General features: G+C 37.4%; 1 protein-coding gene across 1 annotated transcript; it reads right to left on the reverse strand.

Moving 5' to 3' along the window:
* Positions 1-23,592: 23,592 nt before the first annotated feature.
* Positions 23,593-54,996, reverse strand: ZBTB10 (zinc finger and BTB domain containing 10). Its single transcript, XM_079901668.1, has 6 exons — positions 53,952-54,996; positions 42,762-43,650; positions 31,684-31,782; positions 26,782-26,958; positions 26,415-26,587; positions 23,593-26,140 (listed from the first exon to the last, which is right to left on the reverse strand). The coding sequence occupies exons 1-6, from the start codon at positions 54,930-54,932 to the stop codon at positions 25,835-25,837; spliced, it is 2,625 nt and encodes an 874-aa protein (XP_079757794.1). The 5' UTR covers positions 54,933-54,996; the 3' UTR covers positions 23,593-25,834.
* Positions 54,997-72,089: the final 17,093 nt, after the last annotated feature.

Consider the following 72,089-nt stretch of genomic DNA (forward strand, 5'->3'; position numbering starts at 1 on the left):
AAAAAGGCTAAGACGGTAAATTTTATGTTGTCTTTTTTACCACAGTAAAACAATATCTTACTGTGTGTCTTTTTAAAAGTACTATTTAAGTAGGAAAATTAGATTAAAAATTTCATTACTCTTCAACGGTCCCTAGAATCAACAAGGGATCACAAATCAAACCAAAGGGTTTCGAAGTTCTGTGCCATATGGCCGACATCCTAACAGTAATAATAGTTATGAGAACCCAGGCACCCAGGACCTTTAACGGTATTATCCAAGCTGCTGCCTGGGTGCAAAATACTATTAGTCACCTCACTCAATAAACAGACAGAGCTGGATGTAGCCCAGGGGCTAGGGTGCAATTTTCATGAGTGCTTAGTGCCAAATAACGAAGAGCTGTGAGCCAGAAAAGGAACTTGGTAAAACTTATAATATATAAAGGGATATGGCATAGTTAGTGATAATATGATGACCCCTTTTGCCACTCAAAGTAGAGTTAAAAGAGATTAATGTAAATTAGAAATTTTACCCCATTAAGTTGAAGTGCACCATGACACTTGGAAAGTTAATTTTCACAGCGTGTGATTAAACGAGATGATACGTGTAGAAAACATCCCGCCCAGAGCCAGACACAGAGCACAGATTTTTGTCTCTTCTATTTTACAATGTACCTAGAACAGTGCTTGGCATATAGTAGACACTCAACGCCTATTTGTTGAATAAATGAATAGTAAGGACTTAGTAAATGTTAGCTAACGATGTCTTAGATATCCAACATCTGTGGAAGATGTGACCAAGCTGACAAAACTGGGACAAATTGCAGCTCAAGATATTGTGCAGGAGGAAACTTTCTAAAAATTCAGATGCAGTAAGAAAGACAGTGAAACCTATGAAAGATGATAGAGAAGAAGCAGCTTTTGGAAACCTGAGAACATGACAATAGGTGGTCATACACTCTGTTGATGGATAATACTCTCACACTTAAGCCTGCAGGTTTCAGACTTTCCCTTTTCTCTTAGTGCCTCAATTTATTCAATATTCATTTGACACACATTTAATGAGTGCCAGGTGCTGTGCTTGCCCTAGAGATATGAACACGTGTAAAACCTAGATCCTGTCATTTAAGGAGCTCACAGTGAGGGGGGAATGCAGACACACAACTAAATGTCATAATGTGGTAACATAACACAACGTAAGGGAGCCACATAGAAGGGTGTGATTCACGTTGTCAGCTGGTGTGAGGAATGGAAGGGGTAGAAGCTTAGGCAACGGTCCTGACCTGAGGGCATCAGAATCCCCTGGAGGGCCTGTTACAGCCCACATTACAGGGCCACCCTCCTGCGCCCCGCCCCCCAGACGACCCAGTGGATTCTCAGTGAGCCCCAAGAGTTTGCATTATCTAACAGGTTTCAGGTGATGATGCCTTCTCTGAAAATCACTGGCTTAGGGTAATTAAATTTAGTTGGCATTTAAACCAGGGCAGGGAAAACAAGATGTTTGGCTTTTTTTAGTTACAACAGCTGATTCAGGAATCAAGGAACCCAGACAGCCAACTTAGAGATCACAGTTCTGCCTGTGCTTTCTTGACTGTGAGAAGCACCTCAACCATTATCCTTTCTTGTGACAGTGTTTGGAAAAGGAGCTACAGTAGAGTCTTTTAGAAGTACCACTTCTGCAGTGAGAAAATACTATTTGTTGTCAATAAAAGAGAAAAGAGGGGCAGGGCAGGCTGGTGGAGCCTCTTGGCTCCTGGAGGAGAGGGTGATAATCTGAATCTAAGAGCAGATAGTGTCCTGAGATATGCCATCTGATGACACAGTACTGGGTTATGTTGTTTTCCTGCCAGTCTGCCGGCGCCAGGACTCGGCCACTGAGAGGTCTGAGGAGACGGAGGCCCCCTCTCCATCTCATACTGGTGCAGAGTGGGACTCAGTCCAGTGTGATGGAGAGTGTCAAAGGTCATGTTTTGTTGTTTAGCAGCATCACTCCACTCCGTATCCCCCTGCAGTCACCCCGAGAACTCTTACTTGGACTGGAGAGCGATGAGGCTGGGCCACAGGAGGAGTTGGAAACCACTGTCTAATATTGAGCTCAGAAAAAAACAGAAATGCCAGAATCTGAGAGACACCTCAGGAAAGTTCCAGGAAAGATAGCAGGAAAACCACAAGCTTGAAGGACTTCAGGGAGAAGAGCTGGAGGCAGACAAACCTGGGCTTGAATTCAGCCCTGCTCTTTATTTCCTGGGAGTTTGGAAAATTTGCTTAAATATTCAGCCTGAGTTTTCTTTATTTGTGATTGTTGGACATTGAGGTTGTTTTTATTTTTCACCATTGTGTAAAATACTGCAATCAATATCTGTACATCCTTGGATTAATCTATGATAATTTAGAAGAGATTCCTAGAAGCTGCATCACATCAAAGGTATGAATTTGATGCATGGTCAAAAGTATGAATTTGATGCATGTGTTTAAATTGCTTTCCTGACAGTTTTCAGCGTTTTATGTATATTGACAGTATATGGGAGCGCTGGTTTCCCAGCATCCTAGATATCATGGGGTAGTTAATAAAAAAAAAAAAAATCTTGATTTCGTTGATTTTACATAAAAATATGCATCCTATTGTGTCATGTGGCAATGCTGTAATCACTAATGAAGCTGGGTATTTTTCACACGTTTATTGGCCATTTATATTTTTCTTCTTTTGTGAATTGCCAGTTTATGGCCCATACCCATTTTTCTATTAGTCTGTTTGTATTTTCCTTATCAGTTTTTTTTTTTTTTTTTTTTTTTTTTTTGTGGTACAAGGGCCTCACACTGTTGTGGCCTCTCCCGTTGCGGAGCACAGGCTCCGGACACGCAGGCTCAGCGGCCATGGCTCACGGGCCCAGCCGCTCCGCAGCATGTGGGATCTTCCCGGACCGGGGCACGAACCCGTGTCTCCTGCATCAGCAAGCGGACTCTCAACCACTGCGCCACCAGGGAAGCCCTTCCTTATCGTTTTATAAGAATTCTTTATACACAAAGAAGAGTTTATTTTTATCTGTCATAAGTTTGCAATCTTTGCCTTTTTATTTTTTATGATGGCCTTTTATATTTAGAAGCTTTAAGGTTTACGTGAATGGAATAATTTCTGATGCTCTTTGAAATTATTTATGGCATGTATTCCTAACGATTTGGGGGAAAATGCATTTATATGTACACATAATTACTTTGGACCCTTATCCATGGAGGGTTAGATGTACAGATATTAGGTATACGGAGTATAGAAAAGCCAGAAATGAAGTCACTCATATATTGAGTTATAGGATTTAATGTTTAATGTAGAGACATATATACAAATCAACACAATTCTTAATTTTTTTAGTGATTTCAGATTTTGAATATGCTTTTATATGTATGTATCAGGTATTTTGGTGTTTAAATATTTAAATAAAACATTTCTTCACAGAGATGATGTAATGTACTTTTGCCTGGAACTAGCAAATGCACAATATATCGACAAATATTACATGCTTATATTTATTCAAGCTACCGCAACAAGGGAAATACGAATGAAGACTAAGAAATTTATGAAAATTTTTTCCAATGCCAGATAGGATGCTTATGTGTAGAGGGAATGATATTAAATACAAATGAGATAACTAAAATTAGACACATGTAGCACTGTGTCTACTATTTTCTTTTCCTTATTCTCTTTTTTCTTCCCTCTGGCTCAAGCAATCAGAACTGAGTAAATAATGTGTTGTTTGATATATTTTTTTAATGTGGTATGAATCCTATGAAGAGGATCCAGAAAAGCACAAAAAAACAGCATAGACGAATTAGTCCATTTCCAGGCCTAAATGCAGTGCTGCAGCTCAGCAGTCCTGCCCAGTGGGCTCCTTGCATAAATCATTCCCAGGTTGACCGTCAACACATTGAGAAGAGGATTAAAAGGTTAGAAAGGAAAGCTTCAGAAAAGGTGAAGGCTGGGTTAAAGGGACTAAGGCTTCAGAACTGGCTCAGACCTGTTATTTAATTTCATTCCGCCTAAGGCAACTGATTCTACAAACACAGATGACATATAGCTAATAGTATTTGTTATTTGAGTGCTTGATAATGGAGCAGTAGAAAATAAAATTTTTTTTTAGTCTTGCACTTTTTTCATTGTATAGGTCCAAGACTCATCTGTCACATGGATCCCATAAAGGAAAAGGGGTCATGGAGAATATTTTTCCTTATTCTCAGGTTAAAGAACCTGACGTTTTAACCAAGAAAAAGGAGCATGATAACTTGAGGATATGAAAGGCTATCAGTTTTCCTTCCCACCCCACAGAGGGCTGAGAAAAGGAGGGACTGAGAAAGTGAGGAATAATGTCCTGGGTCTCTGGACTGTTGAATTTGTACATAGACCAATACTAAAATAACTAAATAAATAAAAAGGAAAATCTAGGGAAATATTAAAATATACCAGCCCTATCTCATTTTAAAAACGATCTCCCTAACTTGCAGAGAGTGGCCCAAGGAAGGACACTAACGGCACTGCTTGAAATGTATACCCACCTGTCACTGAGCCCAGGAGATGGGCTGCTGTGATTGGCCAGGTGCAGAGCTGGGGGTACGGAGGAAATGTTCTGGGGAACCAAGCTCAGGGGTTACCGTAATGCACCGCAGAAAGACAGAAGCAGAGCTGTGACGAGGTATTTTTTGTTTTTTTAAAGTCAAAAATTTTTAATTGAAGTGTAACACATACAGAAAAGCACACAAATTTTAACCCCGGTATAGCTTGATGAATGTTTACAAAGTGGAAACACCCATATAACTATCACCAAGATCAAGAAATGAAACATAAGGTTTGAATTTTGTATAAGTTCACTTAGGCCTTGATTGGCTTCATCTGAGTCCCTTTCAGGGCCGATTTCTATATATGCTAACTCAATAAATGTTTCCTCAAAATGGATAAATCATAATCACCAGTGCTTGTAATCAAAGAATTAGTTCAATCCTCTAAATAATAAATACAGAAATCTTTTGATTTTCATTATTTTTCTCTCATTCTAAGAAATATTCCTTAAAAAAAAGAAAGAAAAAAAGAAAAAGGATATGAAATGACCCTCAGAAACTTTATGTCTTCCCACCATTTATCAATCACCTGCCTGCTTTCAGTTCCCGTGTTTTGGCGTTTTCTTCATCTCCTTACTTTCTGCAGTGCTATTGAATAAAGCCAATGGTTTAATAATTATTTTTCTATATTTTGCTGTATTTTTACTTTTATGTTTTTACTCAGAAATAAAGTTTTTAGAATTATATCTAATAATATCTATTGCGGTATGTTTTAGTAAAAGGTAATAATAGTTCTATGGGTTTTTTTTCCCAAATACAGTCATACCTTGGAAATATTGCAGGTTCTGTTCCAGACTGTCACAATAAACAAATATGAATATCATAATAAAGTGGGTGGCGTTAATTTTGTGGTTTCCCAGTTTGTATAAAAGTTATGTTTACACTATTCTGTAGTCTATTAAGTGTGTAATGGCATTATGTCTTAAAAAAGTGTACATACCTTAATTTAAAGCTACTTTATTGCTAAAAAATGATAACCATCATCTGAGCCTTCAGCAAGTAAATAGTAGTAACATCAAAGATCACCATCACAGATCACTGTAACAAACATAGTAATAATGAAAGTATTTGAATTATTTCAAGAATTATCAAAATGTGACGGAGAAACTTGAAGTGAGCAAATTCTGTTGGAAGAATGGCACTGATAGATTTGCTTGATGCCGGGTTGCTACGAACCTTCAATTTGTAAAATATGTAGTATCTGTGAAGTGCAATAAGACGAGGTATGCCTGTAATTATTTTCTGTGTAATATATGTTCATGTTAAAATTTTGAAAATAACAAAGGAAAGTATAAAGAAACTGAAAATCATTAATCCCACCACACAGGGATAACCACTTCAAACTTTATGATTTTCCAGATTTTTTTTCTGTGAATATATACTTCTCTTCTGCTTCACAAAATTCATAACTTCTGTCAGTTATGTATACTGCTTTTTTCTCACTTCAAAATCTTAACGGCTTTGCACTTCTAATTAGAAAACACATAATGAGGAATGTAAGTGAAATTAAACGTACCCGCTACTCAGTAGTATTTCACCTTGAGCAGACGGCAAAGGGTATAGAATCAGAGGAACTCTGCAGAATCAAAAATCATTTAAAAAAAAACAAAAAGGCACTATGAAGTTCTAACGGCCAACTCCTAGATGCAAACCAATAGAGCTCATCTGGTGACTATAAATCTCAATTAGGAGAATAGCTAAAGAACTCCGTGGATCTTTCAGAGATTGAAATTTTAGCCAGTTCCTCCACAAGCAACATATGGATCATCCATTGTGTGTTACAGTTCTACAGAGAAGCTATACAACTTCTGAATTAAGTTTAATCTCTTATGGGAAATTAATGAGACCATTTAAGAAATCATTTAAGATAGGAGCTAATAATTGAGATAGCAATCTGAGATTAATCTCTAGGAAAAGGGGCTCTCTTCCACAGCTCATGGGTTTCTCTGCAATTGATAAACACGAAGTATGGTTTCGAAGGTAACTGAATCTGTTCAAAAGTGAAGTTAATTTTGAACATGATAAATTCAGGCATCAAGACTTGTAACAGGGAAGAGAATGTGGTTGTAAAATTGTTATCTGAATTGTTGGGGCTGAAATGAAGGCAAAAGCATACTAAACTTAAATCCTCTGACATAGATTTCTTGTAAATAAATCTCCAGGCAATCTTACAAACAGCTTGGAGACTGGTTTAGTTTAAGAGAAATATTGAAAGGAAAATAGGAGGTTACTTTAATACATTTGAATTGGAGAAGGTAGAAACCATAAAGAAAATAAAAATGATTTATTTGACTATGTTAAAAAATGGTCTATACGTTTACATTTAAAAATCTACAAAGCAAAAAGGTAAGACAACAGATAAATGAAACAATGTTTAAAAGTTTTTGTATGTTTATTGTATCACAAAGAAACAGACTTTTCACTGAGGGGTGTTTTGAATGTAATTAAGTTTGTTGGGCTTAATTTATTCTGAGCCTTTGACCACATTGGCCAACCAACTTGTTTCTGGGTGGGAGATATGGATCTTGTAGAGGTAAGCCTTTGCAACTACATCAAATAATTCTAACAAGGTTTCTACTGAATACCAAAAATTATACTTCATCAGGGTGGCAAATAAATTACAAGGATGCAGGCTAGCACTGCTCAAGGGCACTCATGGCTTGAAAGACTCACAAATGTAGGTTTAAATTCCGATCCTGCACTTGCTGGCTGGCAGGTTATTTACCTTTCTGACCCATAGTTTTTAATCTGTGAAATGGACATAAATACCTAGCACACAAAGGTTTATATGATGATTAAATAAGATAAGGTATATTAGGCCCTTGAGAGAGTACGTGGCAAACAAAACATTTCTAAATACAAGGTCGCTACTAAAATGCAATATTTCTTTGTGGCAGTCAATTAAGGAACAAACTATAAAAAAGGAGCATATATAATGAAGCTTAGGAGTATGGCTTCCACAGGACAACACTAAGGTAAAGTCTTCAGTACCAAATCAATTTCGTCTCAGTAAAAGTATAAAAGCAATGGGAAATTTTTACAAGAAAAGGAAGAAATAGAATTTATCAAATATACTAGTGCATTCAGTGAACATGTTCAGTTTCTAGAAAAAGTGAAATTGTTGTTATTCTAGAATAGAAATGAAGGCCTCTGAATTTTATGATTTTAGGTTTTGGACAGACACAGCAAGCTAAGTCAGAGGTATGAGTTTTTGCTTTATTCCTTAGGGATTCTCCATCAAGAGAACATTTTCCAAGAAGGTTAGCATCTAACTGAAAGAAATTTAGGTGTGACACTGATAGACTTCATAGCAGGAGATGAAAGCTGTGAAGGGAAGCATTCAGCTAGAGAAGGAGACAGAAGACTGCAGCCCACATCTGACCGGCCACCTGTTTCTGTAGGACTGGCAAGCTAAGAGGAGGGAGAAAGCTTTTACATTTTTAAATGGCTGAAAAAATATTTTTTCATGACATATTAAAATTATATGAAATCAAATTTCAGTGTGCATAAATAAAATTTTAGTGGAACGTAGCTACACTCATTAGTTTAAGTATTGGCTATGGCTGCTTTCCCGCTACAATGGCAGAGTTGAGTAGTTGTGATAGAGACCTTCTGCGTGGCCCACAAAACCAAAAATATCTACTATCTGACCCTTTGCAGAAAAAGTTTGCTGACCACCGAACTTGACATAAGCTGACCCGGAAAGCAATGTAGATGGATATTTTAATGATTTTGAAGTGGAGAAGGTCTTTCTAAGCACACAATCAAATACAATGCAGTTGTTAACATGATGTAGACCCATATGTTTATTAACATAAAAAGATGTTACTATATTTTTAAATGAAAAAGGGGCAGATTATAAACAGAGTACATAATATGACCACATTTTAAAAAATATAGAAATAGATCAACCAATTGATTGATGGATTGGAGACTGGAAAAGGTTGATAGTCTACAGATTTTGCCACCTGTAGGTATGAACACGGAACCACCAGACTGTTGCCATTTGTAAATAACTGATATGGTTATTTATCAGCGTATGTCCCTGAAAACCAGTCCAGGATATAGACATATCTGCATAAACATTATTTGGAAGAATATACAACACATGTTAACATTTATTTGGTAACACTGTGGGTAATTTTCATGTCTTTTTTTATTTACTCACACTTTTCTATATTTTTATATTTCTTAAACTAACAACATTATTACTCTTATAATCAGGAAAAAATACTGTATGTTTATTTGGAAAGAGAAATAAAGCAAAGGAGAAGAAATCAACCAGCTAATCAACTAAATAGCACCATTTCCATAAATTGTAAAAGAGAAATGATGTTTGTTTCCTAAAATAATAAGAAATGCTTTGATTCTTAATTTTTATTATATAATTTTCTGACTAAAATACGTGCTTATCAAAGAAAATTTGGAAAATATAGTAAAACATAAAAAAACTTCCTAAAGATTAAGATATTGGTATATTTATTTTTTACACAAAATTGGACACATTGTCCATTGTTTGTAGTTTGTCTTTATTTCTTAATATTTAGATAAGGTGATATGCTATTATATTACCAATGTTCTTTGAAAGCGTTATTAATGGGTAATAATAGTTAATAATAATTAACTAATAATTAATAGTGAGCATCTACCATAATTTATTTATTCCTACATTCTTGGAAATACAGGGTTTTTTAAAAAAATTCTTCTCTCCTATAAATAACACTTTGAAAAAGAAACTTGTCTAAAAATCATCTCTGCTGTGGCTTAGTTTTCTGGGAGTGCATTTTGGGGGCATGAACGTTTTTAAAACGACTCTTGAAACATATTACTTAGTTGCTTTCCAGAAAGCCTCTTCCAATAGTCCCAATCATCTCAACTTACTTCATACCTGCCAATTTAAGGTATTATAATTTTTAAAAATAAATCATCCATTTTCTAGAATGTTTTAATTTCTATTTGAAAACTAGTTACACTGACTTATTTTTGTATGTTTGTTTGCCACATAAATGACATTTTGATGGCAAGTGCCATTATCATAGAACTATACTGATGACAGTTATCTAATAAATTATGGGCCAGAAATTTTATTGAAAGTTTTAAAAAAAGGTTTTTTTTAACAATAGGTTTTTAAAGAAGAACTTTATCTATGACTCTTTTTCTGCATAATTTTTTTTCCCAAAAAAGTGGCGGCGTTCTATTTGTCTACAAGATGAAAGTATTCTGATCTTACAGTATTTTAATTTCAGTTGGTAAAGTGGTATAGAGTTTTTAGTATTCATATTAAGCCTAGATCATAACCATTCTTCTATTAAATCATTAAGGATAAAAAGAACTATATTCAGTTTATAGCTCATGGTATTTGCCATTGATCCATATGTTTGTAAATTAACATTCAAAAGGATTTTTTTATTTCTGTGGAATATTGTTCATGCAGTTAGTATGTGGTAGCATCAGGTAACTGCAGTGGCATGTTTGTTTACTTTTTTAAAAAAGTTTAACTTATAATGTTTAGGCTTAGATGCTTTCATACACAGTGAGTTAGAAATATCGAGGGGAAAAAGTTTTGCAAAGAAACACACATAACTAACCTTTCTCACCAAACCTTAACTGCTACCAATCACCATTGAATATAACCCTGGTATCATTTCCAGTCTTAATTATAATGTTTTTTTATAATGCTTTCTACATTACAGAAAAGCATTATAATGCTTTCTACATTATAGAAAAGCATGACAATGCTTTCTACATTTCTGTACATCTTATCTTAGTATCACACAGTTCTTAGGTCAGTTTTTCTATCTCTACTTCATGTGGGCTACTGATACTAACTAAAACTCTTTCATGGAATTGAATCATCGGCTTTGGTTGTCTTTTTTTTTTTTTTTTAGCAAGCCCTGATCACCTAGGAATAGGACAACTTACAACTGGCTATTCTCTCATCTGACAAAAGTAAAAACCAGGAGAAAAAAGGCATGTGGAGCTCACCGTACACTGCAACCGTAGAATAACTTCCTAGTTAGTAGCACTACCCAAGTGTCACTGAACCCACTCACTGTGATTCACTCGCCAGCAATTTCTAGTTTTACAAATAATTGGAAAGAGAATGTATCAGAAATAGCTTTTAGGGAGAAATTTTTATTTATGTAGAGAACATTTTAAGACATATTCAAATATTTTTATGAACAAGGATTTAATGGGTTCCACGATAATCGTCACATGAAGACCATTCCAATACACTAATGTGTAATAATTTCACAGAAGGGATGTCTATCCATTTAAGGAAATCTAGATTTCAATAACGGTTAACAACAAAAAATGACAAGTTTTTTGTGCATTGAAAATTATAAATTACTTGCTACTAACTCTCCATATATATATACTGTATTGAAAAAATTGATTGGAACTGACAGGTAATTTCATAGCAAGTTCCTAAATATAGTCTTGGACCACTTCGATGTGTCTTGAGCAGGAAGTACTATGAGTCATTTTAAAAACGTAAAAGGAAAAAGTTTAATTGCACATAGCTTCCCCTGGTAAGATAGGGCACAGCACAGCAACTACTGGTTACCTCCTGGCGAGAACAACTGAAAAATCAGCTGGGGGTTGGGCACGTGTGTTTCTCTTTTAAATGTTTGGGCATCCACCCAGCCCTGTAGCTACGACATTCCTGGGCAGGGTATGCTGGTAGTGGAAATATTGATGGGTATCCAAACGACTGAATTCTCCACTCTACAATACGGAAACTGGCGGACTTTGCCTCAAACATAAGTCCTCCACCCTCTTCCTCACCACCTCCACCCCACATCTAACATATTAGGTTAAGAATATAAATTACTTTAGGTCTTTCTTCCAGCAGGCACTCAAAGAGAAGCTTAAAAAACCTTAACTATCCTGATCTTGAGTGTTGTATATAGTGTTTATAGTTATCAACTTATAAATTTATACAAATTACAAGCATATAAATAGAAAAACAAATAGCCTCTATTAGAAGTTGGCAAGAATGAGGATGGTACAGTTAGGGATTTTTGTTTATCAAAATTAGCTTCACTGTGAAAAATTACATCTAGGATCAAAGATAATTTGGTGTTTTTCTACTACCAATATCCAAACCAGCAATTGGCAACACTTTTAGACTTAGGGGAGAGTTCCTGATCAGAAGTGTGAGGTCACAGATATCTCATCTCATCTTAAAGTAGGGTAAGAAGATGGGTCTCGTCTTGAATGCCAACACCAGTGGATTAGGAGTGACTGCCCATAGCACCTTATGGAGAAGGATTCTAAGGCTGTGTTGGTGATCAGTGAGAAACACTGTTTTCAGCCATTAGCTCTGTCTGCCTTAAGCGTGGGAGCACAGGGTGGTGGCACACTTACCTTGTATTTACCATTCCTGACTTAAGACATTAATTGGCGCACGCAGATTTGAATCAGAGTCTGTCGCTTAGTAGCTGTGATCACTTGGGCAAGTTATTTGATCTCCTTAAGTCTCAGTGTCCTCATTTGTAAATAGGAATAATAAAAATGCTTAATCTTACAGGGTTGTTTTAAGGATTAATAGATTAATGTTAGAAAATACTTAGGGTCTGGCACATGATAAGCACTCTATAAACTAAAGCTACTATTGTTATTATTAATATTCTCATCCATGAATGTTTTGAAATCAAGTCCGTGGTTTAAACATTTTTTTTTAAAGTACTGGGCCCTGAAAGCATAAACAAGTAGATAAAAGTGAAGCTGTTGTAGAGCTCTGGCTGAAGGCCCAAGGGCCCTACCTACTCTGCATCAGCTAACTCCACTCAGAGGCATCTTCAAAGAACTCCTAGGATCCCAGAGCATAGTTTGAAAATCCCTGAAGAAGGTTATTTAGAAGTGAAAACAATGCTCCTCTTTTGAGGTTTGCTCTGCATTTGTTAGCCAGTTAGGCTTAAATAAGAAAGGTCATAGTCAGGGCAAAATGGCCAAATTTAAGGCAGAGAGGAATTCACTAGAAAGAAACTGTTCCTGGTGGTGAGGTATTAAGAATCAGGCAGTAAATTTACATGGTTACCATTAGAATAAGAAATATTTAATTGAGATTATTTTCGGCATATAGAATAGGATTAAAATTCACTTTCAGTGATTTCAAGGATGAACTGGATCCTCGGTTTCATATTTATATCGTAAAACATGGCTAGATTTAGTTAAAAGAATTTAGCTACAAAAGAGTAACTTCCAAGAGTCAGCCAAAGATCAGATGAAGGTAGCAAAGGGGCTAAAGTAGGAACTCAAAAGAGTGAGTGGAGAATGTATGGAATACCTGTCAAGCACCAATGCAAACAGGGGAAAGAAATGTGCAAACAAAATGCTCACTTTAAAAACTCACGTTGTAAATAAGTTAATTAGATTTATAAAAAATGAATACTGTGACTAGCAATTATCCTATAAAGTATACTTTCTCTTCAAGGATGTATTTTAAAATAGAAATGTCTTGGTGTGTTTGAATAGCTTATGCTAATTAGTCACTGTGGAATACAACAGCATATATGGTAATTTAGATCACTGTTTACTAAAGAAAGAACAAAGGGTCTCTAATAGAGCTAAAGAAATAGACATGATCTAAATGATAATAATTATCTAATATACCAAATGGACTGGATACATTAAAGGAAAACATTCTTTAATTATTTACCAAATTTACTTGCTCAAACAAGTGAAGTTCATATGAAATTCTATAGTTTATTCTGAAACCTTTCTATATCACATCTACAGATCATGAAGACTTTTGCTTGAGGAATACTCTTTTCAATATACTTTGCCTCATAAGACTTATGTAAGTCCCTTCTCTAATGACCATAAATGAGAAAGCCACATAAATGTGTTGTAACTTTACTTTTTAGAAACTTTGGAAAGCTTTCAACTCTGAAACTCAAATATAAAAGGCCTCAAATATGTGCCACACTCTAACTATTAATCCCACAATGAAAATACTTTGAACATACTTAAATTATTATGATGGGACTCAATTACATAGTACAGTTTCAATTGCTTACAATTTTTCTTTAATGGCATGATTAAGTTTTGCTTTCTGTGTGTACATATGGCTAAAAAATAAATTGACAGTCTTTCTTAGAATATACAAAATGTCAGATTTTGCCTTTGCAGTTGCCTCATTAATCATCTCCAACGACAAATTATGTTAATAAAGGTGGGAATATAAGAAAAAAGATTCTATTAAAATGCAGGACGTTAATAACAGGATGATATATTGAAAACATTCTCAAATCTGATTTTTCAAGTCACTTCATTTCCATTATATATGCAGAAAATGGACTTTTACAGTGGCAAACCAGCTAATGCAAATTTATTCATTTTTTGCTTGCAAATAATATTACATCTGCATCATTTAAGCTTAGTTTCCCAAAAAATAGCCATTCTGAGGTCTAGCAGGTTAGAGTCACAATGATACTATAAAGAAATTGCTCACATTAAATATAAAAGTTATAACAAACTGGCACGATGTCAGTGAGTTATAAATGCTTAAAGAGTAAAAACATCCCCCTTTTTCCCTCTCATATTCGTAAATGGCTAAAATTGCAATGAAATTCATCACCTACACAGGCAAAATGTCCTCGGATTCTCAGCTCACGTTCTTGGATTTTGTGCTGAAACAAAGATGAAGGATATGGTGGTAACTTTCAAACAGCATGCAGTAAACCTCACAAAAATGCATTTTGGGGTAACTATTTTTATGGAATTTCCTGACTCATAATTTTAGAGTTCAAACATTGAGAAGAAATATTATGCCAATGAATACTCAATAATGTTTAGGACTTAAACTGGCTACCTAATGAAGACAATATTCTCATTCTTCCATCTTGGTGACATAAACGCACCAGGACTGTACTCATAATCTTTTTCAAACTAACTATAAAAATAACAAAGTAGTCATAATTATAAACCTATCCTGCTGCTTAAGGAGAGGGATGGCTTGGGGCTGAAGGACCTGAAGTTTTATAAGAATTTAATAAAAATGAAGTATTTATCACTTCTTTTAGAATATGATCTGAAATGCAAATAAAGGAAAAAATAACTCACATCTTCCTCGTAATACATTTTCTAAAGGGAGTTCAATCATTAAATTTATACATGTTAAAACTGTACTGCATTAAGAAATCAATCAATTATGAAACTCTTGAAAGCCTAGGATTAAGCAACGTTTAAATTTTTATATCAAGCTGCAAACTTAATCTTATCTTGGAGAAGCAAGTTTAATCTTATGTTAAGTGTTATATACCAGTGCCAACAAATTAATATTCTACTTTACAAGAAATATTTCTGGGTGCTTTTCTTTAAAATCTTGTTTTGAGCACTGGTTATTCATATTAAATATTTGATTCTTAGCTTTAAAATGAAGAGAGAAACATTAAACTGGAAAAGAGTGAACACTATGGATTTCTGACATTATATTAATACTTACAGGAATGAAAACAGTTTTCTAGCAATGGAAAAAATTTAAGGCCCTAAGTACTCCTCAAATATAGTGTACACCCCTTTCAAGTTCCCACAGTTGCATAGACCATTATGTGAAAGGATGTGAATCCATGTGGCGTTGGGAGGTGGAATAAGGAGACTTCAACTCAACTCAGTCTAGAGAAGAACTAATAAGATGGATCTCAACCTAATATGGCTGCTACGTGAGCTGGAAATGAACTGATGAACTGATGGGATGAGTTCAAGCAGAGGCTGGATAAACAGGTGTGGTTTTTCTCAGGTTCCTTCAATTCGAAGATTTTATTAGTCTGTATAGTTAACAGAGATACATACATGTTGATATGACATGATAAAGTCTACTAGACATCACCTCATCAAATAGTGTTTACATGGCTGGCATGCATTAAATAGCTTCAGAAAAATCAAGGTTATAATTTTTCTAAAGGTGACTTTGCTATGCTCATGATGAGACTTCATACACCAAAAACGTACATCTAAAGACCCCCGAGGTCATCCACGAGAAATTAAAGAACAGTGACCCAAATTAGGATGTGATCGAAAATCCTCTGTGCATCAAACAACAATGCACGGTGTCATTTCTACAAATCTTTGTGAACACTGAAGAGAGCTCAGCCAAGTCATTGTGATCATTTGAGACTAAGAACACGAAGGGAAAGAACACTGGGAGAGTGCCCTGCGAAGAATTAAAAGAACACCAACATTTACAGGGTCCAGGGGAGGGCTGTGTGAAGGAAATCAGTCATTCAGTCACAGTAGCAAATGCTGCAGAGGTGAGGATCGTGGCCTTTAAGAGGGTAGTTTCAAATATTTAAGTCACAGTCTAGGTTGCAGTGGGTTGAGGAGTGAATGGGATGCCCAGGTAGGAACCTGCTGTATTCTCAGAGTTCCATCGTATGTCCTTTCTGGATATATTTGACACTTCTGATGGGACAGTTACCACGTAAGATAGAAGAGGTACCAATCTTTTTCTAAATCTCTTAAAATCAGACCATCTGTTTTGATTAATTTTAACCTTAATTATAAGGAAAAACTGTTGGAATTATTTTAGGTCAATGTTGAAATTATGTTTTAATAGAAATTTTGACTCAGAAGAATTGCGCTCAGTATTTGGTTCATTTGCCATGTACTCGGGTCTACTATTACAAGAGTCTGAGCCACACAACGAAGATCGTCCTCAACGGGACTTACAATGGGGAATTATGTGCGTCTGAAACAATGACATGGCTTCTGAATCAGTTTGATAGTCTTTAGTTTGGGGAATTTTCTTCAGTGTGATAGAAAGTGTTTTTCAGGGCAGATACTTTGGCTCAGTTACTCACAAGCTTAGCATTATCAAACTGTGTCCAAGAAGACTGACAAGTCCAATTTACCGACACCTTTTGTAAGTGCAGATATTAATGAAAATCTCCCAAAATAGTTTACATTCTAAAGGCTATGGAAAGTCAAAGTCATAGTACTCAACTAAGGTTGAGGTCTGATATAAAAGAATCTTTTAACAGAGGATAAAGATAGGATTAAGTGGCAACAGAAGGGTCTAATTTAGAAAGGTACACATTTTTATCAGCAAGTTAAGTCTCCTCTTTCAAGCTCTGAATGTATTTCTGAATTGGACATATCCTTTCTCATTTAGCAACTGGGGTTTCGGGGGAGGGAACACTCTGTGGACTGGGGTATGGTATTTAACTGAATTCCTGTTAAGGTCTTATTGCATAATCACAGACTAGGTAGTATCTAAAATGGTGCCATCGAAGTGTTAAATCTTGTTGCTGGATTTGTAATTCTGGAAAGGAAATAATTCACTGATGTTAAGAAGGCACATCATTCTTCAATGAATATATTGAAGTATTTACTGTTTGGCCCTATACAGAAAAGGTTTGCTGACTCCTATTACAGATTATTAGACTCCTGACCGAAAAGCAAACTGTAAAATACACCACACACACACGGAACGTGAATGACTGGAATTTTGAACATTGACTAGGTTTTTGATATTAAGAGATTAATTTTAGTGAGGCATAAATATGCTATGCTAAAAAAAAGCACATCAAAATTGAGCAAACAAGAGGGGAAGTGGGGTGGGGGGGTGGTAGGATGAATTGGGAGATTTGGATTGACATATATACACTTATATACACTGATATGTATAAAATAGATAATAAGAACCTGCTGTATAAAAAATAAAATTCAAAAAATATTGAGTAAAGATCTTATAACTTTCATTAAGAATAACTTGAGGTGGGGCTGGGGACTACGGAAGCCTGTGATTTCAGCCTTTGAGAAGAGGTGATATTCTTTCCCTATTCAGAAAATATGTGGAATGAACATTAGCCCCAAGTTCCTACAATTTTACTGAACTGCTTTGCTGGATATGAAACCTCTAGGTCAAAGTCTTCATCATCTAGGTCCCCCAAACAGTAGGTAGACTCTACTAAGGTGTCCGTTTCCCTGAGTACACAGATGGGTCTTCCGAGAAAACAAGAGCTTGTCTAATCCTACAGACTTGTCCAGTATAGCTGAGAGAATTGGGAGGCACCTAGAAAGTAATAAATTTTCAAGGTGAAAGTATTCTTTCTCCTCTTTACTACACTGAAGAGGGACAAAGCAAAGTGCTGTGTATGCATTACTAACTTAATCTGCACTGTTTTGTATCTTCACTCCACACCTCTCAATCACTACCTTTCTTAAATTGCTGAAATGAAAGGCCTCTTTGATAAAGTTCCCTGATTGTCTAACTTTGCATCTTTTCCCACCCCAAATGTCTTGTAGAATAGAGAACAGAATATACACTGTGATCCCATTATCCATCACAGGTAACTTTTCTCACAAATTGGTGTTCAGTACATCTGCCAAATACATGTATGACCAAAGAGGAAAAGAGTCCATTGACTGAAATGGGAACTTACATTTTGAGTGTCGCGTAAGTCACCAAGTAGTAACAAAGAAGGGCCAGCAAATAGACTAGGGTGCTAAAGAGTCAGCGACCTTCAGAAGGCACAAATAGAGCAAAAGTTTAGGATGATTAATGGCTCAAAAATAACTGCCTGAAGTCCAAGGTAGGATTCTAATAAACACCCTTAAGCCTATGAAATAATAAAATCTCAGCGGCCATGGCTCACGGACCTAGCTGCTCCGCGGCACGTGGGATCCTCCCGGACCGGGGCACGAACCTGTGTCCCCTGCGTTGGCAGGCGGACTCTCAACCACTGCGCCACCAGGGAAGCCCAATAATAAGATCTTTTAAGGAAGCAAATCAAAGAAAAACTATACCTACATATATAAAACTCTAGTTGTTTACCTAGAACTAAAGTAATTCTTAAAATAATTTCTTCTCATTTCCTTTGCCATAGATGAGAAGTATAAGACCCTGGGTTAGTAACTCCTGGACACTGATCCAGTTCCTATAATTGCCATTCTTTGGAATGAGCTAATTGTTTTAAGTGGCAATTACGTGAAAATTTAGTGTGGCAAAACTTGCTTTGGAGAACCACTCACGTCTCTTATGTAAATACCACCATCTCAGTTTAGGAATCTAGGTGCTACCAAAATCCAAGTGGATGACATAAGAACATGGTACAGATAAACACACATTTGTCTTTCATATGGTAAAATATAAATGCAACACCCAACGTTCCTCTTCACAAATACCAAAAATTCGTTATCAGTAAACTAAAACATCAGATCCAAATATCTTTATTGATGCATTGTTGCAGTCTACACTACATGAAGGAATAAACTCCAGTAGGGTTTTCTTCCTAGTTTTTCCACATCTTCCTTATATACACTGAATATCAGACATTTAGATGTTAGTGGTGGCTATGCCAGTCATTAAAATTTTGCAGCAAGTGGCTCATACTTAATCTTGCCACTTGTTATGGAGATGGTGTAGGTTAAAAAAGAATCACAGAAGACTACTTGCGTTGAGATGTCTATGGTAGTATTAGCCAAAGGTTGGGTTTGGTCATTGTGCCTTTGGGTATGGACACCTATGGTGGTGTTGGGATAAAGGGCCCCGAGGGCTCAGTGTGATCCCTGTGCATGGCACAACACAAACTACTTCTAAACAAAATTAGCTTGAGAGCTACAAGCCACCAGATACTAGCAGGCAAAAGCCTTAAAAATGTTGAGGTCTTTAAATAATCATTCACTTAGAAATAATTCCGAGCTCAGACTATGTGCCAGGAATTTTATCTGAATATCATTTGTAGTCTCTAATGTGGAAGTTTTCCCAAATGTTAAATACTTATTGAATGAGTTTGTTACGGGGAAGATAACTGAAATGAAAGCTGAGGAGCCCTGGTCTAAACTTGACTGCAAAGTCCTTATAGTTCCCTCTCTGGGAATCAATTCTGTATTAATTATCTCCTAAATCTTTATATATTGTCCTCTCAACAGCTGTTGGGACATGTGTCAAGAAGGCTGTCTTTTGCATGTCTTTCACTAAGACTCTAAAACAGACCTAATGATGCGTGGAAAATTAGTATTTTCTTATTGCCAAACTGATTCTACTGGAAAAAAGAAAAAACATTCAGAAGGTAGTATTAATAGCACGTAAGGCACCATGCAACTACGGAGCCTATCTTTTATTCACTTCAATTAACTGAATAGATTTCCTGTAGTCCATTTTTAAATTTCCCTTAGTTCAAAATTCACTTAGGACATAGACTAAGATCTGAAGGACCTCTAATTTTCTTATCTAACTATATAGATAGATCCAATAACTGAATTTCCTACACCAGCTTCCAAACATTGGTCTGTGATGACTTGTAGTGAAAAAGAAAAAAGCTCAAGTAACAATTTTTTCCATAAAGATAAACATGATTTTCTAAGTTTCAACTGTGCTCATTTTGGTGTCAAAATATCCTTCATGAGATATTTACACAAAATTTTATCAACATTCTAAGCAAAACAAAAAGTTGATAACTACAGTGGTCAAAACAAATTACAACAAAAAAATCCACCTTGAAATAGAATTTTTTGGTCAATACTGCCTTAGCCAAAATGCTTCTCAGGTAATCTTTCATTTTATTTAGGACATCTCCAGTGGTGAGGGGTGGGGGTTGGTTTTTTCCGGGAGCAATCCCACTGCTTTTTTTTTTTTTTTTTTTTTGCGGTACGCGGGCCTCTCACTGTTGTGACCTCTCCCTTTGCGGAGCACAGGCTCCGGAAGCGCAGGCTCAGCGGCCATGGCTCACGGGCCCAGCCGCTCCGCTGCACGTGGGATCTTCCCGGACCGGGGCACGAACCCGTGTCCCCTGCATCAGCAGGCGGACTCTCAACCACTGCGCCACCAGGGAAGCCCCCACTGCATCTTTATTTATTAAAAACTGCTTTTTAACCTTGAGCACTCTGAGCAGTTCCAATTCTAATCCCTTGGAACCGTAGAGTGTCTATCTATATAAACCAATAGAATATATCTAATTCTGCCACATGACAGTTCTTTTAAAAGTTTAGATACTAAGAATTATATGCAATACAGGCATCCCATCCAGTAATTCACTGTTTTCCAAACTAAATCAAAACTCATTTCTTTAATAATTAAAAGTCTGGATATCTAGTTATTCTATGATTTCCTTTGGGCTATTACTAATACCACCACCACAAAAACCTTTTAAAAGTATGTTTTTTCTGTATTATTAAAAAGTTTCAAAGACTTGAAATTTATATATTTACTTATAATCCATTAATCCACTAGTATGCAGCAAATATGAGATGAAGTAGTTCACCTTTGCTTTTCAACCCATTTCCAAAAGTATGTACATTTCAGGAGGAGTATTTCAATGTTTTCTACAACCTGTAGAGAATTCCAAAAAAGTAATAAAGATGAAAGACAATATGCGGATTACAAATCACTGCTATTAATTAAAGCAGCTCTCCAAGCATTACTAGGAGGTAGTTTGGGTCTTTTATGCACTTCACATAAAAAGAGACAAACCAAAAAACCCTTAATAGTCTGCAAGTCAAACTTGTAAACCTTAAGTCCAGAGGTATCTGAATTATACATAAATCAAAATTTACAAAGGTGTTCCCGACCCCAATTAGTCTAAGTTAGTATACGTTAAAAGCAAGGAAATCTGAATTAAATGTCAGAGTCAACAAAATTCACAAAGCCAGAAGCAGTTCAGTGCTCACAAGTTTATATTTTTAGGTTTGATAAAGATTCTTGTGTATTTTCTAAATACACAGACAAAACAGTTGTGGAAGTTTACATACATGTCTTAGGACACTTATACTAGGTAGGTAAATTACATTAAAAAATTGGTCTTCGTAAAAGATCTTCCCAAAGAGCTTTTACAAACAGCAGGCAGAAGAAAGTGTTCTTTTATGTTTACAGTGTTTAAAATGCTGATTCTCCCATTTCATAATGGCCTCAACCATCCCTCTCCTAAACCCAAAATTTTGTTCTCAATAGCCAGCATATTCCAAATTTTAAGTACCCAATGTCATAAAATTCAGAGCTAGAAAACATCTTTTAAAGTGTGCTTATCCCTAATACGTTTTAAACTACCTTGAACAGTTCAACTTCACTTGAAAAGTAGGGATACAGCAAGAAAAAAAAAAACCTTTCCATTTAAAATCCTAAAGTGACTAAGAAAAAACACCTGTTAGTTCTAAGCATGTATATTATGTACCATAGTTAAGTTTAAGGATCCGGGTGACTGAACGGCACAAAAACTGGGGTTCACATCTAGTTCTTCAGTTAAAAATCCTTTTAAAAATGAAAATGCTATAGCCAATTAACAGCATGTGCTACACTGAGGTTGGGTATCTTGTTTATAATCATGTGATACAACAATTGCTGTACTAGGAGGAAAAAGTATTAAGGATATTTGGGGGAGGAAGGATTAGACATTCAAATTGCTAACGTAGCTGTTTCACAGGGAAAAGATGTCTCCACAGACAGACCCCTTTACAAGAGCTAAAATCCTACAAAAGTTGGGGCAATAGAGCCCCCTAAAAAGAGCATGGGCTTCAGAATCAGACCTGGTCCAAATCCAGCTCTACCACTTAGTAACTGTGTTACATGAGTCAAATTAAATTAAGCAAATTTCAATGGAGCCTTTCCTCTTCTATAAAATGGAGACAATAGCACCTACTTATAGGGAATTTGATAAGATAATGTAAAGCGCATGGCATGTGCAGGCACTAAAAAAAATGCTAGCTTTTGGAATTATTCAGAAAAGTAACTTTTTCATCCTACGTCAACATCCTAAAAACATAAATAAAACTTATCGGTTTTAAATTTTATGATTTTTAAGACCCATCTTCCATCACACTTTCCCCTATTATACTACTCCAGTCATCTTCAGGCCTTTTACAGCACATTGTATTACTACAAATTTCTAAGCCCCGATCTTTTCATTCCCTATTTTCTCCCTATTCTCCACCCCTTTCCCCACTTCTTTTCGTCTTGGTTTTCCATGTATTATTAAACAACTAAGATGTGTCATGCCCCTATTATGCACCAGGCAGTGTTCTAAGCGCTTTACATGAATTAACTCCTTCATCTCACTCTTCCTTCATCAGGATGGCTCTACCAAAACCAGCTCATGTTTTCCCCCCAAATTTCAAAGCTACTCATTACTGTTCAGTTTCCCCTTCCTATAATGTTTTTTTTTAGCTCTTAATTGCTATGGTGTTAAAATTTAGCAAAATATCTAGTGAATATGAAAAATGAGGGCCAATAACAATGAAAAATCAGGGACCGTATGAAGTAACTGTCTCTGAGACTCGTAAGAAAGAACACATGATCTTGATTTATGAGGGTCTGTTACTACAAAATGAACAGGAAATGAACAGTTTATACTCTTCCTCTTCATTAAATAAAAGCTCTAAAATATTTTTCATTTAAAATATAAGTTACAAGAGAAAAATTCAGCAAATGCGTAACACATAATTCCGCCAGGGCTCCACAGACAAAATTTTGAGTGTTCCATTGTTACCTCTCTGAGACCAATCATAAGTTCTTAGTATCTATCAACTTCCTGAAATTGTACTGTAAGTCAGAAAAAGAATATACTTAAAAAAATAGAAACATCCAGTAGTATACCTTAGTACTAAACTATTTTTTTTAAAAAGATCTGGAAGGGAAAAGGCAGTCCCCTCGAGATCATGAAACAAAATAAGTTAGGCAGTCAGCAAGTAGAAAAATCTGTCAATTCTGTTTCTGGTAAAATGTTTACTTTAAAGACGAAATTTTTATATAGGCTGAGGCTAATATATTCAAGAGTATAAACATTTTTCCTTTGGATTACCTTTCTAAAAACAAACTCTTAAAGTATATTTCAGTTGACTAAAAATATAGCCAAATCTGTCACAACACAACATAAAAGGTAATGGACAATAATTATAGAATATTTTAAATTAACAGTAACAAGCCATCTACATCAAACCTTGTTTCCAACTAAAACCAAAACAAAAGCACAACAATCCTGTAGTGTACCAAGAGTGTATTTCAATTTACTGTATGCAATCTAACAAAAATTTGGTCATAATTTACCAGATATACATAAATGATTTAAGTAGTAAAAGAAAATTCAGTTTAAAGAGAGTAAGTTCATATCTTAAGGAAAAGTAAAAGTACATTAAGAATGTAAAGCCAAGTCCAGTTTCTATGCAATAAGTGAACTGTAGTTCACTTAAGTGAATCTAATAAAGCAGACTTAGGTGATTTTTAGATATATATCTTTTCTCTTTAATATATATTTATATATAGACAGATCTACCAATTGTAAACTATGGTTTATTTTAAAGGAGAGGGATAAATGGGATGAAAGAAATCTTTATACTATACTTACATATTCACAAAGCAGAACATTTTACGTTTAAAATACTTCTCCATTCATAGTATCTTTGCCCAACTAACGTCTACTTTGGACCCAACCAGAATTACATTTTACTCATTTGTCTAGAACATTGAGAAAAAGATGTACTCTTCAGTCTTAAACAAAAGTCAAACCAAAACTATCCATGTCGGTTTTTCAGTTTTGTAGAAACTATGATAAAGTTTAGGTGACAAATGATGCATCTAACCATGTAACTGTACTGTATCTTTCTTTGATTTATCCAAGCAGAAGCATCAGTGTCTAACATTAAACCATTTTTCTACTGAAATCAGAGACAGTAAGAAAGCCTGTCTCTTAAAAAACCTATCATCTTTTCAACTTTGATGGGATGGAGCACCAAAAGGATTATGTCTGCCAAAGTGTACTTTGCAATTTTCTCCACACGACTAGCATAATTTAGTTACCTGATATAAAATAGGAAAATATACTCAATTTCTATTTAAAAGAAAGCTGAAAATATGATATCCCTCAATCTTATATAATATACAATATGTTCCTGATAAATGTTGTGCATGTTAATATCAATTACGTGAAATGCTGCTGTGAGTCAATCAGCTAATTCATCTGTCATCAGGCTAAACAAGTTCAACTTAACACATCACCCCCTTGTACCCTGAAGAATTTAGTTAACAGAATAAAAATTGTAAAGCCTCTCAATGCTTTATTTGTAAGATTTTTGCAGATTGTTGAATCATGGTGACTACTAGAAAGACTATATATATATATATCAAGATGTAGTGACTTCGAGGAAATGAAAAATAAATTAACTAAATTATCTATCATAATTTCAAACACTAAATACCCCAGTAAGTATGAAACAAAAGAGAATGCACTTTTTGTGTTAATTTTAATGATAAAAAGGGCACAGGAGTAAAAACCTGATATTTCACTTATATTGCATAACAAGCTAACCAAAACTGGACATGAAGGATAAATTATAAAACAAATCATTTTATCTATGACTTTTCTTTCGATTAGATTTGTCTTTTCAAATAGGACTGAGGTATAGTACACTGGCAAAAATAAAAAGAAGCAAACAAGAGTAGTGCCAAAGTAACAGATACCCAAAACCGAATGCCTTGTCAGAAAACGTCATATAGTAACCATTTATCAGATTAGAGCAGCAGGAGAAAGTTACTTCTAAATCATAATCATTTTAGTGGTATTTGTCAACCTCACCATGGTACTTTGCAACATCATTCTTCATTTGTAAAGTAGTATAATTCATGTCAAAAAGGAAAAGGGGAATGGAGGAAGTCAGTTAGTTCATTCCAATAAATTACCTCTCCAGTTCGTATAAACATGCCCATCAGCACAAAATTGAGAAATAATAGCTAAGACTAGAAGAGACTTGGTTTAAGTTATGAAGCAAATTAAAATGGAAAATACAGAAAAGTAGAACCAATGGGGTTGAAAAGGCCCCTCACTGAACATCTGTATTAAAAAAAATAAAATTAATAAAAATAAAAATAGAAACAAAACTCTACTAGTACAAACTAGCCTGAGTGGTTTGATGGACAGAGTAATTAGGTCAGCTGTCACTGTACTCTTAATAATGGATTTTCTTAATTCATGTTAAAGTGGCACATGAATGTAAGCTTTTTTAAGAACAGGTACTATATTTCCATAGGACCCAAATAGTTACTGTATATCCTATAAATAAAAAATATTTTTACTTTGATAACTGACTGAAGATGTGTGGACTCCATGTAATCCAACCACAAGGTTGTCTGCTGTACAGTCCTGTGCAAATATAAAAAAAAATTTTTTTTGCTATAAGGCTTTGACCCTACAGTTTTCACAGCAACATAACTACCATCCAGCATGTACCATATTTTGCAAGCCTTCAAGTTCAACAGTTCAAATTGTTGATTCATATTATGTCCAAATGCAGCATCCTTGAGGAGTATAGTAGGTCAGTTAGTCATCTAGAGACATACAAACATCTCCGGACTCATCCCATCGAGATGCATCATTCTGATCTTCTCCATCATCAGCCAGCTCTTCATCAGCTTCTCCACCTCCGTTCCCCTCATATTCTTCATCCCGAGGGAAATCTGTATCCTGTCCCTGATCTACACCTTCTTGCCCTCCTGGTTGTGATTTATCTGCACAGTCTACACAAACACCATAGCGTCGAGATCCATGTCTTATTCCAACACTGGCTGCTAACATGAAGATCTTCTTACACACCATACATTTGTATTTTTTATCCTTTTTATGCACCTAATTGAAGGGGGAAAAATCCAATGTAAGGATAGTACAGACAATATAATACATTTGAACCATGCAAATTAAACCTCCCATTTAACAATGAGTAAATACATCATCTTTCTGTATGAAGTTCAGTACTGGTTCATAAATCACATTCACTGTTTAAAGCAATTTACTTAATAATCTACCTTCCTTAAATTTGCAGGTAATAGTGTTAAAGTATCTTAAGCTTCACTGACACAAATATAGTTTATCTCAAAGATCATTTACATTTAAAGTTACTTACCAGGGAATGTCTTTTTACATGTTCTCTGCGAGTAAACAGTTTCCCACAAATATCACAGCTAAATGATCTGACTCCCGTATGAATGAGCAAATGCCTTTTTAGTGTTCGTCTGTATTTGGCTACATAGCTACAATGAGGGCATTTTAACTTGTTCATGATTAGAGATGATTCACCTTGAGAATTAAAAAACAAACAAAAAAAGCACTTATTATATATTAAACAGAAAACTGCTATCAAAAGCTTGTCTATTCTTGAGAACAGGGATCATTATAGGGCTACTACTATCTGAGTTTTTTAGAACCCAGAATGTGGAAGCTTTTAATTGATAAAAAGTATTAAATTCTATAGATGTTTGACTAATACTTGCCATTTTCCCAAGTTTCTTGTTTTGGCCAAGATTCAGGCAATAATCCATACTTGAAATCGTTAGAAGCACCTGGTATCAATCCATACTTGAAATCATTTGAAGTACCTGGTAGCAATCCATACTTGAAATCGCTTGAAGGGCCAGGCATCAGGCCATACTTGAAATCATGTGAAGGACCTAAAACAATTGAAAAGTGATCCTGATGTAATGATGGTAATTAAGATCTGTCTCTTATGAGGATTAAAAAAATCTATATTTTATGATAGAACAGCTTAATATAAAATAGCTGAATTAAAACTATATTTTAGTCTAAAACTGAGATGGCCTCATACCTTATTATCCCAATTTATAATATCCTGGTTGGCAGGCTATTAGAATAGAAAACAAACTAAAGTTTAAAATATAATTCAACCACAGAAAAAAAAATCAGTAAAATAAAAATACTATTTAATGGTATGTGGAGCCCACATGAAACTACCCTTTTAAATAGCTGCTGTTTCTAACTATACTATCACTTAAGACCAGTAGCAGCTGTGGAATGGGAAACCCAGCTGTGGAATGGGATCGTCTCCTATCAGTAGAGAAGAAATGGGCTAAGGATGAAGAATATAAATATAGGGTAATTACAAATGTAAAGTTCTTGTATTATTAGACCCTTGTTTGTTGTTTCAGATGCACTGGTGCAAGGTAACGGGGAATCTGGGGGTTCATCAACACCTCTCTAATGTCACCCTTAAATAAATAAAAGTCTGGAAAGTAGACTCAATGAGCCTTAGGGAATTTGTGCCTGGGGATCTTCAGACAAGCTAAAGTAGGAATCATCTCCTCTGCATTTAATTCCATCTTGAATATGTATGTAATTCCTCGGATCCAGGAATCCTCTGGCAATGTGAAGATATCCAGAATCCCCCATAACTACTGCCATCCTATTCCAATCAACCATCAACTGCTGCCTCTGGATTATCTTCAATAGCCATCTGCTTGTCTCCCAGCTCACACTGTGCTGCCTTCCTAGAGTTTATTCTAAACAGCAATCAGAGATTCTTTCAAAACTTTAAATCAGAGCAAGTACTAACCATCTTACTCATAGTACAAGCCAAAGACTTCCAATATACTACAAAGCCTTACCTGATCTAGCCCTTGTTTCCAAACCACCCCCTTGGTTACTCTATTCCAATCATACTGGCCTCTGTGCTGTTCCACCATGATAAATTGGCTCCCACTTTAAGGCCTTTGCACTTACTCCTTCCCCTGCCTAGAACACTGCTTTCTAGGATATATGCACAGCACACTCGTGCAGCAATTTAATAATTTTCCTCCCATATACACGATTTTATAAAACAATGCTTGCCAAATGAGTTTTCTAAGAATTCAATTTCCTGTATCTACTTGCCAGATACACTGCCTCTTTTAAAAATTAAAAGAACTTAAGATTTCCCTCTTAAGGAAAAATTGAAAGTATCAATACCCAACAATACAAAAAGGTCTTAAGGTATTTAAAAATTGCAATTCATTACTACTATTGTAATTGTTTTGTACTTGGAATGCCTTCACCCACTTTTTTCTTAATGTTAGGAAAGCCCTCTGAATCCATAATTATATAATTTAACTGTAATACTGCTTGGGGTAAAGTTTCAGAATCCTAAAGTGAGACACCATATCTATGTGTGTGTGACAGAGATAAGGTTGGGAGTAGTAGCCTGTGAAAGTCCATCAATTTTCAGTTTCACATTTCTACATCAAGTTTGAGTTTTATGATTCATAGCTCTTGTCCAAATCAGTACAAAACAAAGTAAGCTCTAAGAGCAAGGACTGTGCCTGTTAATCACCTCAGTATTTCTAATGTCCAAAACATACACCATTCAATTATTTGTTGAATAAATGTATCTAGCAAAGTGCTAACATGTACTATTTTTTACTTGCTCAAAAAACTTGGAAAACTAACCTCATAAATCATGTTAAATATGCTAATATCCAACAAAATATTATTCACTGCATAAGAATAAAGAGAGCAGCCCTAAAACAAGTGATGAATTGATAACTCAAGATTCAGAATTGAAGATTTTTAACACTTGCAATGTTTCTCTAGACCTACAGTAAGATACAATAAAAAGCATCCATGGTCCAGGTAAGAAAACCATATCTGGAATACAAAATGGTAATTCAAATTAAGAAAGCCTCATCTCAAACTTCTTTCATCTCTCCAGATTCTTATAACCAGTACAAATTACTTTTAGGAAGTATAAGAGCAACTTGAACCAAGGTATTGCGCCTTTGAGTGGGAGGGAGAAAAAGGATACTTTGGAGTTAGGGGATGCAGAAAATTAAAATACAATTGTTACAAATAAAGAACAGGAGACTTCAAAAACAAAAGAAAGCCACAACCCAAACAAACCAAAATTTAAATACCCAGAATTGGCAGTACCAACTGACTAGTATCACGGCAGTACCCGCCCACCCAAGAAAATTGTGCCAAAGAATTTAGAAAACAAATATACAGTAAAAGTAAACACACAAACAGCAAACTTCAGGTAACTGTTTTGGATTGCAAAGGATACATTTAATGTTCAAACAATCTGTTAAAACACCCATTTGAAAACTGAAAAAGGTATTTCCTTTGCAATTCATAAAACTGAAGGATCATTAAGGTTATTCAGTTCTATAATTGTGCTTACTGTTTAATAATCTTCTGGGTACATTATTCCATAATGGCAAAGTAAGAAGAAAGCACTTTTTTTTTGACGTCAAAACCGTAACACAGGGGCTTCCCTGGTGGCGCAGTGGTTGGGAGTCCGCCTGGCGATGCAGGGGACTGGGTTCATGCCCTGGTCCGGGAGGATCCCGCATGCCGCGGAGCGGCTGGACCCGTGGGCCATGGCCGCTGGGCCTGCACATCCAGAGCCTGTGCTCCGCAGCGGGAGAGGCCACAGCGGTGAGAGGCCCACGTACCGCAAAAACAAAACAAAACAAAACAAAAACAAAAACAAAAACGTAACACAAGGGATCTCAGTTGCAAAAATACTATTTTTTTTTTTTTTTTGGCTGCACCATGCAAGTTGCAGGATATCTTAGTTCCCTGACCAGGGATTAAACCCATGCTCCCTGCAGTGGAAGCACAGAATCCTAACCACTGGACCGCCAGGGAATTCCCCCAAATACTCATTAATGGATTAGAATGTCCCCTAAAGAGAAAGGACTCTAAATCAAGGATTTGCTTTTTGAGAATGAAATAAATTATATGGACCATCCTCCACTGAATATGTTTATGTGCACAAATTTAAATTTTACATCTGAATCACATGCCAAACTAAATAAACCCATTCTTGAACCAGATTTCTAAAACAAGAAAGCAAGTGCAATAAAGTACTCTTGGCACTATTAGTGATTTTCTGTACGAGAGACAAGTGTTCAAAATTCAATGCATCTAATCTGTAAACTGCTAACTTCAAAATCTTTGTAAATTCTTTTCAACAGTTAGGAGAAAACCACCTTAAGGCAGTTTCTTCAGAATTATGGCTTAATTTTGGTCCGTGCACACTGTATATTCGAAAGCCCCGGAGAGTTTTCTGTAAAAGCACAGTTGTCCCGGTCCCCATCAATTGTTTATAAAGATTTCCAAAGCTACAGAAACTGAATCACTGAATATCCCATATCCTTTTATGTATCTTCAACAAATGTTAGTTTTGTCACATGTGCTTTCGCTCTATGTATACATATACATACCTTTGTGTACTATTTGAAAACAACTTCTATGCTTCATCACTTCACCCCTAAACACAGCATGCATCTTTTAGAACTTCCTCCTATATAAACCATAGTGCCTTTATCACATCCAAGAATTTTAAAAATTGTTAAGACTATCATTTAACCCAGACTACATATTCACCTTTCCAACTATCCCCCAAATGCATCTTCATCATTGTTTTCTTTTTTGGATCAATGATATAATAAAAGATTGACATAATGCTGGATTTGGAGAGATTTGTCTTTTTTTCTCCTCATGATTAAAGTCGAGTGAAACCTTCTGGCAAGTATACTATAAGACATAGGTGATGGTGCCAGCTAGTGCATCATACCAGGAGGCATACTAAATTTAATCACTTGGCTATGATCATGTTCATCAGATCTCTTTATTGTAGAGGTATCTTTTCTCCTTTGGGAATAAAAGTAACCTGTGGTATGATACTGAGACCACGCGAAAATGCTATTACAACAAAACTGTAAAATGCTATTACAACAAACTTACAACAAAATGCTATTACAACAAACTTATCCCAGTCATCATGGGATAAGCCCATCAATGGTGGCTTACTATCCAATGATGACCTTGAATTATTTCCCATGGACATTGAAAAATAGGTGTTTTTCCAATTCTATCATTCTTCTATGTTTATTAGCTTGGAATTCTTCTGTTAAGAAAGCTTTCTCCCTTTTTAATTTACCCATATTATTCTTTGGAATATTCATGGATTCTTTGTATTCATGTGCACTTCCCCCAAAGTAGTTGTTATAAATATCACTATTCAGAATTAACGTTTTCTATAGTCATCAACAACCACACTATTATTTTACATCAAAGCTAATTAAAATACATTAGTCAACCATTCTGATAGTTACCATTCTTATTCCATCTATACACTAGCAGAAAGCCACAAGCCACAAGTTTTAACAACTCTAAATAAATGACTCCCTCAAACAAACAAGAAATACCTATCCATTTGTATTTACCAGGCTGCTAAATTCTACAATCAACATAGCTGCCCAAGACTGAAAGTGTTTATACCTAATACTTTCCTTTAAGGAAAAGAAACTGCAGTAGGTCCTTAATAAACACATACACAAATACCTCCCAATCTTCAAATCCTCTTAAAGGTACTCCTGCTAAAATTCTATTGTACCTACCAGCATCACCTCCATCTTGACTGGAGCCGGCTTCAGCCAATAAATTTGTATTCACATTCCTATCACAATCTGGCCCTGAGAGTAGAGCACCATCCAGATCTGAAAAGGAGACACAGAATAATCTGTTATTTACAACCACACAATAGCCATCACCCAGAACACTCTTTTCTTGGAATTGTTTCTTATGCAGACTAAACAGAGGATATCTGCAAGTACTGAATAGCTACTATGTGCTTAACGCTACAAGGCACAAAAGCATACATAAGACATGCTTTTCAACCACAGGAACAAGTGCACACTCCACAGGAACACCAGCACACTGGATTAAGAATGAGCTTTAGAGCCTGGCTCCATTTGTACAAGCATGTGCCTCAGTTTCCTCATATGCATCTACCTATATCAGAGATTTGATAAAGAAATTTAATTAGTTAATGCAAGCCAAGTGTTACAGTTATGGTGTCTGATACCCAAAAGATAGCTGCTACTGCTAGTATTAAGCACTAAATGTATAAAACATTGTTTCTGTACTGGTTCAGAAGTGGAAAAGACCAATGAATACTAGATTAGTAAAGGAAGACTTCACAGAAGAGGTAATTCCTAAGAGTTAATCCTGAAATATGGAAAAGCAGCATTAAGAGCATACTAATGAGATAGTACTCTTGGTTCCAATCTGTTATTTCCCTTGAATCTGTTCCATCTCTTCTTTTTCTCTACTGCTGCCTTAATCCAGGCACTCATCATTATTCTCCTGGATTAATCAGAGAATTACTTCAACAGTTTCTTGGTCTCCTTGCTGCAAAATACAGTCAGTGTTCACTCTTCATTTCCCACAACATTGCCAGAAAGATCTTTCGACAACATAAAACATGTTGCTCCTTTACTTAAAATCAATTCACCAGTTTTTAGGATAATCTTCAAACTCCTTAATTTAGAATACAAGGTCCTAATATTCAGGTTTCTATTTACGAATCTAGCATCATCCCACTGGTACTATCTACTCCTCAAATTAAAGTCTCAGAAGACATTTTTCAAATGCCACTTACAATAGGCAATCTCTCCTCTACCTCCCATTCAAGACTCATCTTTGGTGTCACCATCCTATACTACCAAGAATTCAAGATGGAGACTAAAGTATGCGTTTCTTTCATTTCATTCAATAAATACTGAGTACCTTGGAGGTCACCTGGTGATCTTAGAGTGGTACTGGTGGATCAGCTGGCAAGTAGAAAGAGTGAGAGTGGCCTGTGCTGTGAATGGAAGACGAATTAGAGATACAGTACAGACAATCTGAGAAATGTGGCTGTAAAGGGCAAGAGTGAGATATAGGGTAAGAGTCTGGGTTTTTTTTTAAGATGGAATAAACAAACATGTTTAAATACTAAAAGGAATAAGTCCCCAAGAAAGGGAGAAGACACTGAAGAAATACTGCAAAAAGAAGGAATTATCAATTTTGTAAGATTCCTAAGGAGTCTGGGATCCAGAAGCATTAAGACAATCAGTATATACAGAGAGAAGTTTGAAGACAGGCACTTAAAGACTAAATGTCTACTGGCTTTTATTTTCTCTGTAACTTAGAATAGTAGAACGTGAGGTTACTGCCTACAGTAAATGGGTTGGAAGTCAGAAGGAACAGTAAATAGACACAGCCTCCTTTCCTGTTCCTTGAGAGCAGGGATACTACCTAGATTTTATTTTCCCAGTATTTATCATAATGCATGACAAATAAAAGGCTTTTCAACAAATGTTGTTAAATGTTGGCTTGAGTAGTCTGCCCTTTACAACCTGTGTTACTAATTTAGACTTATGAAGAAAAATTTCTCTGGAGTTCCCTGGCAGTCCAATAGTTAGGATCCAGCAATTTCACTGCCATGGCTTGGGTTTAATCTCTGGTCAGTGAACTAAGATCCTGAAAGCCACATGGTGCAGCAAAAAAAAAAAAAATTCTCAGTTTTCTGGTATATAATAACACTAAAACATTGAATAACTGAAAATTAATTAATTGAAATTTAGTGGCTTTGCTTTCCTATGAAAAGTTAAATGTATTTCAATAATCAAAAAGTAAAATTTAAATCACTATTTAAAAAATGTCCCTTTCCCCAGCATCTTATTCTAAAGTGTACAGTCTGTTCTGAGGGCACTTCTTAAAATTCTGCCAAGCAGGTTTGTAAATACAGAGTGTTTCTATTTACGTAATATTCTATAGTGATTTGTTCAAGGCTTTCAAGTATTAGGATTTAATTTGTGATCTTTAATGCTACATGGACACTAACAGAGAATACGTCAACCTAAAACCTTAATAGATGGCAAATGTATTCTTTCTGTGTACAATAACAAAATCATATCCATACTACAGATGTTAAAACCCATTTGAAAGGTACCAACTACTTGGTTCTTGATACCAAAAATAAATCTTAAAATAGATGAGCTTGTCCAGGTTGACAACAGCTTTCAAAAACCATGCTTAACTTAGGAATCAGTACATCATATCACTGCTGTACCTTATTTGAAATCAGCCAACCCACCTAGCAACTTATTTTTAATCAGCTGAGTTGATGTGAGTAAGATAGAAGCCAGGAAACCAACCAATCATTTGATACAAGAATATATTCTGGGACTTCCCTGATGGCGCAGTGGTTAAGATTCCACCTGCCAATGCAGGGGACACGGGTTCGAGCCCTGGTCCGGGAAGATCCCACATGTCCTGGAGCAACTAAGCCCATGCATCACAACTACTGAGCCTGTGCTCTAGAGCCCGTGAGCCACAACCACTGAAGCCCGCGTGCCTAGAGCCTGTGCTCTGCAACAAGAGAAGCCACCGCAATGAGAAACTCACATGCTGCAATGAAGACCCAATGCAGCCATAAATAAATTAATTAATTAAAAAAATATATATTCTGCTTCACCAGTAACTCTTGGTCATCATCTTTTTCTCAAAAAAATATAGGATTAAAAAATAAACTCTAATATACTTTGCTTTTGTGACATTCATAACCTTCCTATGGAAATCTTTCTCTTAATGTAAACTTAGCAAAAAGGGCTGAGACCTCTTTGCAAACAACGAAAGACCTTTTTTGAAGAGCTATTAAAACATTAGTTTTATAAGATAATAGGAAGTAAATGTACACTATGTAATACCATTCAAATAATCAGAGCTAAATGCTAAGCCACGTGCAATTTCTTCTATTTTTACAAACGTATTTTCTTCAGTGAACAGATAATAGCTGACATCTTCCCTAAGAGAAAAAAAAAACAGGTTTTATAAAGTCCTTTTGTACATGCAATCTCATTTAAATTTCACTACATATTTATATAGTTACGAATATTCTTATCCTCAACCTTTAAGAGGAAACTAAAGCTAGTGCAGAGTGCTGCACTGTTTGTTAACTGTATTACACTGCCTCCTGACAACAGGAGCACCAAACCTGGCACTAACCAGGCAATTAAAAAAAAAAAGTACAATCTGCAATGCTGGAAATGAGAGTGCAGAAGTATAACCATCTTAAACTTACTTTCCTAGTGATACTTGATATCTACTGCTAAATGCGCAAAAACAAAACTACCTACGCTCTGTGCCAAACCAGCCTTCACTTTATTAACCTCTTTAATAAAAGCACCTCCAAAATTTTAAGTGTACCTAGTTATTAGCTGTCATTGTTCTTTAACTAATACATTTTTGTCTATCTTCAAAGCAACTTCCTCCTTAGAATGCACTTTTTTATACTTCTCTGATTAACCATGAATTGCATTCTTTAAAAAAATGACATCTTATTCATGGGTTTTTTAAAAACCTGATTACCAAGCAATGCAAAGAGAATGAGATGAAAAAACAATGGTGTAAATCTCAGTCTCTACCTTCTCCCAAATTTATAACAATCATAACTTGATTTTCTTCACAAGGAAAGAGTAGCAATATTTATCCACTTCACAAAGTTGCTATGAAAAATAACATTAGTAAATAAAAATATTGCATTAATTATAAAGTGCAACATAAATCACGATGTCCTTAAATGAGTTTAATCTTGGTGCATGTGGCTATAGGTTTCTCTTGGACCACACTGGGCTAGCATCACTTCCAAAGCATCTGGTGCTTAGTACAGCACCTGCCTGTAAGTGCTAAACAAAGCTAGGTTGGGAAGGAGGTCTCCCTGACCGTTTGCTTTTGGTTCCCAAAATTCCAAACATAAGGCAGGTGCAGATTAATCCAGATTTTCTTAAAACACAAATATTCTTTAAAAGAATGAAATATGAGAGAGGACATCAGAAATCAAGGTTCTAGAAATAACTACAACTCCATCCTACAAAAACTCAGTAAGGTCTATTCAACTTTTGTTTTCATGTAAATGTATACTAGCAACAAATTTCTCTTCTCTGAAGACAGTTTCAGAAAACTAAATCTGATTTTTTTTCATAAACAGTTATAGATTTTTTTCTCTTCATTCACTGTGTTCGAGGTTTTTTTCCCTTTCAGTGGAGAGTAAATTCAGTTGCAAATGAATTATACAAAGCACCCTTGACAGTTCTATAGCAGCCTAGAGACTCAACAAATAGCAGTTTCCCTTTACCCCCAAACTCGATGATTCAAATGACAGACTAGGCTCTACTGTTTCTTCTTCGCTTCTATTCAAACAAGGCTGTTATTTCTTCCATGACTGGGCCTTAACAGGTCTCCCTGGGACACTCCCCACTCCAATTCATGAACAACACCCTCCAAATGCCTTTGTGTTAAAGGCAAATATATACAGCTCGGATCTCTAATTTAAAACCTCTCACTGCCTCAGAGTCCGTAAAATAAAATTCACAATTTATTACCACGTCAAACAGAGAATTACAATCTGGCCCTAACGTTTGACCCAACCTCATCTACCCCTACGACACTGCCCCTTCTATTCTTTCACCCACTTACTCCAATTTCTTGCCACCTTGCACCCTCTCCTGGCAAACTCCTATATAATACAAGATCCAAATCTATGAAGCTTTCTCCAACTCTTATGAGCAGTCAGGAACCTCCCCCATTGCACCCTCTGCCATACTTCTGATTTTAACATTTACCACACTGCACTGGTATGTTTCTACCCCACAGCCATCCTACTGTGAACAAATTCTCAATCTTGACAGCAATATGACCTGACCTGTTGCTCAGTTTCTTGCGGATTTAAATAAAAATTTTATTACCAAATTTCCTCTTATGATGTGGAAAGTTTGGAGTCCCAGAAAAGTAATAATATGTGGTTATAAGATAAAATTTCTGGTCACCCCAGAATATTAAACCCCAGAATATAATATAATATAATATTTTGGTCACCCCAAAATATTATATCAGAAATAAAAAATTTAGTCTTACAAAAATTTTCAGGGGTTGACACTTACAGGGTGGGTTTAGACAACTTAATACCATCAACAGATAGAAGTCACAAAAATGCTTTTATAACTGATCCACACAAGGCTTCTTCAACACACAGCTTTAGTCTGGCCACACAAATTCTATTTCTTTAAGGCTTATAACTTGAAGAGAATGATCATTAGTGTAGCCATCTCTTGGATCAGATACGGCAGACAGGGAAGGGAAAGGAACACAAGGCAGAGGAAAGTAAAGGAGAAGGAAAAAACAGATGGCAGAATACTCCTATTACCATATAGTTACCTATTATCATCCTTTTAAGATTAAATATTGAGGAGTCTTATATATTAGTATATTTTGCAGTCCATTAGCTAGTGGTGGACATTCATTTTTTAAAATGAGCCTCAGGCCTTCAAACTACCATTTAATACCCAAATGTAACAGTTTCTAGAGAAAAATGACCTTAAATCACTTGTAGTTCATCCTTTGTAACATACTCAACCAAAAGGATGCCTGTAACGTAGAGCAGTACATCTGGAATCCCTTAAGAAGAAAGAACTAATCCAGGTCCATAAACCTGTTATGTAAAACACTTGGGTTAAGATGTACAATGCATAAATTTTCAGATTTTAGGCAAGTAATAACTACAACACCCCCAGTGGATGTAGGGTAGCAACCTGTAATCAAAACGGTATTTCTGCAACAAAACATATGGATATTCACATTTTAGGAAATAAGTAAAAAATATAAATAGGCGGTTTTGCTGCCAATTGATTATCAGGTTTTGTTGCCAAAATGATTTTTAAAAGCTTTGATTTATAGCCTCCAAGATTTCATAATTATGAAATTTTCTTTCCTTCTAATTAGACATATTATGTGTGATAAACTCAAGCCAAGTTAAGTGGAAACATTTTAAGTAGTTCATACAGTAACTTTATATGGCATGGCCAAAATATTGGAAAATCTCAAATCAGATGGCCAATTTTCAAAGTTGTAAAAATGTTTAAATTTTAAAAAAAAAGATCATTTAAGAAAGCATTTCAAGATTCTGCAACATCTGAAAGTGATGCCACGTATCAATTATCACCCCAAATATAGAAGGGCGTAAGTGCTGGTAATTCACTACTTCAAGTATGACTCATTAGGATATCTTAAAGATATTATAATTTGAGCATTCTTTTCTCAAAGTTGTTTTCTAAATACTCGAATTAAATGCTTTTTAATCAATAGACAGTTACACAAATTAAAGATGTTAAAGCTTAAACCTCAATTCAACTCTACTTGTAGGAATTAATAAAAATTCACAAATGCCACAAAGCTGTTTTCCTATCCAAAGTACAGATGAGAGAAAGGAACTTTTAGATTGTTTAAAAGAACCCTAAATTATATCCTTTGATCAACTAAAACCACCTTGCGTCTGAGTATTTGTACGGCATCATGAAAAATTCAATTATCTAGATGAAATTTTACCAGCTTTTATTAGATAAAAATTAATTCTATAATCTACTGTTGCATTTACTAGAAAATGCTTTTGAGGAAATTGCCAATTATACTACTTAGTGTCAACTATACAAAACCCCACTGGAGAAATTCCTTTCAGAATTCAGTACCAGAAAAGTTTGTCATCCCACAGAACTGGTACGTTTCCTCACTTTGAAGGGTTTCTTATCATCTCAGAACCAACAAAAAGCAATTTTAATTAGGCTAACCATATTAACACCCTTGGCTAGCACACTTCTTTATTGCTATATTTTATTTGTATTTTGATAATTTGTTTCTTGTCAGTCATTCAAAATCTTTGTTCAAAATGATGTATTGCATGCAGATATAAAATGTATTACGTACAGAGTACAGTTATTTACAATGGGGCAACTTGCCAGTGTGACTGGCACAAATAATACAAAAATACAGATTCAGAAAACCCAATGTTCCATGAGTCCACAGTAGATCAAAGATGGGATTAACATACCTGACTTGTTCTAACAGTACAGATGAACACACTGTGTAAAATAATGTAGGCATTAGTTATTTTTGCCCCTACAATTTAATTTCTAATCTTAAGATTTACATTACTTTATTTATTTGGCTGAAACTTGTTTTCTGGCTGTAAATCAGGAAGATGAGGTTTTGAAATTTTTACATTATCAAAGGAACTCATTAAATGACTCCTTTTTTTCCTATTTTATTACCCAGAACTGTTTTTCCTAACAGTTTTAATTATCCAATAAACCCCAATAAGACAGTAAAAAAGACAGAAGTTTCTAACTTTTCTGGAGTTCCACTTCCAAATATCTTCATATTATCAAAAATGATTTGAAGGGAATCCCAGTAGTGAGTCAAATAATAGGTATACTAGCTTCTTTAAGATTAAAAAAAATACCATCTGAATACAATCCCTGATAAACCTTCCTATCTCAGTATCTCAATTATATTTCTTTATGAGGCATCCAAACACCACCTTCAACATTATATGACAAGAAGACAACAGTATTTAGAGCTGTGATTTACAAATAGTAGGCTTAAGAATCTGGGAAGTCACAGTTCCTACAAGAGACCCACAAATCCAAATATGCCAAGCACTGCTTATAGACTAAATGGATAATTCACCACGACTTTTCACATGTTTAGGTATAGAATTTTAAGTACGTTTAAAAGCATTTATTTCACCGAAAAATTTCACTATTTTTTCAATAAGTGAAAATGAAAAAAAGTATAACCATTAATGTGGAATTCATTAAAATGTTACAAGTTTTAAAATGGGCCTCATTTTTTAAGACTGGGTCACTAGTTTATTAACTGCCAAGCTTCTAATGCCAGACAGTCCTAAACATGGAACCTGCCTCTATTTTTACTAACTGAATGACCTTGAGAAAGGCCTTAACCTTGGTAAATACAGACCCACTGTGTTCTTTACTGGTCAGAATTTGCCTGGAGAGTTCTAGTCAATTCTGTGCATCAAAATTTCAGGGTGAAACAAACTGTCTATGGCTGTTAAGAAGGGTGTAAAAGGGTTTGGCATTCACAAGGTGGGAGGTACAGCACTTAGCCTAGAAGAAGGGGACTTCAGGGGAATTTTTCAAATGTTAATATCTGAAGGGTTATCAGGTTGATTAGAGAGATTAGAGGTTAGGCTCAGATTATACTACTAAAAATGGCAGAATTAGGAGTTAAAGAGAAGCAAATTTTAGCTCAATATAAAGTAATTTCCTAATAATGATACTCATTTTAACCCTGGAACAGGCTGCTTCAAAAAGTATTCTAAGTATTAAAACAAAAGGTCAGGCTGAGGCTATAATAAGACCACCTATCTAGAATTTGGTAGAAAGTACACTGCACTGGAAAACTGATTTTAAATAATCTCAATAGTCTGTAAGGGGGACTAAGATGACCACGCGAGCTATGTTTTTATATTTGTCATTTTTCATAATAACCCTATAAAATAAATAGCATATTCTAAAGAAGAGGAAACCGAGGGCACGAGTTTAGCTTAATTTGATTATGGTAACATATAAGTGGCAGAGCTCACTTCCCAATCCTGATTCAATTTGGGCTTTCCTCTACATCAGCAGATTTCAACCTTGGTTCACAACAGAATCACCTGCAGAGTTTATAAAAGTTTCAACAACCAGGCCACATCCCAGACCAATTAAATCTATATCCCTAGCAGAGAGATCCAAGAATCATGGTGGCCTGTAAAGTTCCCAATTAATGCCAACATGCAGCCATGATTAAGACCCACTGCTCTATACCAAAAGTTGGCAACACTAGAACACACCCATGTTCACTTGTTTACATACTGTCTGTGAATGCTTTCATGCTACAATGACAGACTTAAGTAACTGACTTTATGACCAACGAACCCAAAAATATTTACTGCTTGGCCCTTTACAGTAAAAATTTGCCAGCCTCTGGCTCTGTATCATATTATGTTCTAGCTCTTACAGGACCCATTTTCTGCCACTGAATGAAGGTGGATTCAGAGGCACTAAAAAGTTGTGAAAAGTTTTAACAGTTGGAATGTAGCACATCACTGATACAACCAAACTTGTGAGTTAAGCAAGGCTCATCAGATACTAATGTGATATCAACGACATAACAGAATTTTCATTTATAAGATATTAGAGATAAGTTAAAAGCATACTAGACCAAAAATTAATTTATGATAGACCTAGTCCACTGATACAGCTAGGGGTGCTTGCTAAGATAATCACTAGCAATGTTATTTTTGAAAGTATGCACTGTGGTTCAAATTACTGCTTTTCTTCTCTTTGAATCACTCCAATTATGTGTGGCATTAATTTTAAGAATGGGGTTAGCTCTAATTAGTTTTGTCAATCAACTACTATACAAAAAAATCTGCTAACTCCTTATATTGCGTGTTATCTATATAAATTAAAAAAAAACACTAAAGGTTTCCCACCATACTACTAAATGATTAATTCATGCAGAAAAAGACAACGTAGCTCTAATTCTGAGAACTGCTTCAAGGTCTTCTACATTAAAAATTAAGACAAAACATAAAGTGCTGCTAAGAAAGTCTACTTACCATTAATACTTTAAAGAAACTACCTCTGGGGTTTTATTGCTAAAGACTTGATAAGTAGGAGGGGAAAGATCAGCAAATAGTATTCATTACACATGCATACTGATTTTCACATGATTAAAAATTTCTACCAATGAAAATTAAACCCAAACCTAAACAGCCAGAGGAACCATTTCACAGGATTATGGCATTTTGCCCTTTGGGAACTAACAACAATGATTCTCTTTAACAGAAAGTACTCCATCCCCAGATGATCACCATCACGTAACTCAGACACTGAACAGTTATAGAGCTCTGAAGCAACACAAGCACTAAATACGACAGTGGTAGAAAAGTCTGGGGTCCACATAGGAAAATCTCAAACCCACTGGGCTACTTCTTCAAATAAGTTAAACACAGACAATCAAATTAAACGTAAAGAAAAGTTTCAAATCTATTTTCACTCTTCAACAATGGTCCCCCACTCACTCCATTTTTTTAAAAACCTACACTACAAATGTGATATGTTGAGGTTCTTATATATATTCCTTTGGGAATATATTGAAGAGAAAGGTCTCAGAGGCCTCTCTCTTACTTAACTAATGTAAATGAGAATGAAAATGAGGTAATAGTGGGACAAACTTAAAATATTCCAGCTTCTGAAAGATTTATGCGGAGCACAGAACAGTAACTCTAAACAAAGTAGAATAATCCCATTAACATTTGCAAACTTCTATAAAACAATTATATGTTTACGAAGAAAATTGAGAGTAAAGAATGTTAACTAGATCTCAAAAATGTCCTGAAATGACAAACGGATCACACATTACAACCAGAAGATTTTACCTTTTCCAGTACTGGGTACAAAAAGTGATCAGAGGCTAAAGATCAGGAAAGTCAAAGAACTATACATGGCGTCCACATTCCATAAAATATGGGCAAATTCCTATATTTAACACAACCTTTGAGAAACTCACATCTACATGCTTAGAGAAAAAACTAAGACACGTCAAATCTTACATTTAGTATAAGATTATGTAAGATATAATATGTGCTTGTTTGAGTGATTTTCTCCCTTTTATTATAAAGACTCAAATTTTAGTATTACTTATATGTATTCTTTTTATAATGAAAAAAATACTTTAAGAATACACACAAGATTATATCCAACCAGAATAAGAATGAAAACTGAAATACCTCTGTATATACAGTATTTACCTGGTTCTTCCTTGATGAATGACAAATCTTCTTCTGGATAGGCAACAGGTGGCTGCATCACTGAGCAATCTTCTAAATTTGTTTCATTATTAGGTGGTATATTATAAATAAATCTCTTCGTAGCTTGGGTTTTCCTCCTTGTTTTGCCAGTCTCTTGAATTCCCTGGGAGCCCATATTATTCCAAATAAACACTTTTGTTTGACCTTGAGACTCATTTTCTGTCAATTCAGGTGAACCATCCTGGACCCAACTACTGTCATTCATTTGGTAGTTTTCTATTTGGCCCTCGTCGACGTTACAACCATCATTTTCAATTTTTACATTACTTGCCAAATTGGTAAGATTCCGTGTTGCCCAAAAACTGGCAATTTTTTGATCCCGTGATGAAGACAGGCCATCTCTGTTAACTGGTTTTCTATTATTATAGTCCACAACTACAGACTCTGGAGCTTCTGATTTAATGCTTATATTTAAGGCATCTTTAATGAAATTTCGGCAAGTTTGAACAACTTCACTCATTTGAAGATAGCTGGCCACTGTCATTACTTCAATGGCATTTTGGCTTGTGAGCACCAGGTTACCAGAATACAAGAAGTCCAAGATGACTGAAAAACCTTGAACTGCAGCAATATCTAAATGGGTAGTATTGTTTTGGTTAGGGCTTTCTTTGTTTGAAAAGCAATATAAAGTCTTAAAGAAACGGCTGCCTGCAACCAGGATGTTCTTATGAGCTTTAAAGATTTTTCCGCTCACCACAATGCTGACATCACAAAGAATACCCTTCTTCCTCTGTTCATTTAGTTGTCGAAGAAGTTGATAGCAATAAGAGTTCTCATTTGGCCTACTATTAAAGTCACAGTACCCCTCCTCTGATGGTATTTCTGACTCCTGTAATAGATGGAAAACATTAATATTAAATTCTATTTACTTTTTAAAGCCATCAGACCAAAGACAACAAATCATTATCAGTAACTTTTTAAAAAGCACTATGAAATACACTAATTTGTTAGTAATCATTACATATTGAGACTGAAGTGTTGACAATCCCAAATATTGAGAGGAAAGGAGTGAGTGAACAGCTTAGCTTGCTGCAAGCCACTGTTATCATAAAAAAAAAAAAAGAAACATCCTGAGGATCAGCAGAATTTCATTTAAAGAATATGTATCACATATCATGTTATCTTTTCAAATATAGCTGAAGACATGGATTAAGAATTATTTAAGGGACTCCCCTGGTGGCTCAGTGGTTAAGAATCCGACTGCCAGTGCAGGTTTGAGCCCTGGTCCGGGAAGATCCCACATGCCACAGAGCAACAAAGCATGTGCGCAACTACTGAACTCATGAGACACAACTACTGAAGCCCACGTGCCGCAACTACTGAAGCCAGCACACATAAAGCCTGTGCTCCCACCACGAGAAGCCACTGCAATGAGAAGCCAGCACACCACAAAGAAGAGAAGCCCCTGCTCGACACAACTAGAGAAAGCCCACACACAGAAACGAAGACCCAATGCAGCCAAAAATAAAAATAAATAAAATAATAAATATGTAAAACTCTTGGCAAACATTGAGTCAAATAGTTTAGGTCAACAAAGTTAATTAAATCTAACTAATGATAAAGTTAGGACCCTAATAAAAAATGTGCTTCAAACTACAGGAATAACCAAGTATATAATTTCCCAATCAATTTTCAAAATGACTTATCTCTTTAGGATCATAAATACTATCCATCAGGTAAAATTCCTGAACTCAAAATTCTTAATGTTTATAATCTTCCCTCTTAGCAATCTTATAAGTACTCATTACAGTTCATTTTAGCATCACTAAAGCTATGGTAATTTCCTATAAAATAACATGTGATATCAACAGAAAAAATAAAGGAGTGTGATCTAGATTTGGAATGCTGCCTATGCTAGTTATTAAGCGTGTGTCCTTGGGCAAGTCACCATGCCTTCTTAAACTAGAAAGCAGTAAGTACTACGAATGTTTCTAATTAAGAACTTCAGGACTTTACTCACAGAGTGACTAGGTGTCTATTCTCTCAGCACCTTGCTCAATAACTTCGTAGATAACTGAAGTAACAATTGTTTTCCAGCAAAAAAACGTGCTTAGACATTTCTAGTAGAAAAGATAACTGATAATGCTGACCTTATTTAAGTGTTAAAGATTCATTACTTTCTTTGGCACAAAATATTAAATACAAGTCATTACTATAAAATAATGAGATACATATATACAGATCCATGAATATATGAGCCTGGGAAAAACATGAAAAAGATACATGCTGGGAGGACTGATATGCTTGGAGAGGAAGAGAAGGAGGAATTAGGGGAAAAAAGGGTGTAGGAAACAAAGCTGTTAGGACTGCAAAATATTTCTCATTGAATATTTTAAATGGTGGTGAGATTCCTGAAGCAATCCCACATCTCCATTTAACCCCACAATGGGTAGGGCTAAATTACAAAAATAACAGGTTTCATTCTGAGTCCTGAACACATGGGGTCATGCATATAACAATCCCAATTCTCTGAAACTAAACCAGATCACATAATCTATCTAAGAATTTTCGTGCTGCTTCCAGGTATGAGAAGTCAACTGAAAGAACCAAAACACTAGAATTCCGGGACACTTCAGTATTTCACAATAGTGAAACATTACAGATAACTCTGCAAATCTGGAGTACAAGATCACGACAGAATGAAGCACAAAAAGTGGAGAATTTCCATTGCATTTCCAACTGACCCTTGGCAGCATCCCTATCACTTCCCAGAGCCTCAACTGCATACTTATATTTCATACTTATACTTACTGCATACTTATACTGCATACTCATACTTCATACTTATACTGCATACTTATACTTACTGCATACTTATACTGCATACTTCATACTTATACTGCATACTTATACTGCATATTTATACTTCATACTTATACTTACTGCATACTTATACTGCATACTCATACTTCATACTTATACTGCATACTTATACTGCATACTTATACTTCATACTTTTATACTGCATACTTATACTGCATACTCATACTGCATACTTATACTGCATACTTATACTGCATATTTATACTTCATACTTATACTTACTGCATACTTATACTGCATACTCATACTTCATACTTATACTGCATACTTATACTGCATACTTATACTTCATACTTTTATACTGCATACTTATACTGCATACTCATACTGCATACTTATACTTCATACTTATACCTCATACTTACACTGCATACTTACACTGCATACTTATACTTCATACTTTTATACTGCATACTTACACTGTATACTTATACTGCATACTTATACTGCATACTTTTATACTGCACACTTATACTGCATACTTTTATACTGCATACTTATACTTCATACTTTCACACTGCACTTATACTGCATACTTAAAACTCTAAGCCCACCCCCACATTCTTGCTCTGTCAGACCAAAATATTCTAAATTGGCTATACTCTCCTACTGGAACACCCAATCCTAAGCAAAACCTGCTAACAGCCACAGTTGGAGTAAAGTAATCAAGTTATTCATGATTAAGTCCCAAATGTTTGCTTTGAGGGGCTGGAGGAAAGGAAGTGAGGTAAAAAACACATTTTAACTTTTAGATCTTGTACATAAACCAGTATGTTGTGAAGTTTCAAACTATTTAGCAAAGGGGATGGGAAATGTTTAGGACTTGTATGAATATACAAAGAACTAAACCAATACTAAAAATATCTAAAATAGTTACTGCTGTAGTATAATTTTCTACAGAAGCATCATACTGTTTACTTTTACTAAAAGACTTTTTACTAATTTGCTTATGCTCTCTATTCACTACAGCAAATTTCCAAACTGCATCTTTCTTTGATGCAAGCCTAAAACTAAGCTTTGCTATGCATGCCATACCTGCCCAGCAAAGCTCATTCGGTTCGAAGTTCTAACAGGTATTGTAGTAACAGTATGAATACTTGGAAGAAGCAAAAATTTTAAGCACTGATCAAAATTTAGCAGCACATCATGAAGAGTCTGTGAAGCAGTGAATTAGCATTTACAAGTCAAGAAGTGCCTAAAGTTTATACACTAGGCAGTTCAAAACACTTTAAAAAGGAGGTGGCTACGTCATAGCAGTTATTTTAGGCCATGGTGACTGTTCTGAATTTTCTGGGCCAGTCCTAATTTCTGTAATTCTCTGCCATTATCAGACCAAATGTCCTAATTTTTAAAAATAACTTAGACAAAAGCCTATCCATCAAAATATTTGCCCATTCCATTTTTGACACGAACTATACAAAACCAAACACGCTATTCAACCACTATTTTTTCTCATTACTATTGTGCAAGAACAGTAAAGTTACCTGTTTTTACAAGCAACACTAGCTGTTTCTCCTTCAGTATCAATCAGAGCACTATGCCATGTTTCTGTAGCACCTATTAAACATGCTCTTCACAATGAAGGGTTTACAAGTCAAGAGTATATGTATTCAACAAGTGGGAGTATTATTTGAGGATATGGGTAAAACAGAGCAAAATATGCACTAAAATAAACTGCCAATATTATTTGCTGAACCAAATAAATTCCTAGTACTAAAGACAAAAATCATAATAGATCCCTAAGAAGTCATCTCTCTCTCTAGTTCTTTAACATTCTATGTCCATTCTCAGTATATTGATAAACATGATATCACTGATAAGTAAAAATATACTGATAAAAAGGTTTAAATATTTCCAAAACTAGTCTTTTTAAAGACCAGTTGGAAAATTTTCTATTCCCTTTCCCAAAAAGGAAAGCACGACTTAGCCCAGACATTAGTCTAAACTAGATAAACAAGGAGATTTTAAGGAAATGGACAGTCAGACTTCAGAAATCAGATAATTTGCTATACCAGAGGATCTATAAATATGAAAAGTCTTCCGTTATTTTATTTGTGAAGATGCTCATACGTAAAATTATAATTTTAGATCTGGAAGACACCTTAATTAACTTTTCCAAAATTAAGAAAATATAGAAAAGTATACATTTGGTTAAAATCCTCACAGCTTATTATCTTCAAATTTATTTCCAGAGAGGCCAAAAAATAGTAAATATTTTACTCAGAGAAAAAGCTGCTAAAATCTTGAAAAATCCTGACTTTACTCACTTATTTAATAAGCATGAAGTGAATGCCTACTTTAGACAGGTTGTACACTGCAGACCCAAAATGAATTAGTTCCCAACCTGCAGTTATCACTACTGAGCAAGATTCTTAAGGTACTGAAGAGTATAACAAGCATGTTATGAGAGCAGAGAGGAAGTGCATCTAATCCAGTTTTTTTGGAGGTGGGGGAGGAGATGCTTTTTGAAAGAAAGATCTGAGCTGAACCTTAAAGGATGCAAGAGTGGAATGGCAGGACGAGCACTCTAAGCAAATGAGATGGCATGAGAAAAAGAACCAAGATGGTCTACAGATCCTCACAATTCTAGATTTATGAAAGACCTTCAAGGTGATCCCAAAAAAGCCCAAGAAATGCAAATATGCTCTTATGAATGTTTTTGGAGCTAAGTGTCTATAAGTTGCATCAGATTATCAAGAGATTTGAATCCTGCACAAGATTAACCACTGCTATAGGTGCCTATAGAGCTTTAGAAGTAGGGATCTGACTGAATTCGCAGATAGAGATGACTGTGGCAGCAAAGTGGAGGATAATTATCAGGGGATGAAGACTAGAGATACTGTGACCAGGGGAATCTATTGTTAATAGTGCAACACACAGCACTTGCCAAGAAACAAGGACCTTAATTAGGTAAGAGAGATAATAATGGGGGAAGAGGTAGAAACGCAGAGCCTGGAAAAAAGTTTGGAAAGTAAAATCCGTACTTGAGTGATTAACTAGATTTCAAGGTAGGGGTGGGGAGGGAGATCAAAGGGTCTTCACAGCATTCTAGCTGGGGGAGCTAGATAATGCCACCAACCTGTAGAGAATCCAAGACCACACTACCCAGTCTCCCCACCCTTCTGAGGGGTACAATGGGAGAGGGAACTTCAGTTGCAGTGAGCTCATCTGTAGTCAATCCATAAATTAAAAAATGCTATTTGGCTAAAAAAATCAAGTAATTAGTATTTACCTCCATACCCAGAATTACAGTCCTCTTTTGATAAATGGATTAGTAGAAAACACAATTTCCAACACAAACATCAAAGTGTAAGCTAAAAGCATTAAACCCAAAAATCTTTACTACTTTTGCTGCAGCAACCCACTGGAACAGTATACTGAAAGATTTCAAACATCAGTGTCCACTTACAAACCCAAATTCAATTTCTAGTAATGAGGACAAACAAGGCCACAGCGAACATGATGCCAAATAGGTACCTGCTAGTAGTACTGACAAATTATGTAACAGTCAGTAGAGAAAGAAAGGAAGATCTCCTTTGCAATCTTCTATCACTTCTCTGATCTCCTTGAGAGATGGCATCTTTCCTTGCAATTTATGTACTCTCCCTAGAAATTCTAAATCTATAGGCCTGGGGTATTAGCCTTCAGGTGATTACAACTTCCAACCAATTTTAGATGCCAAAAATATGCTTTATTACGAGCTCTCCTCAAAACCCACACATACACACTACACAGGTGCTTCTAAACAGCAACTTACACATATTTCATCGTGGTTCTCCCCTGCTTAAAACTGCTAAATAGTTTGCCCATTGTTAGCAGAATAAAATATCAATACAATCATTTCAACATAAAAAGATCATCCATAACCTGGAGTCTGTCTACCCATTCAAACTTGATTTTTCATCCTGCTCAACAACCAAATCATCTAACTTCTCAGACACATCAAGACATCAATTTCCACTATGCTCAAGCTGCTTCCAACTGCAATGCCTGGAATGCCCTCCCCTCTTCAACACTTATTCACTTAACACAATTAAGTCAGGAGCCAATTCTACAAGCTTCTCCCAACCTTCACAAATAGAATTGATGACTTTCCTTAGTGTCTTAACTGTAACTTGAATATACTTCTAACATGGTAGCTATCATTTTATGTCTGTCTCTCCTTACTAGAGTACAAGTTTCTTGAGGGCAGAAAAATGTCTTATTTATATAGGTTTATCTTCAGTGCCTTGTATCTACCTAATATGTGTACGTAAGTTTAAGAGGGAGAAACAAGCCAATTCTAGATACACTGTAACATATAGTAAAAACCAGAAGGGAAAGGAACCAGCTTTTACCAAATCAAACACAATGAATGACTGTTAGAACCTATTTAAGTATTATACAAACTGATTACTTAATGGGCCATAGGCTCCGCAGTCCTCTGTAATACCTATTTCTCCTTCCTAGTGAAAGGTTTTTTCAGTCTTTCTTCCAAAATCTTTAAAACAAACAAACAACTTATTTTTGCCAAATGCAAAGAAGGCTGGTAGATCTGTCTCACCTTTGCTTTTGTTGCTCACCAACATATTCCAATTAGTAATTTTAATCAGATCACTGATCTGAATTAAATATTTACTTTCTGGAAAGGTTAACTAAATTTATAACAATAACACATTTGAGTGCATGTTTTAAGCTTACTAAACTGGAAAGAGTTGACAGAATGTGTGATTTAGGCTACGAAAATTTCACAACTGGGTAGAAAGTGATCTGAACCAAGATACAGTGGTAATCACTGTTATTAAAGCAATTTTAAGTCCTCTGGGCCGAATGGTCAAATCCTACATGAGCTAATCACTGAACCTGACTCTTAAGATATAGGCAGTTGTTACTCAAAACAGAAACTACATGTTGTCCCTTACATCCTTATAAATACAAGGGTATTTCTGAAATAGAAGGCTCCAGAACAGATTCTGAAAGCATATTTATGGACTCTCCCATGAGCAATCCTTAACAACCAACATCCAAATAACAGAAGAATATCAAAGGTTTTAAGAATGTGCCACAGGGAATTCCCTGGCGGTTCAATGGTTAGGACTCCACACGTCCAATGTAGGGGGCACAGGTTCGATCCCTGGTTAGGGATCCCACAGGCATGAGGTACAGCCAAAAAAAAAAAAAGAATGTGCCACAGTTTTTTGGCCACCACCATGGAATTAATGGAAAATAACTTTTCTCTTACAGAAGGCATAAGAAACAAAAAGTAAAGTAACCCTTATTCACATGCTAAGATTTGGCCAAACTCTTAAAAAAACAGGCCTCCGTGTGCTCCTGATTACGTTTTAATAAGAGAGGATAAACACACAGATGCGTCTATGTGCAAAGACTGTGGAAGTAGATAGAAGAAATTGTTATTGGGAGGTGAGGGGGAACTAGGTAAGAGGGAGACTCATCTATTATTTATCCTTCTACACTTTTCCAATTTTTGAAAATAAGCATGTATTATTTTCATAATAATAAAACTATCTTGCTAGTCCTCTGGGTTTAAAAAAAAAAAAGGGAGGGGAGGATAAAGGGAGTGAACTACACCCTAGCCTCAAACTTAATTCTTGCCGGAGGAACTCCAAAACTCTTATTTCAGCATTTTTAAGACAGGACAAGGCTAATGCAAGATATTTCTTACGAAGGTAAGAAAAACTGCATGTATGATGAGAAAGTCTCAATGTTCAAAGAACTGAATGGCCAGAGTCTCTAAAAGTATGAAGAAGAGAACTGGTTTGCGCTCTAGAATCAAGAGTGATTCCATGAGATAAAGTGGCTCCCAAACTGAGAAAACTGGTAACACTGAGACATGAGGTACCAAGTCCCCCAAAAAAGTGTTGTTATAGTTACCTACAATGAAAATAAGTAATGATGACAACAACAGTTATCATTTACTGAGTGATTACATGCTGGCATATATACTTTGCATACATGAGGAAACTAGAAGTTAACTAACTCATTTTCCTGCCAAGAAAGAGGATTAGGACTCAGGTCCCCCTTCTTTAAGCTCAAGAATGCTCTTACAGATTGTGTTATACTGCCTCCTACAGGTAATCAAAGGCTACATGGAATGGAAAAAAAGTGATTAACTCTGCCCAGAGGAAAAAATAAGTCAGTTCTTGAACCTGACACTCATGTGATAACAAGACAAAAGGATTCTATAGGTGGTACCTGGGGTCAATCACAAGGTAACACCTCAAACTAAGGTTAGTTAGAATGAAAACAAATAACATCCAAAATCCAAACCAGGGAACCAATAAATAGTCATGTTAGACAAACATGACTATTAAACTTTATTACTCTCAGTCTAATGAAATAATGTCCTAAGAGAAAAAAGGTGGTCTAAAGATTATATCTGTAAAAAGGGAGTTTAAGGGGGCAAAGGGTAAGGGAGGGATAACTCACGGATTAAGTTTAGAAAAGGTTTTACCTAGGAATGAATCCCCTAATCCAGACATATGCCTAGGGGAGAAGGATACACCACACTAAGTCTATCATAAAGTTATCCAACTAATTCCCCTTCCTCTGATTTCAGGTTCACTAAGCAGCTAATTATAATTTGTACTCCCATTCAGATCTGCCTACACGTAGACTACGCTGAAGAAGATAAGAGTAACTGGTCCATTGGATTAGGAAAATTCATTGATTGTCTTTTTAAATGTTTCTAAATAACCAACTTACCATTTAGAAAAGCACACTTTCATTTTCACAAGCCTTCCACCTCTCCATCATACTACTAAATAATCTCAGGAATATATAAATCTTTAAAACCTCTAGACTCCTCTTCTGAAAAATGGGAACAGAATAATTACTTGGCAGAGTAAGGGACATCTGTATTCGGCATACAGAAGACAAGTCTGGCACTCCAGTGCCCGAGCTCACAAAGCTAGTAATTGCAGAAAGCTGAGATCTGAACCTAGATTTACTCCAAAACTTTTTTTTCCCATTGCAACATTCCTTATATACTTCAGTCTCATTTATCACGAAGAACTGTAAGACTTGGGACAATTTACTTAAACTTTCTGGGCCTTATATCTTTAAGTGACCTTCCTTCTAGGGCTTAGGCAACTAAAACTTGTGCAAAAACTGTTGCCATTGCCCCCTGAGAAAAACAACCCTATGCTTTAACGTTAAAGCCTCAACTTCTGAGAAACTTCTGGGCTACAGGGTTATTGGATAGTGCCTAACTAACTCCAGTATAAGTGTTCTGAACAGCAAGATCACTCCAATAAAAACACAAAGGGACTAATATCCGAAAGGTGACTTTCTAAAATCAATGGCTAGCAATACAAAAGAATAAATTCCATCCACCACCACAGGTTGTCTAAAAGTCTTCGAAGCACTGATCAACATCTGTTTGGCTTGAAAAAGGATTATCAAAATGGTAAGACTATTATCTTTAGACTAGAAATATTAAGACAAGAGCTAAGAACAACTGAAGTATAGCTTGTTTTATAACTAAGAACTTATGATTTTAAGGAATCCGGTAAATACATGCTCTACCAGTCCAAATCAACTACTTGGTATAAGTAACTTTACATTAAACATCTCAAATATGCTAAGTTTAAAGTAAACTGCATTTATAAGAAACTTTTTGAAAAGGGGGGATTACAGAAAATCTCAGCACAAAAATCTGGGTAGAAGGAAACAAAAACTACCACAATTTACCAAAAGTATGCCTTTGGAAAGAGAAGTTCAACAAGTTTAATGGAGATGAACTTAGTAAAATAATCCACGAAAAAGGAGTTAGGCACGTAGCTTCCCCTACATTTACATACTGCTCTCATATTTCACATTATCCTGATATGATAAAAAATATTTTTCTCCGCTGGATGTTCTCCTAAAAGGGGTTGCGTCAAAGATTAAGGAAATTGTTTAATTCATTCTTCAAAGAGTTACCAGATTTGACTTCCACCGGCAAGCTGAAAGACTACCAACATAAAGCAGCTTTCCTAAAACCACAGCTAATAACATTTTGACCCCACAAAGCTAACCTTACAGGGTTAAACCCTTCCACCTCGCGTATTAAACTTTCCTTTTGATTCAACCTGATGGGCAAAGAAATCTGCGTCATGAAAAAATTAAAACAAATTCAGCGCTACGATTAGAAAATTGTTATTCCCCCCTCCCCCGGTAACTTTTGAAAACTTGTTCCCAGGTTTTCTAACCCCCCCCACGCGTAAGCTCCCGACACCTCTCTCCCAACAGGAAAGATGTCTTCACCCAGGAAAACGGGGTTTTCAGCTGATAAACCTTTCCCCCAAGCAGACGCAGAATACACCGTACCTGGGCGTTGGCTTCGTGGAGTTTGTGCTCGGTAGAGACGTGGTGCCTCAGAAGGAGGGTTTTCTTGTAGTTGCGGGTCCCTCGCGAAAGCTCGTCGTGCCCCACAGGAGGCAGGTCCCCGCTTACCCCGTCCTCGGGGGTCTTCTGGCACCAGCCGCAAGACATAAGGCCAGTATCCTTGGAATAGCGCAGCCAGGGAAAATCTTTGAGCCAGGAGGTCTGAAAGGAGCACTGAAGCTTCTGCATTAGGGACTTGGGCCGCGCGAGCGGGAAGTGCTGGACAGTCTCTCCTTCGCCAGCTCCCACTCCGCTGCCCTCCGCTTCGTCCCCGCCATCGCCGCCCGACCGCCTGCTGCTGCTGCAGCTGCCGCCTTCCGCCCCGCTGCCGTCGCCCAGGCTCGCCCCCTCCTCTTCGTCCTCGGTGCTGTCGCTCAGGGACGCGCCGTCTGGCATCAACTCCTTCCCCTCCAGCGCGTCCAGCTCCAGCTCCACGGCCGCGGGCCCTCGCCCATTGAAATGCCTCAGGGACCACGCCGAGGTCTCGGGGCGGCCGCGGCTACTGCCATTGTTGCCGAGCCCCCCGCCGCCGCCGCCGCCGCCGCCGCCTCGGAAGGCCAGAGTCCGACGGTTCCTTTCCGCTAGCAGGGGGCCCCCTGCGCCACCGCCGCCCAGCGAGGTGGGGCCGCCCGCGTCTTGGGGGAGCAGCAACTCCTTGGTTTCCTCGGCGGCGGCGGCCACCCCGGCAGAGGCCTCCAGGTCTTGGGGCTCCAGGCCCTCCAATTCCACTTCCTCGTCGGCCCCCCGCCCATTGAGCTGCTGCGGCGCTGGCGGCTGGGGTTGTCTTGGCTGGGGGTGCTGGGGCCAAGCCGAGGCCTCCCCGCCAACGTTATTGTTCGCGGAGCCGCCGCCGCCGCCGCTGGCGGTGACCAACCCGCCTCCTCGGAACGCCAGCGTCCTGCGGTTCATTTCACTGAACGACATGGCGCGCGCCGCCGCCGCCGCCGCCCGGTGCCCCGGCTCGCGCCCGGCCTCGGGCCGCGTCCCGCGCGCTCCCCCTCCGCTTCGCCCCCGCCCCCACCCCGGGCGTTCCGGTCTCGCGGGGCTCGGCCTCGCCCTCCCGCCCGGCTCGCGCTCGCTCCCCGGGGCTGCCTCACGCGTCCGCCGCCGCCGCCGCCGCCGCCGCCGCCTCCCGCCGGGCCGCCGCCTCCGGCCGCCTCCTAATCCTCCACCCCCGCCCCGCTGCGCTCCGGGCAGCGTCCCGCGCGGAGAAGGGGGCGGGCGGCGGAGAGGTGAGCAGCGAGCCGGGGCGCGTGGGGCCTTCGAAGTTGAGAGGCGGAGTGCGGGGAGACCCTCCGCTGCCCCCTCTTTAAAGCCGCGCGCACAAACCGACCCTCCAAACAGATATCCTTCCTCCGGCGCGCCGAGGAGTCCCAACCCGCTGCCGGCTTCCGAGGCGCTGAGGGCAAGAAGCACGTTAAACTGCCGGGCTCCGCCACATAACGAACCGACAATAAAGCCGGCGGAGCGTTTCCGTCCGACCAGGCCCCGGCGGAGGTCGAATGGCAAATGAACAACGGACCGTGCGCCCACAATGCACCGGGGTAGCAGTAACCGCTGGAGGGGGAAAGGGTGGGGGCCGAGCTGGGGGAGGGGGGCTGGGCTTGGGGCTGGGCTGGGGTGGGGTGGGGTGGGGGCGCCAGGGGACCGGGAAAGGGGCCGGGCCGCGCCTCCGGCCTGGGGGCGGGGGTGCGGCCGCGGGGAAGGAAGTCGGCCGAGGAGCGGGGGACAAAAGGCCGGGCGGCGGGCTGGGGGTCTCGGGGAGGGGGCGGGCGTGTGCGGCCGGGGCCGGGCTCCGCGGAGGACTAACAGCTGGCGAGTGTCAGGGTCTGGCCGTCTCCCCGCTGCCCGCACGCACCTACCCGCGCCCGGGAAGCACATTTTCCTTCTCTCGCCACGAGTTCACCTGGGACTTTGGAAATAACTGTGCGGTGGGAGCTGCGCTCCAGCCTTGTCATTTGCTGGGGGTGGGTGGCGGTGCCCAAGGAAGTGAACTTATTTTGTTCCTTCACAAAGACTGAACCAGGCTGTGCCTTTCACGCGAGGAGGTTGCAACCACGGACACCTCCTCGTCTGATGTATTGTGTGTGCGAGGCAGCACCTCAGGCCCAAGGCAATAATCATTTCACAGAAAATGCACCGCCCCGAGTGTCTTATTGCTGTGATGAAATGGAAATTTAAATAAAAGGTCGAACACGTGCGTTCAGTGGGAAGTATTGACATGGGTGTTACATCACCAGCAGCCAATCAGATAACTCCAGTCGTGTTTATACTTCTACAACCACCTTGTGAGTATTACAGTATGTCATAACGTTATAAATATTAGGCAGGGTTTTCCCCAAGAGTGGGGAGGAGTCTGCTTATACAGACGCTGCGTGCGACTCCGAAGATCGTGTGTGTAAAGGCAAGAATTGATTTGTAAGACTTGTTTTTTTTAACTGTTTACACTGCATTTGGAATTTAGAATGATTAGAAGAACAGATGGAGCTGGAAATGAAACTCTTACAATAATAATCGTAGTCAAGTTTTTCAGAAGATTTTCCATCTTAGAGCCCTTATACTCCTATTTAAAATTTTTTAATATGCTAAATTTAGCAAAATCTAAAGTGCTTAGATTCATTTTACTATTTTGAAATGTGAAACAAACTTGTAAAAACACAAGAAGAAAAAATAAAAGGAAAAGCAAAAAAACCAAGAAGTGTGAAATCTTAAATTATTTTTATTCAAATATATTTCAGGTTAAAAAAAGATTTTCAAACTATGGAGGAGCTTTTTACTCTTTTAAGAAATATAATAAGAGGACTAAATGAAACAGTGTATGTAACCTTAAAAATAACTCAGTAAATTAAAAATTTAAAAATATATATTAAAAGTTTAATCACAAACTAATGTAAAATATGTTCAAGATAATTATTGAGTGGGAAAAAATGATATGTTACTTCTTACATTAATATATGTCAGGACGTGCATGGGGAAAAAATACAAACTCTACAGTTGTAGATTATCCTGTGTTAGAGATTTTAATCTTCTACATTACATATTAATGAATATTGTGTATGTTTAATAAAGAGCATGTGTTACAATTTTTAGGTTCTCTAGTCTTGTGATTCAGAAATTTCTTCTTTTAAAATAATATTTAAAGCTTTGAATATACCATGTGGGATATGGAATATGCTATGTTTTTCTAGAGTAACTTTAATGAAAAAGCCAGATTTTCCCAGACATAAAATACCATTTGTCTTTATATATATATATATATATATATATATTTTTTTTTTTTTTTTTTTTTTTTTTTTTGCGGTACGCGGGCCTCTCACTGTTGTGGCCTCTCCCGTTGCCGAGCACAGGCTCCGGACGTGCAGGCTCAGCAGCCATGGCTCACAGGCCCAGCCGCTCCGTGGCGTGTGGGATCTTCCCGGACCGCGGCACAAACCCGTGTCCCCTGCATCGGCAGGCAGACTCTCAACCACTGCGCCACCAGAGGAGCCCCAGTTTGTGGGTTTTTAAAAAATTTTGTCCAGCTTTGTTTTAGTTGGAAAGTTTAGGACAGTGGAATCTATGATGACCTAATTTGTACGTTGGAGAAATGAGAGGATTCTGCCTGCTTGGCTGTATGTATTATGTGCTTCCATGTAATATATGGAAGAATGTTATAATAATACTGTGCTTTGTCCTTAATGCATTTTTTTAAATTCCAGGCACTTTGCAAATAAATATATATACACTATTTATTCAATTTTAACCACCACTGCCTCCTCCATAAAAGGAGGAAACAGTTACTGAAGTTAATTGCTTATCTAGAGTTAAGGTGATGGGAAGTAAAATGTACTTAAGAATTTTTAAATTTCAACTTTAAAGATTATTTTCATTCCCATACTGTTAAATTCATATCTTTGCTTCTTTTCATCGTATATGCCTGGTACATAGTAGGCAATATATAAGTTTATGCTAGTATTATTATTTTTGCTGATTCCGATAGCACCAGAATCACCAGAAATGCTTGAATCCATAAAGTTGTTAATTGTGTCCGAACTGTATTTTTCTCAGACATATATCTTACCTTGTATTTTGTAAAATTCACATCATCTTCTGTCTGGAATTATGTTTAAACATGCACCGATGAGGAATGAACAACACTAGATTCAAGTGGTACAAATAAATGACTTAAATTCTAGGGCCACTGACCGCCTAACAGCCAAACAGTGGGAGTGTGTGGTGTATGTGTGTGCATGTATTTATATTTTTATCATTTTATATGTATAAATATATACTCAGGTGTCTTCTTCTAAACCCTGAAGGAAGATCGAATCAGAAACAAAGTTCAAGAGGATAGTAATCCACAAATGGCTACGAATACCCTGTACAAGGGAACTTTGAGTAACAAAAGGGGATCTCCTGTTCTGTAAATGGAGTTTTTAAGAATTCCCCCACCCCTTCCAGCCTCCTAGCAGCAAGCCAGGATCTGTTCTCCCCTCTAGCCCCTATATTTACTGTTGGGGTTCTACCATATTTAAGGGGATTCCCCCTTATGCTTACCAGGGGAACCCCTTCAGAATGGGGCACCCCCAACCAATTTGTCCCCTAATTTCACTTTAGGCTCTGTGGAACTGCTGCAGGTTACCTTGATAACTCTTCCACTGTAACTCTGTGATGAGGCTGAGCTCCTAGACCTGGTTCAGCTGATTTCTGACAGTCGAACTTGACTGTCCTTTATTGCCTTGGTAAAGGCACTTTGCCTCTGTCAGCACTTTGCCTCTTTAGGTTCTAGGGACAATGGTCTGTGATTCCGTCTGTGGCACTGACATGAGTCATCCATCGGAATAAAGTACCTGAGAATAGAGACTCTGTATTATTCACTCTTATTCTCCCCTACCCCTGCACCAACCCAGCACAAAGTAGACAATTAATAAATGTTTACTGGATAATCATCTTCCCTTGCAATCTGTTTTGGTAGGCCACTTTTTTCTTTTGTTTCTTCTTTCCCTTAGATAATTAAAAATACTCTTTTTAAAGATATTGACCTACCATTTCCATTGCATTTACATTAAAAGCAGCAATAATCATATAACACACGATGGGTTCCATCTTTTTTTTCCTTAAAAAGAAGGAAATCCTGCCATTTGCAGCAACATGGATGGACCTTGAGGACATTATGCTAAGTGAAATAAGCCAGACACAAAGGGGAAAATACTACGTGAGGCCACCTATGTGAGGAATCTAGTCAAACTCATGGAAGCAGAAGGTAGAATGGTGGTTGCCAGGGCTGGGAGGAGAGGGAAATAAGAGGTATTAGTCAAAGGGTACAGTTTCACTTATACAAGATGAATAGTCTTAGAGATCTACTGTATAGCATAGTGCCTATAGTTAACCATACTGTACCGTACACTTCAAATTTGGGGAAGAGGATAGATCTTAAGTGTCCTTATCACAAAAAAAATCAGTAAACAGACTGGGCTGTAGGAAACTTTGGGAGATGCCATACATTTATGGCATAGGTAGTGGTAATGGTTTCATAAGTGTATACTTATCTCCAAACTCATCAAATTGTGTACATTAAATATGTACTGCTTTTCATATGTCAATCATACCTCAATAAAGAGGCTTAAGCAAAAACAATGGTAATCATGGAGTTGAATATAAATAATATTAGCACCATTTTCTATGTTGCTTACAGTGAATTACAATTTACACAACTTCCTTGTGAGTTAAATCGGGGTAGGTATTATTATCTTCATTCAACAGATGAGAATACCCAAGTACGAAAAGGTTAATTCACTTGCTTAAATTATTGTTATTGCTTAAGTTATTGGATGAGGCAAAATTTGCCTTTGCAAGTTGAAGACAAGGATAATGCTCTCTAGTCTAAGGCCCCCTTGGCTACTAAAACACAAATAACACACTTAACGATGTTGTATCTGCATAATTGTAGGCTACACTAAATTTTAAATATTTTTATTGTTCAAATACTCTCATAGAAGAAAAGAAAAAGAAAAAAGGTCATCAGTGCCCAGAACTAACCACTATTGTGCAAATACAGTCTTCTTTTTTTGTGCCTAGCCAAAAAGTTTTTTTGGTGTTTATGAATTGGACTTAGCATATTTCTGCTTTTAGTTTTTAATATGTTTTAATATGATTAAAATTTTTTTGTATTTTAATGGATATAGATATACCATAATTGATTTAACCAGTCTTGCATTGTTGAACATTTCATTGTTTACAGTTTTGGGTTTTTTGCCATTATAAATAACTCTTCAGTGAGTATCCTTGAAACTAAAACTTTGTATCTTATTCCTTTAGGATAAATTCTAAAAGGGGAATTTCTGGCAAAGGGAATGAACATTTTATAAAGTCCTATTAGTATCACCTGATTGCCCTCCAGAAATGTTCTCAAAGGTGTAAAAAGTACCAAAAGAAAATGTTATTAGAGAGGTATTTTTATAATACTGGGAAGTGAAAGACCTAGTTCTAAGCAGAATACACTGGCCAGAAACCTTAAAGGAAAAGATTGTCAAAACTGACTATATAAATTATAAAACTTTTGTTTTCCAAAGATGTAATAAAGATTTTTTTGGAGTGAACTAGGAAAAAGAAATAGGGATATATATGACAGAAAGAGGCTTAATATCACTAATATCCAAAGGGCTCTCATAAATCAATAAGATAAACACATATCTAGTAGAAGAAAAAGAAATGTGCAAAGGACATGTATTAGAAAATCACAGAAGAGAAAATACAAGTGGCTAGTAAACTTATGAAAAGACGTGCAGATCTGGCCAATAATCAGAGAAATGTGCAGTAAAAACACCAGGAGATGAAATTTTTTAACCCATCAGAGGTATAGGAAAATGAATACAATTGAGAATGGGGATAGGAACAACTCTTCTGGTAGGCTATTTGGCTATAGGTATCAAAATATAAAATGTGTATATAACTTTTTACTCAGCAACTTCAGTTCTAGGAATTTATCCTAGACAAGTATTAAAATGTCTGTGCAAGGATGCTCATTGAATCACAGGGATGTGTTTATAAGCCTAAAAATCTTGAGCTTCCATCAGTGTGGGGTTGTTTACATACCTCATGGCACGCCTATAATGAATTATTGAGCCATTAAAAAGGTTGATGTGATATTATGTAAGTCCAGGGCTTATTATTGAGTGAAAAAAGCAATATGTATATTAACAGATATAACAGCAATAATTAATGCAATTAATAGCTACTGAGCACCTACTTTGTTAAGTACTGGGCATATATTCGTTACTGAACAAAACAGCCATGCTCCCAAAAGCGTATATATACGTTTGTATGTGACTACAAGCATAAAAAGTAGTTTAAAAGGATGTACTTTCCATACTGTCTTATACTGATATTATAATTTATATTGAGTATATAATCCAAAAAATAAAGCTGTTTTCAGTTTTGGGGAAAAAGTTAACTTTGATGATATGTTTTTCCCCAGGTCTTCTGGAAAATACTGTTCTTTCTTCTTTTTCTCCATGTATCGTGAACCAACTGTGCCCTGGCCCCCAAAAATAAACACAAAGATTTAAAAGATAAAAACCAGTGATTCTTTTCTTAGAAAATTCTAAATCCCTTTAAAACATGATTTATATTTCAAAAGCTTGTGTTTACATGCATATGTTCAGGGTAGCATCTATCTCACTAAACCATACATTCTAGCCCTGCCCTCTAATCCATTCTTACTGTGAAGCCAGTAATCTTTTTAAAATGCCAATCTGATTTTATCACCCCACCCACATTAAAACCCTACAAAAGTTTTAATTTTCTGTTGGTCTACATATCAAAACACTTTAAAGCCCTGCAGAGCCCAGCAAGTCTGGCTGCCTTCCACCTCTCCAGGCTCTCCTTCTTCCTCTAACCCTCTCCTCCAGAAGCTAGCCTCCTTCTGTCCTTCAGGTTTGCTTTGAGCCCTGTCTGGCCTTTGAACTGTTCCCTGTCTATAACGCTCTTCTTTCCCTTTTTCTAATGAACCCACATTCATTCTTTTTTTTAAAAAAATTGATTGATTGATTTTTCTGGGTGCATTGGGTCTTTGTTGCTGCATGTGGGCTTACTCTAGTTGTGGCGAGCAGGGGCTACTCTTCATTGCAGTGCGTGGGCTTCTTATTGCTGTGGCTTCTCTTGTTGCGCAGCACGGGCTCTAGGCGCGTGGGCTTCAGTAGTTGCAGCACGCGGGCTCAGTAGTTGTGGCTCGCGGGCTCTAGAACACAGGCTCGGTAGTTGTGGCGCACGGACTTAGTTGCTCCGTGGCATGTGGGATTTTCCCAGACCAGGGCTGGAACCCGTATCCCCTGCATTGGCGGGTGGATTCTTAAACCACTGTGCCACCAGGGAAGTCCCCCCACATTCATTCTTACATCACTTCCTCAGGGCAGCTTTCTCTGACCACCCACACTCCCCAACATTCAAATATCCTGTTGCAGATTCTCCCAGCACTTTTTCCTCTCCTTCACAGCACTTGTGGCAACAGCCGTTTTTAAACATGTCAAAATTGCAGTTTTTATTTTTGTATATATATATATATATATATATATATATTTTTTTTTGCCACACCCTGCAGCTTGTGGGGTCTTAGTTCCCCAGCCAGAGATCAAACCCGTGCCCCCTGCATTGGGAGTGCAGTGTCTTAACCACTGGACTGCCAGGGAAGTCCAAAATTGCAGTTTTTAAATGTGTATAATTATTTGATTACTGCATACTCCGCCAACAGACTGATAGCTCCATGCAAGAAAGGACCATTTCTGGGTTTGCTCAATATTGTATTTCCAGCATCTAGAAAGAGTGACTATGACATAGCATACAATCAGGAAGGATTTGTTAAATGAATCAATATATGAATGTGCAGATTGACAGGCACTAGGTACACACAACCTTGAACTTTCAACAAAAGACTAAAACAGATTTTTACTGAATAAACTAGTAGAATAGAAATATGTTATGGTAGGTTTTAAGTGTTGATAATATTTGCATGTTATACAATGTAAGGCATTTCCATAAAATATGTAGTTGTAGAAAGGTTGTTTTGCAATTTTTTTAAATTAAAGCTAGTGCATAAAAATTCCAATTTCAACTACTACGTCATTAAAAATTCACACAAAACCGCTTTATCTGTGACGTTGTCCTTTTTTTTTTTTTTTTTTTTTGGCTGCATGGGGTGTTCGTTGCTGTACATGGGCTTTCTCTAGTTGCGGAGAGCGGCGGCTACTCTTCGTTGCGGTTCGCGGGCTTCTCATTGTGGTGGCTTCTCTTGTTGTGGAGCACGGGCTGTAGAGCGCAGGCTCAGTAGTTGTGGCTCACGGGCTCTAGACCGCAGGCTCAGTAGTTGTGGCGCACAGGCTTAGTTGCTCTGCAGCGTGTGGGATCTTTGCAGACCAGGGCTTGAACCTGTGTCCCCTGCGTTTGCCGGTGGATTCTTAACCACTGTGCCACCAGGGAAGTCCCTGAAGTTATGCTTTTAAATTCTAAATTTAATGATAGCTAACCCTTTTGTGATTGCAGTGTCTATATTCTAATTAATCACAAAAACGAGTTAGTTCACTCTATTCTCAGAGAGAGGAAGTAAAAAGTAAAATGCCTCCTTTGTATATATGAGTTGCACAAAAATAGGTTCTTTTTACAATATGAATTTTTATATAGGCTTCAAAGGATGAGAACTATGGAGTAGGGGAGGAGGTCGATATTTATTTTTATTGAAAACTGAATTATTAAAACCACATATAGAATACTGATTTTTGTAGGAGTTCCATCCCAAATATTTAGTTTACAGATACTGTTTGATTCACAGATTCATGTTCCTGCTAGGCTGATTAACTAGGCTCTATTCAGTAGCCATAGATTCCACACTAACCCACCTTTTTCATAAATTTGCAAATGCAAACCAATTACCTTCAGAAGGACCAGGTGAGAAAACACGGAAGACAGAAAGATGGCCAGGCCATAAAGGTACAGTGTCATGAAGAAATACCCTAAAGCAGGACTTTCTACATAACTTCAGGCAATAACTTCATAGGAGGCTTACATTCTGAATAACGTAACTCCTTTCTCCCAGAATTTGAAGGTCATGTCAAGGTCAGAAAATACCACACTTTGAAACTAAAGCTGAGAGAATCAATATCAATCATGAGATCGGTCTTTACAGAAGAAACATACCATCCCAAAGCGGTGATTAGGGTATCTCCCATGTGTTCAAGATTGAGGGTACATCTCAGGATTGGAATGTAACTGCTTCAAAGAAAACACTTAATACTTTCAGGTCTAGTCCAGTGCCCTTCAAACTGGGGTGTGCTTAGCCCTGGAGGTATACACAGAATTTCCAAGGGATATGTGAGCACATAGATGGTTTTTTAAGATAATAAGCTGTCAGGCTTTCAACTTCCATATGCATTCGTTTTTCAAAACTGAACTGCGGGAGAATGTTCCTCTCAAGCTGGTTTTCCTTTCCCACCCCCCTTTTCACAATAACCTTTCTTCCACTTCACCAAAAGAGGCAAGCGGTCCGCCCATCACTGATCTTCCTGTTTTATCTTGTCCAAGGATGGAAAAAGAGCACCAGAGACAAATAGAGGAAGTAAATGTCATAATTATTTGGTAGCTACGCTTTTGCAGCTCTAATAGATTCCAGCTTTTACTTTCATCAAAACTCAAGAAGCCCCTAATTGAAGTGTCAGTTGATCATTAAAAATAATTTTCAACGATAGATCACTGGGGGTTTTTTGCACATATCTTGGAAGGAGTTTAAAGAATTTTGTGATGTAGTTGAAACAAAACCCTTTCTATTCCCATCATCCATATTTTTTTGTGAACAAATGCCCTCAGTACGTATTCAAAAAAAGAAGAACATTTTCACTATAGAAAACAATGTTTTTTTGGTTGCACTGCTCGGCTTGTGGGGATCTTATTTCCCCGACCAGGGATCGAACCCATGCTCCCTGCAGTGGAAGCACCGAGTCCTAACCACTGGACTGCCAGGGAATTCCCTAGAAAACAAATTCTTGGCACATTAATTAGTTGGAAAAAACTCAGCTAATTAAGGAATGTATTTCCAATAAATGTTTATGTCATATTTAATATCAATATATTTATGTTCCTTTGACCAAATATGCACTAATAATTATAATGGTAACTCATTTCAGGATATTTGATAACATTTAGGGTCATAGAAATTTTTTAAATTAAATTTAAATTGATAATAGACTTCTGAGTATAAATATTATAAAACTCTGTGGGGAAGTAGAATGGAAATAAAGGAATAATGTAGATTTTCCATCTGTGTGTTCATGTATTTTTTTAATGAGATCTTTCTTCCTTCTTTTTTTTTGGCTGCATGGTATGCGGGATCTTAGTTCCCCAACCAGGGATCCAACCGGTGCCCCCTGCCGTGGAAGCACGGAGTCTTAACCACTGGATCGCCAGGGAAGTCCCATTAGATTTTTCTTTTAATTGAAGTATAGTTGATTTACAATACTCAAATGTACAACAGAGTGATTCACAATTTTTTAAGATTATACTCCATTTATAGTTATTATAGGGCTTCCCTGGTGGTGCAGTGGTTAAGAATCCGCCTGCCAATGCAGGGAACACGGGATTGAGTGCTAGTCCGGGAAGATCCCACATGCCGCGGAGCAACTAAGCCCGTGCGCCACAACTACTGAGGATGCGCTCTAGAGCTCTCGAGCCACAGCTAATGAAGCCTGCACGCGTAGAGCCCCGTGCTCTGCAATGGGAGAAGCCACCGCAATGTGAAGCCCACGTACCACAACAAAGAGTAGCCCCCGCTCACTGCAACTAGAGAAAGCCCGCGTGCAGTAACAAAGGCACAACTCAGCCAAAAATAAATAAAAGAAAATAAATAAATTATAGTTATTATAAAATATTGGCTATATTTCTTGTGTTGTATGAGCATGTATTGATATATTTTTTAAATTTTTTGGCTACCTTGGGTCTTCGTTGCTGCTCACGGGCTTTCTCTAGCTGCGGCGAGCAGGGGCTACTCTTCGTTGTGGTGCACAGGCTTCTCATTGCAGTGGCTTCTCATGTTGCAGAGCACAGGCTTTAAGCGTGAGGGCTTCAGTAGTTGTGACATGCAGGCTCAGTAGTTGTAGCTCTTGGGTTCTAGAGCGCGGGCTCAGTAGGTGTGACACACAAGCTTAGTTGCCCCGTGACATGTAGGATCTTCCCGGACCAGGGATCGAACCTGTGGCCCCTGCACTGGCAGGCAGATTCTCAACCACTGCACCACCAGAGAAGTCCCCAGTAGAGATATTTTTAAGTGAATGATTGTGGGTATCAAATAAATATGGTGTAAAGATTCCATTGATTGGATTTTCTAAGAAGATATAATTGTATTTTTTAGTGTCAATATTTACAACATGCCAGAAATGACACTCATTACAACAATTTGAACTTAAAAGGAAAATATCTCAGATGCTACCTTAAGAATGCATAAAAGGAGGGCTTCCCTGGTGGTGCAGTGGTTAAGAATCCGCCTGCCAATTAAGGGGACATGGGTTTGAGCCCTGGTCCGGGAAGATCCCACATGCCGCGGAGCAACTAAGCCCTTGCGCCACAACTACTGAGCCCTCGCACCACAACTACTGAAGCCCGCACACCTAGAGTCCGTGCTCCGCAACAAGAGAAGCCACCACAATGAGAAGCCCACACACCCCAACAAAGAGTAGCCCCCGCTCGCCGCAACTAGAGAAAGCCCGCCTGCAGCAGTGAAGACCCAACACAGCCAAAAATAAATAAAAAGTAAAAAAAAAAAAAGAATGCATAAAAGGGTACTTAATTCTTCAAAATTATTTTGGGGAGGACACTGAACTATTTCAGCATTTCCCAAATGCTATTTTTCACCAGTTGGTGGTAAAATGAAAAATAAATACAACCTACAGAACTTTTCGTAAAGTTAAATTTGTTCAGTTTAAGACTGTTGATTATTCTGAAATTATATCCTTTCTGATGTTTTAAGCTTAAGGTGTATATTTTGAAATTAAGATGTTAACAGATGGTAGCTTTTTTTTAATGCTCTTTATTGCTCCCCAAAATAGTTAAAAAAATTTTTTTACTAACTCACAAAATTCAGAACCCTGAGAGAACCACTGGTCTAACAGAATGTAAAGGGGAATATTTTATAAAACAGAATATTCTGGAATTGTTGAGGAATTGAGACAGCCAATTTACCACCTAGTTTAATGGACATAGCAACAAGCATTTTAAAGTTTTTTTTCCCTACTGCCTGCCAAACACTAGAATTTAATAGATAAAGAAGATTGTCCCAACCCCCAAGAAACTCACATTTCAGTGAGGGAGATTAATATGTAAATTAACAATTATAACAGTTAAGTATTGATAGGGATATGTACAAAACGCTATGAAAACATGGAGGATAGAATGACTGTTTGAAAAATTGAATTGCTAAGGAATATAGATCCTTGAGCAGGGTTTTGAAATATAGATATGAATGTCGCCAAAATGAAAGGAAATTTATCATAAAAGTAAGGAAATTTTTAGTCGTTCAGTGTGTGTGGACTATAAAAATGCTTGAAGTGAGATTTGAAAAGAAAGGAGGGGGAAAGATCAATAAATAGTTTGTATTTTTTCCTGAAAGCAATGGGGAGAATGAAAGTTTTTAAGCAAGGAAATGACTAAATTGGATACTTTTTTTTTAATCTATTTATTTTGGCTGCGTTGAGTCTTCGTTGCTGTGCGCGGGGCTTTCTCTAGTTGCGGTGAGCCAGGACCACTCTTCGTTGCGTTGCGCGGGCTTCTTATTGCAGTGGATTCTCTTGTTGCACGCAGAGCACAGGCTCTAGGCGCCCGGGCTTCAGCAGCTGTGGCTTGCGGGCTCTAGAGCCCAGTCTCAGCAGCCATGGCGCATGGGCTTAGTTGCTCCGAGGCATGTGGGATCTTCCCAGATGAGGGCTCGAACCCGTGTCCCCTGCATTGGCAGGCGGATTCTTAACCACTGCGCCACCAGGGAAGCTCTGGATACTTCTTAATAACATTTAATTCCTAATTGTCGCTCATCCAAAAATCTGATCTTTAATTGGGCCTTCTATGTAGTCATCCACTAGGAAGAAATTCCCTTAGTAAATGAAATGGGTTATCCTGCCAGATAAATGTTCCATTGAAAAACAGTGAATTGGCAGTCTCTTCCAATTGGCAGTCTCAAACCTATCTAAATTTGATTGGTTTGAGGTAGTGTCCAAAATTTCATAGATTTTAAATATAACAATCAAGCCCAGTTTGGGGATGCCCATACCTGAGCTGGAGATCTGAGGTATTATTGAGATCTAGTTATTGCCACCTCTTGAAGTCCTGCCTGAGAAGCTAATAAGACTTCTAACGACATCCTGTACAGTACCCTGAAGAGTACATACCTATCAGCCTCCCACCTCTCAGATATACTGAGAATTCCACAGTCACACTGGCAATAATTTCATAAAAGATAGTGTGATACTTTAAAAATCCTTAACACAACTTCCAGAAATGAAGATGAAATTCTTATAAACATATGCGATCAACTAACATAAAATTTGCCTCAAATTTTGAATTATTGCTCTTGTAACAAGAGCCATTAAGAATAGCCATGCTGTTCTACCTGTATTCTCATCTGGGTGGACCAGATGGTGCGGGGGGAGAAGGAAAAATCCCTAAGTACCTTTGCCTAGACTGCTCAAAGTAGTTGCACTGCTTACAGTTGCTCAGTAGTGTCATGGGCATGTATAAAGACGGTCAACATAAATGAGGTAACTTGTTTTCCTGTTGGTACGATGAGAATCAAGTCACTAATTGTGGCTTGATGTGTTTTTTCACCGCTTTGAGATGTGTTTCCCAGGCCAGTCATAGTTAGTGTTGTACTGTGCAAAGTTATTATGCCTCACTGGTCAGTGAAACAATTAGACTCATTGAACAAGTACAATCCAGGTACAGCCTACTTTTTTCTTCTGTTTAAGTAACCCGACCTAACAACCATGGGATTCTGTTGTTGACTCTTAAATATTTCAGGATTTTCAGGTTTGCTCAAGAGACATAAATGATCAATTTGTGATTCAGAGATTTCTTCCTTTTCACACGCTCAATAATGGTACTTTAGTTAATATGTTTACATCTACAAAGATATGCACAAATGATGGATAACAGTCACGCATGTAGTTTTACTGCCGAGGACTTCAGTGTTCATATTGTGAAACTTGGGAAAATCACCTAATATCTCTAGATCCTGTTTTACTCATTTGTAAAATGGAGCTAATAATAGAATGGTAGTAGCCTCATAACTCTGTTTTAAAAACATAATGAGATAATATATGTAAAGCACTTAGCTCAGTGTGGGGCAAATATCAACCAATAAATTAACTTACTCAACTTTTCAAATACTTACTATGTGCCAGGTGCTATACTCAGTACTGGAGGTAAAATGGTGATTAAGAATAGACACAGTTCTTGCTTTCATGAAGCTTACAGTCTAATGGAATGGAGGAGGTTGGCAATCAACTAATCATAAAATAAAAAGTAAAAAGAAGAGAGGGGGCAAGAAGGAGAAGAAGATGGTGCTTTTGGAACTTATAATAGAAAAATATGACTCAACTCCAGAGGGTGATTCGGAGCAGATTTCTCTGGGAAAGTGTCTCTTGAGCTGCTATCTGCAGGTTGATGAAGAGTTAATTCAGTGATATGGAGAAGAAAGATGGCTTTCCAGCCTGTGTCGAGGCCTGCAGAGGAATGGGCCACCACAGGTTTGAAGGTTGGAAAGCAAGGCTGAGTGGCTGGAGGAGTTGAGGGAGGGGAGAAGGATGTGAGACAAGGTGGGTTTGAGATGAAGTGGGCGGGATCCATTGTGTAGCAGCTGTAAGTTTGTCTTTTTGATAAAAACAACGAGAAGTTGCTGAATGGCTTTTGAATGAGGTGGGAGGAAAGGGCAGCGTGAAGTACCATGATCAGGTTTGGATTTTGAGATCATCTTTACTGTAGAATATGTATAGGAATAGGACCAGAGGAAATAGAGGCTATTACAAGAGATGATGAGGGAATTCCCTGGCAGTCCAGTGGTTAGGACTGTGTGCTTCCACTGTAGGGGGTATGGGATCAGTCCTTGGTTGAGGAACTAAGATCCCACAAGCTGCATGGCATGGGCAAAATTTTAAAAGATGATGAAAGCTTGGACTGATCATGGTAAAGGTGGAGAGAACTGGACACATTTGAGAGATATTTAGGAGGGATAATTTATAGGAGTTGGTGATGGATTGGATATAGGGATTAAAAAGGAGCAAAGTGTTGGGGCCTCCCTGGTGGTGCAGTGGTTGAGCGTCCGCCTGCCGATGCAGGGGACACGGGTTCGTGTCCCGGTCCGGGAAGATCCCACATGCCGTGGAGCGGCTGGGCCCGTGAGCCATGGCTGTTGAGCCTGTGCATCCGGAGCCTGTGCTCCGCAACGGGAGAGGCCACGACAGTGAGAGGCCCACGTACCGCAAAAAAAAAAAAAAAGGAGCAAAGTGTTGAGGATCACTCTTAGGCTTCTGACAGCGTTCCTTGAGACAGTTAATGTCAGAAGAACAAAGTTTGGGGGTAAAATTATAAATTCATTTTTTGGAAATTTGATTTTGAGGGTTTTTTTTGGCTATTCATGGCTAGAGCACAGAGGATATATATGTATCATAAACAAGTATAATGTATACACACACGCACATACACTACATATGTCATCTGCGTATAGGTGGTGACATTTTCACCCGTAAAGTGGGAATACTACACCTGCTTCATAGGAATGTTGTATGATGAACATAAAGTACCTAAGCATATGTGAATGACTGTGCTGGGGTAACAGAGAGTAAGGAAATGGTACTTTGTCCAGTAGCGGAAGAGTAATATGGAAATGCCTGAGAAGATCCTACAAGGAGTATCAGACGAGCAGCATCCTGTATCCAGTGTGATGAGAATAGTCTGATATATACCACGTCTGAAGGTCACAAGATCTGTTAGTGGGCTACTTAACTCAGATGTTTTCTAAATAAGCAGTTATTGAATCTGAAGCCTGGAAGGCTCTTATTAATAATAACTTCAACATTAAAGTATTCAGAGGAAGCTTGCATGGAAATTCATGAACATTTATTGAGGGTCATGAGTCCAACGTGGTAAGGTCAGAGAAAAATCCCTGGAACTGAAGTGTAGAAGTTGACCATAAAAAGAAGTGAGAAAGTATGCTCTAGGAGGAGTGAAGAGTACAGAGACTTTAAAAAGCCCAGGTACATAAAAAGCACAGCGGGATGAAAGAAGTGAAATTATCTTGGAATTAATAACATTTGGGGAGTGACAGGAGATGATATTGGCTAGGTAAAGGGACCAAATGATGGAAAGCAAGTGAGTAATGGGACTCATTAAAAGATTGTAGTCAGGGACTTCCCTGATGGTGCAGTGGTTAAGAATCCGCCTGCCAATGCCGGAGACATGGGTTCGAGCCCTGGTCTGGGAAGATCCCACATGCCGCAGAGCATGTGCGCCACAACTACTGAGCCCGCGAGCCGCAACTACTGAAGCCCACATGCCTAGAGCCCGTGCTCCACAACAAGAGAAGCCACCGCAATGAGTAGCCCGTGCACCACAACGAAGAGTAGTCCTTGCTCACCGCAACTAGAGAAAGCCTGAGGGCAGCAATGAAGACCCAAGGCAGCCAAAAATAAATAAATTAATTAATTAATTAAAAAAAAAAGATTGTAGGTAAAGAAATGACATATTAGACTTACTTTTAGATAGAAATGTTCAGACCATCATATACACCAGAGAATGAAATTGGAGATACAGAGGTATCAGTTATGTTGCTATTGCGATAGAACAGGTGAAAGATAAAAGCCTGACGTCCAGGAGGTACTTAGAAAGTAGTCTGGACTGGAAATATTTAGAGATATATATTTGGTAATTGTCAGGTTATAATGGGTAATTAAAGTCAGAATAAATGAAATAAACTAAGGAGAACATGTAAAGTGAGAAGAGATATAGAATTTAAAAAGAACCAGTGAGGGGCTTCCCTGGTGGCACAGTGGTTGAGAGTCCGCCTGCCGATGCAGGGGA

The sequence above is a fragment of the Stenella coeruleoalba genome, assembly GCF_951394435.1.
Source record: "Stenella coeruleoalba genome assembly, chromosome: 17".
Taxonomy (NCBI): Eukaryota; Metazoa; Chordata; class Mammalia; order Artiodactyla; family Delphinidae; genus Stenella; species Stenella coeruleoalba.

Coding starts and splice junctions, on each gene's coding strand:
- ZBTB10 (XM_079901668.1), bottom strand. CDS start 54,932: ATGTCGTTCAGTGAAATGAACCGCAGGACGCTGGCGTTCCGAGGAGGC. Junction 43,651..53,951: donor TCCACGAAGCCAACGCCCAG/GTACGGTGTATT, acceptor CATCTATTACAG/GAGTCAGAAATACCATCAGA. Junction 26,588..26,781: donor ACAAGAAACTTGGGAAAATG/GCAAGTATTAGT, acceptor TTAATTCTCAAG/GTGAATCATCTCTAATCATG.